The sequence below is a fragment of the Neolamprologus multifasciatus genome, chromosome 4, assembly GCF_963576455.1.
Source record: "Neolamprologus multifasciatus chromosome 4, fNeoMul1.2, whole genome shotgun sequence".
Classification (NCBI taxonomy): Eukaryota; Metazoa; Chordata; class Actinopteri; order Cichliformes; family Cichlidae; genus Neolamprologus; species Neolamprologus multifasciatus.
Window position 1 is genome coordinate 25,561,123 of NC_140442.1, and position 70,111 is coordinate 25,631,233.

Here is a 70,111-nt window from a genome sequence, read left to right on the forward strand (position 1 = left end):
CAGTCCATAGCATCAATGCCTTTGTCTTGCAGGAACTGCTGACACACTCCAGCCACATGAGGTCTAGCATTGCCTGGAACCCAGGCCCAACTACACCAGCATATGGACTCACAAGGGGTCTGAGGATCTCATCTCGGTACCTAATGGCAGTCAGGCTACCTCTGGCGAGCACATGGAGGGCTGTTCAGCCCCACAAAGAAATGCCACCCCAAACCGTTACTGACCCACTGCCAAACCGGTCATGCTGGAGGATGTTGCAGGCAGCAGAATGTTCTCCATCGCGTCTCCAGACACTGTCACGTCTGTCATAATGTGCTCAATGTGAACCTGCATTCATCTGTGAAGAGCACAGGGCACCAGTGGCAAAGTTCCCAATCTTGGTGTTCTCTGGCAAATGCCAAACGTCCTGCACGGTGTTGGGCCGTAAGTACAATCCCCACCTGTGGACATTGGGCCTTCATGCCACCCTCATGGAGTCTGTTTCTGACCATTTGAGCAGACACATGCACATTTGTGGCCGGCTGGAGGTCATTTTGCAGGAGGTATCAGTCCTGCTGCTGGGTTGTTGCTCTCCTATGGCCTCCTGTAGCTTGATTTCACAGAAGTGTGATTGACTTGGAGTTACATTGTGTCTTTAGGTTTTCCAGTTTTCTGTTTTTTTTTAGCAGTGTATAATCAAAAGTGTGTTACATGCTTAAATTTACACAGAAAAGTCAGAAATCTGCTCTTGTTCCATCTCTGTCCTGTCCTCTCTCTCCCCCTCTTTGTGCTGACAATCAAGCCAAACACCAACATCATCAAATATACAGTTGAAACCAGATATTTACATACTCTTCTGATAAAAATAGATACACTTTTTAATTGTAACATCAAATCAGACTAAATGTTTCTTTTTTTTAGGTTGATAAATATAAAGAGTAAAGAGAGAAACTATCTGTATGTCTTAATTATAAATGGCACCAAATTGTATTCAAAGTTAAGCCACACTTATGGAGTTCCACAATTCTTTTCCTGGTGTTTTTGTTGATATCTCTTGATTTTCCCATTTCAAAGAAACAGGCTGTGTTTTGCCTTATATGCATCTGCAGGTGTGCCACAAATTTACCCACATGGACTCTACTAACCTACAGTGGGGCAAAAAAGTATTTAGTCAGCCACCGATTGTGCAAGTTCCCCCACTTAAAATGATGACAGAAGTCAGTAATTTGCACCAGAGGTACACTTCAACTGTGAGAGACAGAATGTGAAAAAAAAATCCATGAATTCACATGGTAGGATTTGTAAAGAATTTATTCGTAAATCAGGGTGGAAAATAAGTATTTGGTCACCTCAAACAAGGAAAATCCCTGGCTCTCACAGACCTGTAACGTCTTCTGTAAGAAGCTTTTCTGTCCCCCACTCGTTACCTGTATGAATGGCACCTGTTTGACCTCATCATCTGTATAAAAGACACCTGTCCACAGCCTCAACCAGTCAGACTCCAAACTCCACCATGGCCAAGACCAAAGAGCTTTCGAAGGACACCAGGAAAAGAATTGTAGACCTGCACCAGACTGGGAAGAGTGAATCTACAATAGGCAAGCAGCTTGGTGTGAAAAAATTAACTGTGGGAGCAATCATCAGAAAATGGAAGACATACAAGACCACTGATAATCTCCCTCGATCTGGGGCTCCACGCAAGATCTCATCCCGTGGGGTCAAAATGATCATGAGAACGGTGAGCAAAGATCCCAGAACCACACGGGGGGACCTGGTGAATGACCTGCAGAGAGCTGGGACCAAAGTAACAAAGGTCACCATCAGTAACACACTACAACGGCAGGGAATCAAATCCAGCAGTGCCAGACGTGTTCCGCTGCTGAAGCCAGTGCATGTCCAGGCCCGTCTGAAGTTTGCCAGAGAGCACATGGACGATACAGCAGAGGATTGGGAGAATGTCATGTGGTCAGATGAACCCAAAGTAGATCTTTTTGGTATAAACTCAACTCGTCGTGTTTGGAGGAAGAAGAATACTGAGTTGCATCCCAAGAACACCATACCTACTGTGAAGCATGGGGGTGGAAACATCATGCTATGGGGCTGTTTTTCTGCCAAGGGGACAGGACGACTGATCCGTGTTAAGGACAGAATGAATGGGGCCAAGTATCGTGAGATTTTGAGCCAAAACCTCCTTCCATCGGTGAGAACTTTGAAGATGAAACGAGGCTGGGTCTTCCAACATGACAATGATCCAAAACACACCGCCCGGGCAACAAAGGAGTGGCTCCGTAAGAAGCATTTGAAAGTCCTGGAGTGGCCTAGCCAGTCTCCAGACCTCAACCCCATAGAAAATCTGTGGCGGGAGTTGAAAGTCCGTGTTGCTCGGCGACAGCCCCAAAACATCACTGCTCTTGAGAAGATCTGCATGGAGGAATGGGCCAAAATACCAGCTACTGTGTGTGCAAACCTGGTAAAGACCTATAGTAAACGTTTGACCTCTGTTATTGCCAACAAAGGTTATGTTACAAAGTATTGAGTTGTATTTTTGTTATTGACCAAATACTTATTTTCCACCCTGATTTACGAATAAATTCTTTACAAATCCTACCATGTGAATTCATGGATATTTTTTTTTTTCACATTCTCTCTCTCACAGTTGAAGTGTACCTCTGGTGCAAATTACTGACCTCTGTCATCATTTTAAGTGGGGGAACTTGCACAATCGGTGGCTGACTAAATACTTTTTTGCCCCACTGTATCAGAAGCTTCTTCAGCTCAGAATGGAATCGTCTGGAGTTTTCTAATTAACTAACAATAAACGTAGTGTATATGTACTCCTAAATTTGATGAAAGTGATAAAAAAGAGACAGCTCTGTCGCTCTTTATTCTGACATTTAACTAATTCAAAAGATATTTCAATATTTATTTATCCAAAACAAAACAAGTTCACTCTAAATTGATGTTGTACAGTAAAAAGATGTTCTTGTGTTTTCCATAAAGTGTATGTAAATATCTGGTTTAAACTGAATATACTGCTGTGTATTGAAATTCCTCTTGTTTTGCATAGAAATATACTGAACAACATACAAAGCATAATATAGAAAATAACATCTACCAGAGTTTTTTCTTTGAAAGAAGCTCCTTATGTTCATTCTTGTATATCAGTACATTACTGAAACCGATTTATTTAGCCGTGGAGGGTAACAACTGAAAATATGAAATAAACACACATGTAAGCTAAGACTCTAAAGAAACAGCATTGTTGTTGTTCGGCTTTTCATTTCGCCATTTGTTGATTCACAGAGCAAGTAACGTAATATGGGTCAAGTGATCAGTTTGACATCAATCTTTCGTGATTCACCGTCATATTTACATTATTTGTATAATACGAATGATTTGCTTTGGTACCTGGTCGAACTTCAGTTCTCCTCTGACTGCCTCGCCGCTTTTCTCTAACAGTGCACTCGCAGGCAGCAGCTCCTCCCGCCCCCTCGCTTAGTGTCTGAGCTCGGATCATACCAATATTAGGGGGGATTTACGCAGTCGTAAATTTCCACAGTGTGCACTATGTGCTTCGAATATTGTGTGTAGTTTTTGTTTTATACAGTTTTCAGCCAGGCATCTAACTACGAAAAAAATTACACCAAAAAACCCCGGGCTTCTGAAAAAACAACCCGGGCTTAAGCCCAGTAAGCCACCCCCCGCCCCGATCTGGCGGCCTGAACTATAGAACACGTAACATAATACCCACTGAACAGTATCAAGTTCTTTTTAATCAAAATTAAACTTATGAGAAAGTAGACCCCTTAAACACAAATCAGTGCGATAATAACTAATAACTGAAAGCATCTTTGGGAAAATTAACATTTCCATGTATGGTTGGACATGTCAGCAAACTGCCGTTCCCATTTCCCCAGCAAAATATAAAGAAATAAGTGGTGCAACTTTTAATGATGCCACAGATTCCCCTTATTGTTTTTCTGGTTATATAATCCAATGCATTTCATCCTACTCCAACCTAGTCAGGGAAAATAACTGCAGGGGCCCTTTTACTTAAGGTTAGGTTCCAGCTGGCTAGTGAAGGAATATGACCCACTGCAGGTGGAGCTGCAGAAAACCTGGGTGTAGTCTCAAACAGGAAATGTTTACTTCACACATGAAGGTGCTACAATTGGTACAACCCATTCCACACTTGCAAACCACTTATTTTTTTAACATGATTTGGTATGATTAATACCAATGAATAATCTGATTAGCCTTTTTTTTTTTTTTAAATTAAGCCTAGGCCACTGGATCTTTAAATCACAGCCAATATAAAAAGCAGTGAGGCACAGTAAGACAAAGAACCCAAATAATTTCCAGTCTACCTGTATTGTGATGTTATGATTCAATAAAGTCGCATTTCCCACAGCTGTATTCATTTTGTGGAAAACCCATCAACATTAGAGTCTTCTTAATTGGTTATTTAGTGCAATTTTTCATTACTTTTAATAGGGCTTTTCATTGTAAATATCGGATGAAACAGCAAATCAAAGTCAAAGTGTAAAAAACACTTTATTGTTGTCATGAGCATCACTTTTAAGACCAGTCAGAAGCAGCGCCACCCCAGTCAGAAGCCTGAGCAGTGGGTGCTGTGGACCAATCCTCTGTGGCAGGCTGAGTACTCCAGTCCTCACCTAGAATGGAACAGGAAAAAGGTGTTAAGTTCAGAGACTATAACAGCACACATGATACACAAAGGTAATGAAGATCCATATAAAAACTCACCAGTATAGACCTCACCAGGCTTGACAGGGGCAGGTGCTGTAATAAAATCCCAATCAAGTTTAAACCATTAAGTGTGAAAAAGTGAATGAAAAATCTTACACTGCATTTACAAGTTAAACACAAAGCAGCAAATCATCTCACCTGCAGGGAACTGCTGAATGGGCACAGATGGCACTGCAACGCCCTCAGACCAGTCAGCCACCTCAGGCTGGGCAAACTCGGGTGCAGGGGTGGTCCATTCGCCCTGGAACTCCTCCTTTCCAACACCAGCCTTCTCAGCAGCAGCCTGCTCCTCCTTCTCAATCTACAAGCACATAAGCATTAGTGAGTGTATCAGCAGAATGTATGCCTCATGCACTTGTTTCTAGCCACTTCAGTACTTTTCGATAAGTTGAGTGTGCCAGTCATACCTCTTCAGGGTCCCTGTAGAAGTACAAATCTGGCATGACCTCCCATGGGTGCTCCCTGGAGATGGTTCCCCTCATCCTGAGGACCTCCCGGGCCAACATCCACCACATCAGACCCACAGAGTGGTGACCCTGAAACAGACAAATAGGGTCAAATCCAAACCTGTCGGGACTGCACTGCGATTTGTTACATTCAAAAAGGCATAAAGCTGTAGAAAAGAGTTTGTGGCAAGACCTCAACTCCAATTCCCTGGTGTGGTTCAGAGAAAAGAAGTTGGCGATCAGGCACTTTTATTTAGCACACACTCTACACCACGCACTGCACAGACAAAACAGCAGGGCTCTAGCTGTGTGTGCAAAGACTCATTCGTCATTGTTTTAAACTAACTGAATTTTACCTTGTTGTTACAGGGGATGGCAATGTCCACATATCTCAGCGGGGAGTCAGTGTTGCACAGGGCAATGGTGGGGATGTTTACGTATGAAGCCTCAGTCAGTGGCTGATGGTCAGCACGAGGATCTGTCACAATCAGGAGGCGGGGCTCCCTGAAAGCAGCCTGGATCTGATTGGTGAATGTACCAGGGGTGAAACGACCGTGGAAGGTAGTGGCACCAGTGGCAGAGGCGAACTTCAGCACTGCTCTCTGAAACAGACAGTACAGGTTTTACTTGAGATCACAGCAAAAATAATAACTTAGATTTTTAAAAAAAGAACTGTGGCTCAGGTTACTATCAAACCCCATTCATGGGACAGTTGTCCTTATGGTGTTAGCGAATCCCGGCCTGATTACTCTTGCACACTTCCGACACCTGAACACCAACGCAAGTGCCAGGTTTTAACAGTGTGCACATCACAGCAATGAGTCAGTTTTACCAGAACTTTACCTGGCCAGTGTTTCTGGAAGAGATGACACACACATCAGCTGGGTTCTCAATGGCAACAATGGCCCTGGCTGCCAGCAGCAGCTTCTCCCAGGTCTTCTTCAGGTTAATGATGTACACACCTAGTGAGCAAAACACGACAAGTTTTGTCATTTGCATGTAAATCCGCAGCAGGGACAAAGTAATAAAAAAAGCTTCATCATCAGAGCGCAAATGACTGCTACACCACTCACCGTCGCTTTTTCTCTTGTAAACGTACTGCTCCATCTGAAAGTCCAAGTTGGTACCTCCCAGGTGGGTTCCTGCTGCCAGGAACTTCAGCACATCCTCCTCCTTCATTTGAAGGACATCCAGACCTCCGGACATCGTGACCGCTTTCCCTGCGTTACGAGTTAGTGGGAGAGCTGCGGGAAAAAAGTAGACTTAGAAAAACTACAAGCTGCAAAAGAGACAAAATAGTACACCCACGACCAGACAACAAGCATCCAAAAAATTAAATTTACATCAGTGCATTTCTAATCAGACACAAAACAGCAAAAACTCATTGCTGAGCACAAGAACAGTAGCTGTTAGCAAAGTGAAGATGCTCCCTTAGTGTGTGCACTTGCAGCAGGCCACAACGGAGACATGTTCATCCCACAAACGGGCATGTGTCAAGTCAATTTAGCCTCCTGATTAAACCATCAACCATTTAGGGAGCGCAAATGATATGCAGATCTCGTTAGGAAGGTCGAGAAAAACCTAACTACGAGGGGTAAAGGCGCAGAAGCTCGTATCTTACTTAAAGGAAGCTAAGCAGCGAAGCGGGGATTAAGTTGAGGTATCTTGGATGCAAAAGGCCGCTTGAAGTGTAAAAAAGTCATAACTCATGTGTATGGTTGCCATCGTCTTCAGATATCAATTACGATCATATGAAATCTCGTCACTGCCGCTGTTCATTGGATGGAGGCAAGGCGCACGAGAAACGGAGGAAGAGCGCGTGTCAGCAGCTAGCATGTTAGCTACAAAAGTTAGCATCATGAATGCGTTGAAAATTAAGAAAATTAGGGCACGGTAGTCTGCGCCTGTCTACCCCACGGTATATTTTCTTCGTCCTCGGTCATGACTTTACGAATTTTGACAATTTCTTTCGATTTAAAATGACTAAATAGGCCGGTTTAAACTCACCACGAAACAACGCCGTATGGAAATCTGACCACACGGTGAAAAGAGGACGCTTGAAGGAAATGACGTTATTTTTATACCAAATTTCCAAGCGTGTGATTGGCTGGTTAAACCGAAGGCGGGGAGGAGGTGAAAACTTCCGCATTTTCGCCACTAGGTGGAGTTTTAATTCCATGTGCTTCAAAGGTAGGAGCAGAGGTAACCAGAGGTGGGCTCACGGGTCGGATGGGTATCCCATATTAAGACAATGGAGATGGAAAGACCATATTAAGACAATGCTGAGACGCTGACTTCTCGGTGAAAGACTGACCTGTGTTCCTAACATATTTGCCAGAGATAAAGTGTTCCAGGCAAAGGGATCATAATATGTACACGATTGTGAAATTGTTTTAGTGAAACGTATCGTGTGTGTAGAGAGCTCTGCAGTTGTTCCCTCTTTGAAATGGTCCTATATTTGAAATTAAGTTTCAATAGATTACCGAGGCAATACACAGACAGAACAGACAGCTGATTAGTTTTCTGTGGGACTAATGGGCTCACCGAAAAATGGGGTTTGGGTACATTTCAAGGGCATTAGAGGTGATGGACATGGGCCAGATGCCTGAGATGTTTTGGAGCTGTTTTCTGGGAATGTGACCTAAATGACTGGGTAAAAAAGGTGGGATGTCAACACCCCTCACAATCATTGGATTTCCTTTTTTAAATAACTTCATAACCAAAGCAGTCCAACACACATGCAATAAAATATTTTCACAACCCCCTACCAAAACAAAAGCCAATTGTCATGGCTGTAGAAAAAAGGCACAAAACAAAAACAGACTCTGAAAACAGTGCCGTGTAACTTGAGAGCACCAAATAATACATAACTTTAACAAACAGCATAATTGGACATAATTGTGACATAAAGTCAACAAAACACTACAAGTCGCCGACTCTCAGCTTGTACATGACTGAAGTATGCAGCTTGTTAAAATGATTTTTAATATGATGAAGTATTTCAAACATGATTGATCACTCCTAAATATGAGTGGAAAAGTCATAAATCAGGTCTGTTAAGTGTGTTCTGTATATCATTTATAGATGCTGATCTACAAACCCAACAGTTTTCTAAATTCATTAATTCAGTTGTTTATTTCAGCCTAAATAGCCTTCTTACTTTAGACTGACAGTGCTACACTCTTTGTACCGTCCTATTTCATTCCGTGCCACCCCTCCCTGTGCACTGGTACAGCGCTTATCTCTAACAGCCCTCATGTTCCTGCAGTGCATGACAATATTCTGAGCAACAGCTTTGTAATCATTTAAAAACACTCCTATTTTTTTATAGTTTTACTCTCACAGCTGATTATTCTTTTATACACCTCAGTTAATGAAAGGAAAGAGCACACAGTCATGCATGTCAGGGGCGTGTTTTTTGTGTTAATAGTGCTCTTATTTTTGTCAAGCTGATCTGAGCACTAAATTAAGAAAAATATGTACACTCACCAGTCCTTTTATCAGGCACTGCTTGTTAACACAAAAATATCTAATCAGCCAATCAAATGGCAGCAACAGGGCACAATTTGTCTGGGCTCACCAAAATAAGCAATATAAGTGTCTGATTTGTCTGTTTCTTCTGTGCAGTCTGATGGTAGGGTCAGAATTTGGTGTGAAAAGCATGAAAGCATGGATCCATTCTGTCTTGTGATATGAAGGCTATTTTCATGGCCCCTTAGTACCAACTGTGCATCATTTTAATGCCACAGCCTGTTGTTACTGACCATGTCTATCTCTTTATAACCACAGTGTACCAGTCTTCTGCTTCCCAAAGGGATAATACATACCATGCCACACACTTCAACATTTCATGAACATGACAGCAAGTTCACTGCACTCAAATGGCTTTCAGTCACTTCATCATGGAGCAACATCTCTGAGGTAGGTTTTCTGCAACCTGTTGCAGAATTAATGCTGTTATAAAGGCAAAAGGGGTCCAGCCTGGTACTAGCTTAGGTGCACATAACAGAGTAATCAGTACTGAACGCGAGCTTAAATTTCAGGCAGTGACTTTTGGTCATTTTCTCCTAATAAAATTAACACCAAGATGAATTTTTCCAATAACTTTATTTTGTTTGACATGTTTAAAAAGTGAAACCGTCTGCATGAAAAACCACTTTTAGCAAATATCAAAAAACTGCAAAGACATTTTAAGGCAGATGATTTTTTGGCAAATGCACATGTCAAGTGAGCACACACTTAAATAAAGTATCAGAACATAAATAACACTGTTACACATGGAGACTCACAATCTTGTCTTTAAGAAGCTCTCTAGATTTTGAACATATGCTGAGGTTAAAGTGCATAAGTCTGGGCTTAATCTGGCTCACTGCCTGTAGTAGTCATGGGCTGAGTCATTGCACACAGCATGCAAACATCTGAGGCATTGGAAATCCCACTCAGACCAGGGTTTTCCCTGCCATTCAAAGAGTTTTAGAGCACTTTGGAGAGACACAGACATTGTTTCTGCATACAGTCCAAATCTTATTTGTAGCCCTACAACAGCCAGGCTAGTGTGTAGTGAACATTTCCCAGTTAATCAGCACTCAAAAGCATTTGATCTGCCAAGTTTAACCTGCAGATTGTGAAGACTCCTAAATGTGTGGAAGTGAATTTACAACAAGAAGGAAGAAACCATTTGTCACAAAAAGCCCCCCAGGAGCACACGCAAAACTCTGAAGGGATTTCTCAAACATGGTCCAAATAGTTGGAGCAAAATCACCAAAGTTTGTGTAATTAGTAGTGCAGTAGAAAAATATCAGAGCATTTTTGTATCATCTTGAAAGTCTTTTTAAAGTTATATTGCACATTCTGACCTTCAGACACACCCAGTGAGACACTAAATGTACAGGAGACCTCCCACATGTCTCTTAGACTCTGAGTGACATCGGTCACTGAAAGCTTCTTACACGCTAACGAGCACTGCAGTAGTTCCAGTTCCTTCCTGTGCGCTCATTCACTGCAACTCCATCTATATCTCTTCTTCCTTTTACAACCTTTTCTACATTGATCATTTTCAGGACTTCAGCCCGATGCGCGCCATCATTTGTTCGTAAACGGTCCACGCCATGGCCGCCATCATGGTCCTCCTCAGAGACCGAGGAACGGCCCCTCTGAAGAAGCCCTGGAGTCCATATTCCTTAGAGAGTGAGAACAAAGCGAGGCATGCAGCTGATTAAAACCAGCTTATTCAACACGATATATGGAACGCAATTTTAAAAACACAGCAGAGCAAGAAGGAAGATTGAGACAGCTACCATATAGATGTATCTGATGGCCTCTGCTGTCTTGAGTTGTGGATTCACTTGGACATGTGTTTTGACCACATCAGCAGGCTGAGTGATGAGGGAGGCCAACACGCCAGCCAGAACCCCGCAGCTGAAGTTAGCCACAGGAGCCGCAGGAGACGTGCTGATCTCTAAAAGGAAGATAGGCCAGCATGCGTATTTAAATGAACACCAAGAAGAATTCCAAACGCGAATATTTCTCGTTCTTAAGCTACTAAATGTCTCTCTGAGTCCATACTTACCTTTAGGGAGTGAGGCTTTGGTCTGGCTGTAGAACATGACGTAGATGCCGGAGAAAGGAACGTCTCTGAGGAGAGTGGCCATGAGGCCGGAGAACAGAGCCGCAGGACCTTCAGTTTGGCACACGCTGCGCAGAGCCCCTATCACACTCCTGTAACTGTACCTGCCACACTGAAACACAAAGACGTCTGGTTCAGTTCATGCATAAAACAGCACAATATGAACGCACCGCTAAAGTGAAAGCACGCTGCACAGGTCAAACAATAATATCAATGAAGTAAACATTTATCTACATATATTTTTTCTTCACATACAAGCTGCACAGATGCATTTTTGTTTTAAAGAACTTCTTTCACTTCAGAAGAATAATCAATTGAAATTATACCAAATTTTATCTATTTTTTAAACACAGTATTATAGAAACATATTCTATTTATTTTAGGCTCTTCAAAAAATCTTATATTCATGAATTACTTTATGTAAGTACACGCAGAAGCTCTGGGGTTTGGCTCATGTGAAGAGAGGGTATCTGACACACCTTTTTCACCCTTCTTCCACATACAATGAAACGACTGAGCACCGCCTACTTCAGTCAGAGTCATTATCAGAGTTACACATGATTGAGGTCTATAAAGAACAGGCTATAAAACACACACACCAAAAAGGCAACACTGGTGCTGTGAATAAAGCAACTGAGAAATATGCAGCAGAAAATCTACACTGCTGTATCTATAGTTCTATAGTTAGTACGCGCTGACTCAGCAGGAAATCCATAAATCACTTTAAGCATGGGAAACTAATCAGTGAATACACAGAGCCACGAGACAATTTTATACCTAAACTGAATATAACCTGCTCCAGACAGATTATGTGTTCAGCACCAGGTTTCCATGGCAACCTAGAGAGCCACCAGGTGACACTGAAATCTCCGACTTGAAGTTCGACATACCTCACTAACCAATTAACCTCGCTTCATAGTACACCCCCTCTGGACACTGCTTACTTCAAAACGTGTCTTGACGACAGTAACCGGCAGCATCACTACCCCCGCCACCGTCCGGGCTCCGCCCCCCAGCAGCACAGCCTCCGCGGCCCCTGGGCATCTGTCCTGTAAGAAGTGCTGCTTCAGAGAGTAGTAGGTGCTGAAGTAGATCCCAACTCCTGGGATGGTCCGGATGAAGGACTAAAGGAGCAGACGGAGGAGAGAGACTGTCAGATGCATTGTGGCTCACACAGGAGGAATAAACTAAATCTGTACACGAGGTAGACTCGAGTATACAGAAGCTCTAACCGGTGAAACTCCTTTCCAGAGTCCCAGAAGCCTCTCTGTCCGCACCACACTGAGGAGCACCGACACCATCCCCACTCTGCCCGAACTGAAGAAACAATACAGGCATCAGATAAGATGACCGAAAGCCAAAAACAGTCAACGCTGCTGCTATGTGTGCGGCCTATAAATGTCAATCAATGTCATGCTTTTTGAGTTCACCCAGTCAATAAATAAATAAAATCAGCTTTTGGATCTTATGAGACAGGAAAGCATGCAACACTGACAACTGTGCATGCACACTCACCCAGGCTGCACGCCGGTCTGCAGAGTCTGCAGACGGGTCTTGACCAGGTCGAGAGGCTGGAACAGCAGCGTGGAGCAGGTTCCACTGAGGGAGCCACACATGAAGGCTTTGATGGCCGGGTGCACCTGAGGGTTGGGGTAGATTTGTGAGGGGAGGGGGGCAAATTTCATTTGCATTTCTACTTCAGGTCCTGTCATGACTATGCCTACAGAGCATATTTCTGTCTCTTTAATGCACACTTACAACAACAAACTACTAAGATGTAATCGCCACTGACTATAATAAATAAATAATTTAATACCACTTCAATATTCTAACAGTCTTTTCTCCTATAACGCCCAGCCTCACAGTACCATTCACATGTGATAATAATAATAATGGATTGGATTTATATAGCGCTTTTGCACCCAAAGTGCTTTACAATGCCACTATTCATTCTGGTGGAGGCAGCTACAGTTGTAGCCACAGCTGCCCTGGGGCAGACTGACAGAGGCGAGGCTGCCATATCGCGCCATCGGCCCCTCTGGCCAACACCAGTAGGCGGTAGGGTAAAGTGTCTTGCCCAAGGCCCAACGACCAGGACAGAGAGCCCGGGGATCGAACCGGCGACCTTCCGGTTACAGAAGGGTTCCGCTTCCCAACCCCCTGAGCCACGGTCACCCCGTGATGTAACAACAGAGTTTGCTCCCTCAGCTTAATGACTCAGCAGCTCTTCTTCACCTTAACCACTGTCAGACTCTGAGACCGTCGATTAGTTAATCAGTATTTATCAGTCAGTTATCAGTCAGACAGGACGCCCTGACCTCAAGTTACCTATTAAGGATGTACGCACTGATAAGGATGGAGCTCCTGATGTAACAAAACGGAGATCTAGTACTCACCACTAAAAGTTCCATGTTTCTCCTCGAGGGTCGCTTCTCAAGACGTTTTTGCAATACACCAAACTTTCTGTGCTTCCTCCTCTCGTTGCCGTCCACTGAAATGTCTCCCCCTGATTAGAGGGAGAAAGAGGAGTCACTCACACTGGCCTTCCAGGAGCAGGGATGGAGAGATGGTGAGGGAGCGCAGCTCTGCTGTCTGAATGAGGGGACAGTGCGCACACAGAATAGATAAAGTTTGCCTGACCAACACCGTGTGTCCTATTTGCCCCCACCCGATACACAAGGCCACTCATTAACTGACCAAAGATCAGCTTGCTACAAATTAGGATAGACCCAGTGCATGAGACACTGCTGCATGTCCTTCACGAGACTGTGAAGAGTGTGAGCGAGTACGTCAAAAGTAAAGACTGTTTGCCCTTGTTTTGAGCACAGTGTCCAAAAACAGTTTCACAGTGTACATAAGAGACACAACTAGCGCTGGAAATCCCTGTGAGCTGGCATTCTGCACTTAAGTGTAAGCAAAGAAAAGACTGGCTGTCCTTAGAAATAAAACCCTTAAATCACTGTTTGCATTTTTTTCAACATAAGATGTTGAGATGATGAAATACAGCACAGGGTGATAAAGAGAATGAAGCACCATCAGGTAGGAGGGAGAAGCGTGCATAAAATTAATAGGAAACAAACAACTGTAGACTGTGCCGTGATCTCATTCTCAGGAATATTTCCGCACACACAATTACTTTAAATCTCCAATTTCTATGTGTTCCGCATGTGTGTTAAGATTCATTTACTGTCTATCCAGGGCTTCCAAGCAGGCTGCTTTGATGATCAGAAAATAATAAGCACTTATTTAAGATGAAAGAAAATTAAAATACATCAAAAGCAGGCTCCAAATGTGCAATGTCCAAATTAAGTCAAGAGCCAGAGACATATAAAATAAGTTATAAAGACAGAGATATAACACTGTTTGATATGCTAAATAACATTAAAAAAAAAAAAAAGAAAGAAGAAGAAGTAAAGAGGACCGAGGAGGGATCCTTGTGGAACATCTGTACTACTGAGCTTTCAGACTAAAATCTAAGGTCTGCAATGAAGATAATAAATAATGTAATTTCATCTACATGGAGCTAGCACACATCCTTTCCAGTCGAATGTACTGATTTTACTTGAATCACTTCATGCAAATCATGCAAAGTTGTGGATTTTATGCATAATAAAAACGCCAAAAACAAGATACTGTAACCCAACAATCTAATTACACCAACAGTTTTTTTAATCGTGCCAAAGACCAGATGTGCTGATTTTTGTGTTTAAAATACATTTCGTCTTCCTACTATGGCTTTTATATTGAAAAGGGGGCCTACTTCGACTTTCCGCAGGACTTCTGACAGATTAGCTGACAACACGTTTTCAAAAACATTTTTTTTAAAAGAGCGCATTGATGAAAATTGTGTATTGTGTGTAATGTTGTGTATTGAGGCTCTGCTGAGCTCTCCCTCTAACGCACCTTTAACTATCCTCCACCAATTGTTTTTCTCTCCCCGCCGAAGTCCAAATAAATAACACCAACGAAGTTACGCTCGAGCGCAAATTCTTCTAATTGACTACTCTAAGCAGGGCGAAGACAAACCTCACCACCACTCCCCACTAAAGTGCTGCAATGTACCACCAAACCTGACAGCCGCCTCTCTATCCCTCTGCGATAAGCCCAAACCGGCCGGTTCCTGTTCTCAGACGCAGCGTGTCGAAACTACGCGGAAGCACCGCCCACCTGCGATACAGACTTCTGATTGGTTAAACAGCTTCTGCTGTGACGTGCGCAAGAAAAGGGCGCCTCTGCGGGAAGCAAGGGTGAGTAAAAAGAAAAAAATACTATTATATTTTTTTTTAGTTATTTTAAGTTCAATTTTAATTTAATTACTAATTAACTTAAAAAAATACAATATATTTATTTAAACGGAACGAAACATGTTTTGAGTTTTAAAATAAGCTTTTTATTGAAATGAAACTATATCAAATAAATTTAAAAAAAAAACGAGTAAGGTAATTTTCCCTCTAAATTAGAACCAAGTCAATTGTAGGATAGATAGTATAATAATAATAATAAAAAAAAGTGAAATACACAAAAGTACAACTAGCAGTCATTTAGCCAACAGCAGTACTTTTGTAGCATTTTCACAGTCAACTGTTTAGGACTCTAATTTACACATACAGCAGGAGTGGGGACCCTTTCTCTCCGTTTAAGTTACCGTCTATTAGTGTCTAAACTAGAAATAAAATAAAGTCTTTCATCATACTCTTACTCAGTTAAACCGGTTCTGACCTGCTTTTGCTCCTCCTCATGAGCATGATGGAAAACCCTGGCTGCCCTCTGCTGGTGGGGATGCAACACTTTATAAATAACAAATGTAATCCACCACTGAGATGTCTGGTTCTGACCTTCAAACTTAACCCTTGTTCTTTCAGTGTGAACTCTGATGTAAACAAAGGAGTAAGCATTAAGAGAAAAAAAAAACCAAACACAGACAGACAACACGTGGCAGTTTAGAAAGCATCTTTAATCGTAATAATTCCAACATTTCACAACATGATTTCCATTCCAGAGGTGCAGACAGAAAAACATGACAATAATCGAGATGCAGTTTATTTTTTTTCTCCTTTTCCCCCCCTCTTTTGGATTTCCTTTAAGTGCGAAAGATGTGATTGTTTAAACTGTGAGCTGTAAGTCTTAAGTTACAACACATTCCTCTCACTTTCCAGCAGTGTGAGCCAAAAGCTACCTCGGGCACAGCTTGTTGGGGTTTCTCCATCATTTAGACACAGACTGCTCGTTTATCTGATACATCTACTCAGAACCTGGCGTATATGACATCTTAAAGGCCAGTCAGACTTTAGCATACAAGTGATAAATTACAATCCGTATCACATGAATGTGCCTTTGGTTTGTGATAAAAATCAGCAACTTCTGTCAACAAGCTGTACCCTGAGAATACAGTGTGTGCTGTGAGTAAAGAGACTACCCCACCACCCCATTTAAATTTTACCCTGAACATTAGCAAATAAACAAAACACTGATGGGGATAAACAGAAAAATAAATGACCCTGCTCAGGAGATTTCTGCTGCATTTAAGGCCTTTAGTGTGTGTTGGCTGTGTGCGCACACATACTAAATTGGGATGTGCACCGTGTATTCAAAAATCTCAAGCTTTTCGTGTCAATGAAACACTCAAATGCAGTGGTTTATGATAATATCTAGGCTAAAATGCCCCCCCCCCCAACTGCAGTGCTAAAAATCAGGAAATTTCAGCACAGTCGCAATCAAATACCTTCAATAGATTCACAAGTTGCCAATTTGTTGCTTGAAAGCCTTCAAATTTAATGTTTCCACATGAAATGTGTGTAACAAAATGATCAAGCCCAAAAAGCATAGTCACGAGTGCTAGCTGCAGCTAAATTGCTAGAATACATTTCAGCATATAAACCACCTTTATAGACCAAGGCAAGAGCATAACAAACATGAAGCACTTCCTTTCTTAACCGTTATAAAAATGTCTGCATACAAAAAGAAAAGAAAACCCAAACTATTCTATAGATTGAGATATTACTTTGGTCCCCCTTCCAGTAATCTGTCTTCATTTATCTATACTTCTTTTTCTTCAGTTAGAAAAATAGATCCTAAAGGGACTATTACACGTGGAATGTTTCCTTATAAAAATATTTTCATTTTTCCAAGAGAATGAAAAATTAAGCAACAGAGAAATTTGCCCCCCCAAAAAACAAAAGTGTGTGTTTGTCAGTATGGTGATTGTCCCAGTTTAATGGCGTCTGGTGTGTGTGTGTGCATTGAGAATGCATAGATCGTCACTGCGAGAGAGAAAGAGCGAGATCAGATGTTAATCTGCATCCCTGTGGCTAATCTGGACAACATTTGTATGTTTGCGTCTCCGTTTTGGGAGTTACAGTATTGTGTGCTCATGTGTGTTTTTGGGTCTATTTATGGTGTCATTTTTAAACGAGTTGAGAGGCGCAGTTCATTCAGGCTTGGGCTCGGGGGTCTCGCTCTTCACCTCGCTCTCCTCCTCACTATCACCGCCGCCACCACTGCTGCGAGGAATGGTGCGGCGTGTGGTGAAGGGGAGGTCACCACGCCTGAAAGAGAGAGAAAGGAATTTATAAATGAGAGGAAAAAAAAAAAAACCCAAAGAAGACATAAATAATGTGTTTTTCGAACTAAAGTGCAATGTCTACAAAGAAATGTAAGAAAAAAAATTAAGAACAAATATATTATGCCTTATTTTGCAAATGGTCTTTAATTGAGGTTCAAGTCAAAACACTGTCATGCAAAGTAAAGCGAAATGTGGAGATTATAGTTGTTTCAAGACAAACTGCCACAACTGCTAAAAGGCCCTGTGTAGAGTTAGCAGATATCTCATCGTGTCTTGTGATATATCCTCATGTTTATTGCATGAGCGTGTAACTGTCAATATCCTGTCTACTATGCCAAACCCAAATGGCTAGCACAAGCAGAAGAGGGCAGCTGGGGAGAGTGCAGGTAGGCAGTTTGCCTGCTTCCTGCACTTTCAGCTGATCTGTGCAGGACTGCTACAGCTAGCTCAAGATGAGTGTATAAAAATGAAAGCCTCTGCTGTGTTACAGGTGCTTTTCTCACCTGAGCTTGCTCTTGAGGCTGTTGACTTCACGGTTCATGGCATCAGCAGACTCTGTGGCGTCCTCCAGCTCCCTCTGAAGTTTTCTTCGGTTGGCGTTGGCTCTCTGAGCCTCCTCCTCAGCCTCCTCCAGCTGACGCTTGAGCTGCTTCATGCGAGAGTTCAACTTGTCGACCTGAAGGAGAAGAGAAAAAATAAAACAATTAAAAACTTTTGCTTGAGCCCAGATAAAGTTAGAAGCACAAAAACGTCTCCCTTTGATGAAAGCTACAAAGCTAATGTCAAAATAGATCTGATTTCGATTTGGAGCATTACGTTATTTTCAATTCATTTAAATATTTGACTTGTTGCATAATGCACAGATATTCATAGCCATCATTGTAAATACTCAGAAAAGCCACAACGGGGAGACAGATGACCCTCTGAGTTTACTGTAAAGAAACTCTCACCTGGTCCTTGTACTGCTCCGTGTTGCGCCTCTCGTCGTCCACCTGCAGGATGACTTCCTTTAGTTTCTTCTCGCTGCGTCTCACAAGTTTGGTGGCAGTCTGCCTCTCCCTGAGCCACAAACAGTCAGACAAAAGACACTTTTTTTCCTAATATGGTCATGTCAGGCCCCACTAATCTGTGGGTCTAACCTATTTACAAGAGATAAGCCAGCTTTCTTCTGATTGGCTAACTGGAAGCAAGTCTGAAATAACAATTGTGTCCGTGTGGTTCCGCTTCAGTGGCTTTTACCTGGTTTCTATATCCAGCTGTTCCTCCAGCTGAGCAATCTTAGCCTCCAGGGCGGCCATGTTGGCCTTGTACTTTGACTTGACCGTTCCCTCGAGCTCCTGCAGCTTCAGTTTCAGCTCCTTGTTCTGACGGTCGAGCTGGGAACGAGCCCCCTCGACACGCTGAGAGGTGCTGCGCTCTGCAGTCAGCTCCACGTTCATCTGGTCAGTCTGAATGTAAAAATTAATCAGTTATTTCCATTCTACATACTAAATGTTTAAGCATCTTTAGTCATCTGAACTTCAAAACAGAGTCTAAAAATGTTTGCATGTGCATACAAACCTGAAGCATTGCCTTCTTCAGCCTGTCGTTGACCAGCTCAGAGTTGCACTGCTCCTCCTCCAGCTCTTCCTCCAGCTGAGCAATACGAGCCTCCAGTCGCCTCCTCTCCTCTGCAACCTGAGCGCTAAGAAGAGGAAGGAGGGAGAGCAGAGATTAAATATGGCACAAGTAGAGATACTGAACACTTCTGGTCTGCTCATTTTACTGATGACTGAAGTCTTACTTCTTGGCGGCCTGGTTATTGATCTCATCCTGCAGCTCGTCTCTCTCCTGCTGGGCCTGCCTCTTTACTCGCTCTGCAGCCGCCAGCTCCTGCATAGCAATAAACAAGAAAATGCAGTGAGTTAAAGTAGATCACAGAGCAGGGGCACAGAACACAGAGGTGAATGAATGAGTGTGTGCCAACCTCCTGCATCTGGAGCATGTCAGCCTCCATGCCCTTTAGCTTCTTCTCAGTCTCCTTGCTCTGGGTGAGGATCTCATCTCTGGACAAGCGAGTGTCGTCCAGCTCCCGGATGACATCTTTCATCTGGGCCTGAAGACAAAAACACGAGAAGAGTCAAAAAGCTGAGACCAAACCCCATGTTTCCTATTCAAAGATCAGATATAAAAAGGTAACACTCACCTGAAGTTTCTTCAACTGTTTCAGGGCCTCGTCACGGTTCTTGTTCGCCATGTCGATGGCTGCCTCAAGCTCCTTCAGGTCCAGCTCCAGCTTCTTGCGTCCAGCCACGGCAGCAGAACGCTGCTTCCTTTCATCCTCCAGCTCCATCTCCATCTCCCTCACCTGAAAGGCACGTCGATTTGATCAAAGCCAAGAAAAACTACACATTCCTCTCCACTGATAACTTTTAGCCCAGCCTCAACTCATTTCTGACTTTATGCTACCAGGTGCTCATTCTGGTTCTTCCTGAAGTTCAACCAGCTGGCATTGAGACCTAATCAGAACATTTTTAAGGTTGTCAGTACTTTTTCCTCCCGGAACAACTAAAAAATGCATTTTGTTATGAATTAGCAACAGCCCCCTCCTATTTACCCCCTCCTATTCCCAAACTGCCAGATTGTTGGTCTAAAACGCACTCGTTTAGTCATGAGAATCAGAACACCCCTGCTTTCAACAATGCTGTACCTATGTGTAGCAGCTAAATGTTGGATGGATGAATATTTGTACCTGTTTAACCAGTGCCCTCTTCTTCTCCTCTCCCATCTCATCGCGTCCTGCCAGGTCTCTCTCATACTGGGCTTTCATGGCCTGCATGTTGACCTCCAGGCGCAGCTTGGCGTCCTCTGTGGCCTGCAGCTCGTCCTCCAGCTCCTCCAGCTGAGTCTTCATCTCCTCCAGCTGTTGCTCCATTGCACGTTTGGCCTTCTCCAACTCGTGGACCTGCATATAAGAACATTTATGATGAAAACTGAAGGATAGACAGCACTGGAGCAGAACATACCTCTACAGAGAAAAAGAAACGTTTCTTGACTTACGTTCTTGCCAACATCATCCTTGGAGGATACGAGGTCCTCCATTTCGGCCCGCAGCAGCTTGTTGTTGCGGTCCAGCTCTTCTTTCACCTCTCTCAGGCCTTCCAGCTCCCGGGTTAAAGCCAGTGTCCGGGTCTCCTTTTCTCTGGCTTCAGCTTCCGCTCTGTCACGCTCCTCTGCATAACGACCAGAGATATTCTTCTCCTCTGCCAGCATCTACAGGACAATCAGCATGCAGCAGTGTTTTTATTTTGCTTTTCCTTCCACAAGACATTTTAATGGCTCTCTTATCTTGTGTATACTTGGCCTACCTGGTCAAACTTCTTCTGCTTCTTCTCGAGGTTGGACACGATCTGTCGGAGGTGGTCCTGGTCTACCTGCAGGTCATCCAACTCTTGCTGGAGACGCGTCTTTGTTTTATCCAACTTCTCGTAAGCGGCGCATTTCTCCTCCAGGCGCTGGTTCACTCCCTCCAGGTCCCGCTGAAACTTCTTCTTTCCCTCCTCAGCACTTTCCAGAGAGCCAGCATCCTGCTCCGCCTTCTTCTTCAATTCAGCAAGCTGAGGGGGGGGGGGGGGGGGGGGGGGGGGGGTAGGGATAAAGTCATGTCAGCTGTGTGATGGATTCAAACGACTGTGAGCTCCCACAGAAAACTAAATGCAGGTATTCTTTGCAGCAGGTTTGTGTCCTGCAATGTGAAGAAGTCGATGTTTTACCTGAGCTTGCACCGTTTGGAACTGCCTCTCTACGTTCCTCTTGGCTTCTTCCTCCTCCTCCAGCTGTTCTTTCAGGTTGTTCTGTTCATCCTCGAGCTGGCGCAGCCGTGTGTTGACCGATAATTTCTGGCGCGTCTCTTCCTGAAGTAATTCCTGTTGAAATGACGGACAAGCAGAGTTACAGCAATGTTGTCACAGAGTCAGATGTTTATAACAGCCAATACTTTCATTTTTAAATATTTCTGCTAAAGGTTGCACTAAAAAGCTCTTCATACACTCTTTTGTTAAGACTTTTAAACAACATGATTTAATGTGAAGCCAGTGACTTCACAGTCAAGTCCGTCTGCTACAGTTCAACTTAAACTTCAAAGAAGACAAATACTTCATTGTTATAGTCTGGGCCTTTTTATCTCTTTAAAATAAAGACTTGTATTCATTGTACTTTCCCTACACATCTTAAGAGTGTACATATTAGGTAGAAACTAACAAACTTTAACTTTACAGAAGATGTCTTCAGGTTTAGTCCATGCCAGTTTGCTCAAGAGTGATTATTATAAAAGAAATTAACAATAAAAGTATTAAACACTGTATTTGTTATGCATGCTGAACATCTGTGTGGCAGCGTACCTGAACGTCCTGCAGCTGGGATTCTACAGTAGAGCAGTCTTTGGCTGCCTTAATGGACTTGCCCTCCACCTCACTCAGCACGCTGTTAACATTCTCCAGTTCAGCCTGTGGACAAAAGAAAAACCAAAAACATGAACCACTGACAAGGACACACAATCACTCAACACTTAATTGTTAATCCCTGGCCTTCTATAAAAATACAACTGCGATCATTCTGACAGCTCTCAGAAGGAATCACTATATCTGTTCTTAGTGCCTTCTAAGATTTGTACCTGCACTTTTGAGAGTTTCTCAGCCAGCTCCAGCCTCTGGCGCTCGCTCTCTGAGTGTTTGAGCTGCAGCTCCTGGACCTGGGTTTCGGCCTTCTTCCTGCGATGTTCTGACTCTCCTTTACCCTGCATCAGAGTCTGCAGCTCGATGGACAGCTCATTCCTCTCAGACTCCAGGGCCTGTTTGTTCTTCTCCACAGATGCTTTGTTCTGTAGACAGACAGTCAAACTGTAAAGGAAACTGACAAATGAGAAAAATTGAATCCGAATACCAGCTCTGAAAAATTACCCTCTTAGCCTGCTCCAGCTGCTCATTGAGCTCGTCAAAGGCCTGACTGTGTTTCTGTCTCAGGTCAACAAGCTGCTGTTCGTGAACTTTGCTTTCGTCGTCAAGAGTCTTTTTAAGCTGGGCCACCTCGGTCTCACGTTTGCTCCTACGGAGGAAGAGGAGAGATTAGTCGACTTGTCTAAACACCACCCAACCAGATGTGTTGAGGTTTAGCTGTTATAATTGCTCCTATACTAATGTCTGTACCTGAGCTCTTGCTGAGCGGCAGTGGAGTCCAGAGTGTCCTCTAGCTCAGTCTTGAGGGCCTCCAGCTCTTCTCCCAGATCCCTGCGGTGTTTCTCTGCCTTGGCGCGGGCCTGCTTCTCCAGCTCCAAGTCCTCTTGGAGCTCGGAGAGCTGAGCTTCCAACTCACGGATCTTTTTCTGGGCCAGGTTCTTCTGTGCAGCCTCTTCCTCAATCCTTAAAAGGGAGGAAGAAGTCAGGAAAAAAATAATTAGTGAAGAATTCCTAAATACACTGTTCAAATTAATATTTTTTAATCTGCAGGGCAAACATCTTAAGTGTTTACACAGACCTGGCCAGAGCTGCCTGGAGCTCTTCTTCCTTCTTAGCCAACTGGGCACGGAGCTCAGCAATCTGGGCCTGCAGCTCAGAAATCTGATCGCTTGTCTCAGTAAAGTCACTCTCCATCTTGCGTCGGTTCTTCTCCAGCTCCTGACGCTGCTTCTCCTCCCTGCGCAGACGGTCTGGCAAAAAAAAGAAAAAAAAAATTAATTACAGGGATGGGGGGGGGGAAAAAAAAAAGATGCCGTATTACACACAAGTTGCACGATGCTCTCTGCTACTTTTGGGTTTTCTTCTCACCCTCCAAGTCTGTGATCATAGCCTCATGTTTGGTCTTGAGTTTCTGCAAGCTCTTGGATTTCTCCTCCTCCTCTGCCAGGTTGGTAGTGGACTCAGAGATCCTCTCCTCCAGCAGCTTCTTCTCCTGTGCTCACAACAATGGTGAACAATATGAAACTATTAGTTTAGTATATTATCTTCAGAACAAATTCCCCACTGTGCTTGATTTACACAGCTATCGTTTCCAATTCATCAATCCTGACCTTCATTAGTTTGTTGTTGTGGTCATCTAACACCATAACATCCTCTTCTATCTTCTTCATCTTTGCTTCCATGGTGACCTTCTCTAGCTGGAGCTTCTGTCTGGCTGCTTCCTCCTCATCCAGCTGCTGCTCCAAGTCCTGTGTGCAGATAAATGACGAGTTGGAGGTTTAACATGGCAATACGCCCTCCATATTAAGATTTAAATGACCATGTTTTGTTTTCCTGCTTACAGAAATATTTTGCTGCATCTTTTTCTTCTCCGTTGCCAGGTGAGAGGCACGCTCCTCCTCTTCCTCCACTCGGGCCTCCAGGTCGTGGAGGATCTCTTCCAGCTCCTGCTTCTTGGCAGCAAGACGGGCTCTCATTTCCTCAGCTTCGGCACAGAGTTCTGTTTCTGCCTGAAGCTGCTCCTGCAGGGCCGTCTTCTCAGCATTCAGCTACAAGCAACAGGAAATAGGTGTTTAAGAGACAAGTTCAGAAAAAAATGTCACCTAAAAAATTCACAGCGATGTTATCCCTCATCACTGAATTCACCGCCTATATTTAAATCCTCTAATAGACCAAAACTGTCTCTTTCTGTGGGTTTATCTGATCCAGTTTATTGCGGTCCACCTAAATAAGTTGAGTTTCAAGTCGACTAGCTGAGCAGTTATTTTCTGGCATGACTTTCCCCACATGAGATGCTTTGACGACATGTGTAAATTATAGCTAAAGAAATAAACCAGGGTCACTGATTGAAGGCCTGCGAAAGTGCCAGAAAGTGGACGAATGTTCAAAGTTTACCTGCTTGTGTTGGTCCACCATTTCCCGGATCTGCTGCTCAGCATGAAAATGCTTCTCTTTCACCTTATTCAGCTCTTCATCCTTGGCCTGCATCTCCTCCTCCTGTCTGCTGACTTGAAGCAGAGGCTTCACCTGAGGACAAACAAATGGTAGAAATGTGAAGAGTAAGAAAAGCCAAAACAAAGGAGGAAAATTTATAAATATAAAAAAAAAAAAAAAAAAAAAGTGAAGTTGCAGAGAGGACACCGAGGCTCACCTTGGTGAAGAGCCTCCACCACTGCCAGTTCCTGAGTTTAAGATAAGCAGCGCAGTTCCTCTGGATCACCCTCATTGCAGTCAGCTGCTGCTGTCTCTTAGCAAAAGCCCTACAAGCAAACAGCAGAGTCACAACTCATATTCTCTAGAAGTGTAAAGTAACACACTTAAAGACAAGAATTACACATATACACATACATATATAATGACAAAAATGTTCTTACTTGCGGGCCACATAGCCTCTGCACCAGGCCTGGAAGCTGATTATGATGTCTGTGATCTTCATGTCCCTTTCCTCCTCCAGGTGAGCCAGGACTCCTGCTCTGAAGAAAACTTTGCTCTGGCCAATGCGGTAGAGGTTGGGATCCAGCTCCAGGCTTTTGATCTGTGAAGAAAGGGAATGCACTAATGATCAGTCACTCCGGCAGAGGAAGCGGGCATTATAAGGGTGTGATTAGAAGTTTAAAGCCTACTTACCATGAGCACACAGGCCTGCTTTCCATCCATGAAGCCCTTGGGAATAGCATTGGGGGTAAGGATTTCATACCTGAGGGAAACGCAGGTGAAGAGCATATTGGTTTGTTTTTAAATAAAGTATAATGTGAAAAAAAAAAATTAAACCAAAAAAAAAAAAAAAAACCCCAGTGGGAACATTTATAGTCTTACCTCTGTCTGAACTCCTGGAAGACGATGCGGTTGGGGAAGCCCTGTCTGCAGATACGGATCCCCTCAAGCACACCATTACACCTCAGCTGATCCAGAACCAGGTGGGGGTCCAGTTTACCAGCCTGAGAAGAGGAAAATTTGCTGATTAAGAGTATGCTCTATTCTGCATATTAACATCTCTTCCTTTCCCAAGAGGAAAGACATTTGAGACCCTGCTGGCGTTTCAGCTGCAAATGAAAATATGAGAATTGGGCCGAGTCGATCTGTGACAACTTTAATAAAAAAATGATGACAGGTAAACCTGGTCAGAGTGCAACAACTCCTGGGTTCCTGACTCAAAATAAAATTTGCTCAGTGGTGTATTCTAGTGCAGACGTAACTGACAAACTCTACAATCGAACAACCCCATCTGCTAAGCATTTTCAGAGTTTCAGTTGCAGTGGCAACACCCAGTCAGATGCCCACGTTTCTGTAGTACCTTCTTCTCGTGGTTAGGGATGATGCAGCGAACAAAGTTGGGGTTTGTGTTCCTCAGTGTGGCCATCAGTTTGGACAACTGCTCCTTGTACAGCTGGCCCACCGTGCGGAACATCCCTTTACGAGTCTTGAAAGCGCCATGCATCTCAGACATGCCAGTCACCTTATCTAGACCCACAATGCTGTCCACTGAACGAGGGGGGAAAACAGAAAGGAGAAGACATTATGTACAAAGTCAGCATGATTTTAATATTTAACCAGGCAAACTCAAATCAAATGCACATCAAAAAGGAGAATGAATATGAGCACTGTCTCTCCACTTCCTCTTGGTAAACACACCAGGAGAGAGAAGAGGTAGTTCACAAAACCAGCACCAGTGAAACGCCACACAATCACACACAAAAGTGCATGTGGAGAGGGGAACAAATCAGGAAGGAGGCTGACAGAGGGAGTCGCACAAGGCCAGTGAAGTGTGGAAAGAACACACCCAAAATTTAAAGAACAAAACATGTATAAAGTGCAGTGAGTGGAGGGAGTTCATAACTGAAACTGACAGCTTGTTGCTTTTGAAAATGTGTGTGATGACTGACTTAAATATGTATGTGCCTGAGAAGGTGACAAACACTGGCGGTTGCAGTGGGCATGTACTTTTGTGGTGACATTAAAAAAAAAACACCAAACCCATGCAGGATATACCCATTGCTGCAGTACCCATGACCAACACCAGGAGTCCCCAAACAACACTATCACACAGAGGGAGAAAAGGAGAGTTCAATGACAGAGCAACAAGTGGCAAGACCACCAGAAGATTTTGCTACTGCACACACGGCTGATTTTAGAGCAACACAAAATACACTTTTGGTTGATAAAGCTGGGAGAACGAGGGGACGAAAACACAGTGGATGATGGATTAATGGTGGAAAACATTTTTGAGAAAGAGCAGGACCAAAAGAAGGAAGAAATACTAAAGAAATGAAAGAAACCTTTTTTCACCTGGATCTGAGTGCAGAATAGGAAAACGCTGATAAAAATAGGCTCTCTGACAATTATGTACCTCTGAGATGCAGTAAAAGACAAAAATAAGAAAGAGTGGGGCCACACAGGAATGGAAGGAAAACCACCAACGGGATTTGAGGAAAAAAATAATTTAAAAAAGGTAAAAAACAAAAGGTCCACACACCAGACAGTAAGAGAGAAAAAAAGCACTATGAAGCAACATGATTATATTCCCATATCTTAGAGGGGCAGCGATTCCTGGGTTAAAGGCAAAAACAAGGCATCTGCCTCGACTCACCATCCTTCCAAAGCTCAGACACAAACTTGTCTGTGGACTGGTTGAGCAGTGAAGCCACATTGTCATTCAAGGGATCCATGTTCTTCAGCAGCCATTCGTCTGCCTTGTAGTCCACCTGTAGAGTGACACCAGACAGGAAGTGTCAAGTTTTTTGGGGTTTTTTTAATGATAGAAATATGTTGATGTAAACACAGCATAATCAACTTTGCGATGTTTACCTTGCCAGCATAATGGATAATGCAGAAATCTGCTTCATCCTTCAGTTTCTTGGGCTTGAAGAATTTGGGATGTGTTCCCTGCTCCTGGAGCACCTTCTCCACAAAGCTCTTGTCTGTGGCCTTAGGGAACCAGCACTCCTCATCCAGCAAAGCCAGGATACCCGGGGGGCTGGCCTGGGACAGACAAGAGCACATGAGTCAAACCAACAAAGACGCTCAGAGGACCAACATAGTTACAGCAGATCAGAAAACTCACTGGCTTCTCAATGAGTTCGATGCAGGGCTGCAGATCGAGGCCGAAGTCAATGAAGCTCCACTCGATGCCCTCCCTCTGGTACTCCTCTTGCTCCAGGATGAACATGGTGTGGTTGAAGAGCTGCTGCAGCTTCTCGTTGGTGTAGTTGATGCACAGCTGCTCAAATGAGTTCAGCTGGAGACATGGAGGGAAAGAAAATGCTTAAGAAATCTTGTGGGGCTGCATGCTGTTAAAACAGACGGTCATGAACCGGAGTGCTCAGCTATCACATAGCTGATATACAATTAATATACATTAATTATACAATTATCTGCAGCAAGTGTAGTGCTTGATGGAGAGGTAATTATATTTTTAAAAACTGCCTTGTGTGTTTACCTCGAAGATCTCAAAGCCAGCAATATCCAAGATGCCAATGAAAGAAGCTCCCTGTCTCTTGGTCTTGTCGAGTGCTTTGTTGATCCTCATGACGAGCCAGCGGAACATCCTCTCATATGTGGCCTTAGCAAGGGCTTCCACAGCAAACTCTGCTTGCTCCTGAGTCTGAGCCTTCTGGACATAGTCGCGGCCCACCTTGATTCTGGGTGACAGGATGGCCCTGGTGAAGTCTGTGACATTCATACCCATGAGGTGGCATACCTTCTGGGCAGCTGTTGAGAAAACAAGGGAAAGAGAATGAGTAGTGCAGGATGGAAGAGTGACATTTTAAGATTAATGTGCAGAGTGCTCGCTTACCTGTGTTATCAGGCATGGAGGCTTGGTCTGTATGACGCTCCTTCTTAAAGCTCATGTTTCCAAGCTGCAGAACAGATGCCACCACCTTCAACAGACCTGCACATGCAAAACAGCAAAATTAATTAACATGGCAAGAGTTACATTAAGCTGGTAATACATAGAGACGCACATGCACAGAAACAAAAGCTGTTGTCTTACCAATTTGCTCATCCTCTGGAATACCCATGATCCTGAAGGCGTCCATGGTCTCTGTGAACAGATCCTTGTCCTGCTGGCCCGGAATTGTGACGTTCCCATTGGAAAGAAAACGGTAGTTGTTGTAATTTTCCAGGAGGAGATCACCTGAAATCAAACAGCAAAGGAAAAGTTAAAAAAAAAAAAAAGAACAACAACTTTGTAGCAAAAGCCTTGATAAAGTATTTTTAAAAACCCATCAAGTCACCAAATGCTTGAGGAAACTGCACCATCTTTAAACAGAGATTTTTGTTTAATGTGCTGCTTACTGCGCAATTTGTCTCCAGCCCCTGTGAGCAAGTAGTAGAAGATGTGAAAGGTCCTCTCTTCTTTGGCCTGGCGAATGGCACGGGATTTCTCCAACAAGTCTAGAGGTCGGTGTGTCAAGGACAACTTCTGATACTACCACAGCAAAGCTCTTGAACTGGTTTAAGACTTCTTTAGTAATAATAACATAAAAGGCAACAACCTGACAGCATTAAGGATACAAGTTTCAATATTGGCACCAACGATGTAACCATTGACGTCAAAATTGATTCTGATGAATTTTCCCTGGTGGTGTGGAGGAAAAAATGTTTAAGTGAAAGTGAAAGAGGCATTTAGAAGAAATCATAAACAAAGGATGTAGCAGTTAATTCTTACGAATCTGGAGGAATTGTCATTTTTGACAGTCTTGGCATTTCCAAAGGCTTCTAGAATGGGGTTAGCCTGCAGCAGCTGCTTCTCCAGCTCCCCCTAGTGGAATGGAACAAAATTGCAATGCAAAACATAAGACGCCGGTACATCCATACAGGTAATTTCTCAGCCATGGATTCATATCTAACAAGACCATAAATCATTAAAATTAACCTCTTAAGCCCCAATGCCTAACCAATCTCCTGCCTTTTGCCCCTGTATCTGGGGGGGTTGGGGCTTAAGAGGTTAATCTGTGTATTGTGAGGGCTTCACATGCTAATCTGACATTTACTATAACTTTACTTATGATTACAAAAAAGCAGAGGCAGGCGTTTTGCATATACCCATAATATACTTACATCTGAGGCGGCAACATGGAGAACAAGACATTTAAACAAAAAGCGATAAGATTGATACCACATACACACATATACATACACCAGCAGCACACATCACACCCAAGCATTTTATCCCAACACGCAACGACATGTTAGCGTTTAAACTGACAAAGACCCCAAAACCCTGAGACTGTCAATAACCCGTCACCTGTTATTCAAAGCAGAGGAGTCCAGTGAACCGCAAGCACAAAGTTGTCGTTTCTATTTCAGCACTTTAATAACTTTCCTTCAAAAAACCCCACATATACACCATGCTTAATGCAGAATTTAACCTTTGAATTTTGAGTCAATCTTAACCAGTTCTCATATTATATCACTGTCAGTTAGCTTTTTATGAAAGCAAATGGTGTCCCCCAGCCAAATGACTACAACTTCCTCAAGTGCATGTTAGGTCATTACACAACATGTATGCAGCTTAGGATATCTGTCCAAGCAAAAAAAAAAAACAAAAGCGACTTTGGAATCATTGGCACATACAAAGTAGCAACAAAACCTATGAAAAGTTCAACCAGACAAATGTAAATACATCCATCATAGCAAAGTAGCTCAAGCAAAGACCCCACCCTCTTTATCCTGCCATTGTCTGGCTGAATTTTTCACAGGAACACATACGGCTGCCGCTGAGCTGCAAACAAACTTCCTCCATACTTCCTATTGGCTGGCAAGACAAGTAACCCCTGCCCTTGATACAAAGTGACTCCCATAATAGTGCGGTCCAGCGAGGGGTGAGAGAGAAGAGGATGGGCGGGGTAGAAGGAGGACGGTGATGACAGAAGCAGGTGGGGAGGAAGAGTGAATGAAGGGGGAGGGTTAACTCACATGTGACAGGACCAAGTTGTTCTGTTGATGGGAGAGAGAAATACAACAACCTCAAAAAGGGACGATAGATGCGGTTTTCAGTAAACCCCAGTGGGTGGGTTTCAGCAGCATCTATCGCAGCGCTGACAGGCCAGATAACAGTAGCGTGACGTAATGCTTGACTGCTTGGCAGAGTTTTATTTCTGCCAAGTAATAAAACTCCAGTAAAATAAAACTCTTGGCAGAGTTTTATTTTACTGACAAGTTGCAGTAAAAAGTGAAGTAAACCCAAACACATAGATTACGTTAGGTCTCTGTTCTATATGAAGTGTGACAGGAGGGCCTGAATGTACACTACTGTTTTCTGTGCCTGCAGGGTCGTTATTTTCATTGCCACACATTTTTCCTTGATGGTCTTTCTGTGCAGCTTTACCACACAGCAATTTTTTGCTTTGTTTCCTGTAGAAAATGAGCGGCTTGAAGGCAACAATGTAATGATTGATTCACAATCAGATAATGTGTGCATACTAATTACAGTTAAAATGAAAATAAGTAGATCCAGGGTGCACAGAGGAAAAGGATGATTACTTGAATTTACAGGAGTAAAACAGCTGGGAGTGAAGTGAGATGAATGAGATAAACAATGAGGTCTGAAGGTTCAAATGCAAGTATCAGCTGGAAGACTGACCTGATCTTTTTTGGTCTTGTGAGAGGAGGCGATGTGAGCGAGATACTGGATGACCTTCTTCGTGTTCTCCGTCTTACCAGCACCAGACTCGCCTCTACAGAGACAAACAGGAAAAAATAAAATTGTCAGTGGACTGATTCAACACTGAGAGGACATCTTCTGTAATGCGATCTCTGTTGATGTGTTCATCATCTATAACTTACGTGCACAGGATGGACTGGTCTTCACGATCTGCACAAAAAAAATAAAATAATGTGCAAAATGTTGAATATGTATCCACTGAACAACAATTCTGCATATACAAAATGAACATACGTTATCGTTACAGTGCAAGCAGTTTTTTGTCTATACGACAGGAAGTTCATGGACCACAGAGAGGAAATGAATATCCGGCTTCCTGCGACAGTGAAGACGTGCTTAGGTCTAAGTAACCTTTTTTAATTACTGCAGCGCCTCCTCAAATGAAGAGCATTGAAGGGAGAGAGTGTAGCTTGGGTGGATTGAACAGCAATATGCACAACAGTGGCCTTAATGTCCAGCTGCTGTGGTGCATGCAGGAGTAATTAAAACATACAATACAATTGCTATGCAGGAAACACAGAGAACTGTCTCGATGGTAATTCACAGAGTCGCAAAAACACTGCATAATTATGTGACACGGCAGTAGTAAAGGGGGGGGGGGGGGGGCACAGGAAATCTGCACTAGCAGAGTTTTGTCAGGAAATTTGCTCAACATAATGGCTGTAAGCTACAGGCTCAAACATGGTGTAAATTCATAAATGTTGAACATTTATTTTATATCCCATGTGTATATTTCCAATGAGTGAGCAACAAATTTTATTAGCTTGAGCTGAGAGATTCTGATGGGACAAGCTGGAAAAGTGCAATTCTCAGAGTGTCTCAAACAACATTCTGCAACCAGTGGTCCCCTGGGTCTTCCATGCAGAGCCAAAATACAGAGTACTCTTATACCCTGCATTCATTGTTTAAAAGAAGTAATGACACAAACAATCAGCCAGTGTTGATCAAAGCTGTGCCACTCAGAACACCAGTTTCACAATGTTATGTCTGGGAATGTTAGACAGGAACTGTATTTTTGGTGTGGAAATGTTCGAGAATTTCAAACATTTAACAGCAAACGAAATATATTTTCATGATAGCACGTCGCCACCACATCTTTTTCTTTAAATGCCGTCATACAACTCTCATCTCGACAGGCAGCTGGGACCGTGTCTTACCCTGCATCATGCTTCTGTAAGCCGTGTCAGTGATGGCGTAGATGTGGGGTGGCATTTCATGCCTCTTTTTGCCCTTGTACATGTCAACGATCTCCTCTGAGTAGATGGGCAGGTTCTTGTAGGGGTTTATGACGACACAGAAGAGGCCAGAGTATGTCTGCAAAGTGGATGAGAATTAAACAATTAAAGAAGCGCTCTTCGCCTGAACTGGAGAAAGAAACCTGTGAAACAGAGTGGATGTGTATATGTGATCAGAGATTTGCATCCCTCTGCATTACTGAATTAATATAAATGGCCAGTTTGCATTAAAGGAAAGGGCTTCCGCAGCTTCTCGATAACAAGGACTTCCCATCTTCAGTTTAAAAATTCTCATGAACTCTTATTTGTAATCCTCCTGTGTTATGTAATATTAACCCCACCCTGCTGCAAGATTAAACTGATGACTGACCTTGGCATTATAAAAAGTACAACTATTTGACAAGCCAGCCAAGTCACAATAAAACAATGTTTTCTCAGAGTCAGACATTAAAATTCCCTGTTTATTCATTTCTATAAAACTAATAAGTCATGTGTCTTGTATATCTGGACTCATCTCTCCTCATAGCATAACAAATAAAGTTGTTGGAGTTTTTTTTTTTTTAATATTTCGCATTCCTGAGCTGCCCTCCCAATTTCTTTGTACCAGGCATCTCTCCCTCTGTTGTACACCCGTGTTCCCCTGGGAGATGGTCAATTTCATGACTACAGAGCCTGGAGCCACTCAAACCGACCGTAGCCTGGGTCTCTGGAGGGAGGGGTACAACGGGCTGTGTTGATATGACCGGGTCACACATCGCAGAGTCAAAGAGGCCAAAATCACTCCCAGCCCAGATGGAGTAAATAACATTCATTATGGGGGCAGCAAGAGCAGTTACAACATAATTTACATTCCATGTTCATCTCTGCCAAAACTGTTTTTCATATCTCTCACACTCCTGACTGTATTGTTCCCTACAGCTTCCTGTTTACAAGACTCCAAAACACACACACACACACACACGGATCAAACAAGAGAGACAAAGTGGGACAACACTGAGGGAGAAGACTGCTGAAATACCACTAGTATGTTGAAAGACTGTGTATGCTTTGTCATTGCACTGGAGCTTAACAAGATAATTAGGAGGTTAGACAGGGTTCAAGAGTAGATTGTTTTCTATAAGCCAGTGGGGAACAGCTATGCTCTTCCTTTTTCCTGTCATTTGTTTTCTATAACAATAGCAACCTGGTTAACGTTTGACATAATGAGGCAAGTCTATGAGGAAGTAATCCCCACGAGTTAAAAGCAAAGTTTTCAGAGGTTTTTTTTTTTTTGTGGTTTTTCTCCTGCTCTTGGGTCTGTATGATGTCAGTGACAGCAGCCATCCCTAATATGGTCATCTCATGCACACAGCTCTGGCTGTGGGCGCAAAAGCCCCACCCAGCTGCTGATCAGACCTTTTGTTTATGAGGGTAAGCCAATCAAAACAAAGCTTGTTTTTTTTCTTCAAAGGAAGAAGAGCTGAAACGGCTCGCTTCAGGCAGGATGAGGTCAGGCGCTGCACCAAAGCCCAGTGTAATAAACTATTCTGAACTGTGATTCATAAGAAGTCCTAGAATTAAAACAGTTTGATGTGAGCATAATGGGTCCACAGTCAAATAGTGAACATAATGATTGCAAAATGTATTTTCTTTATTAGAAAATCAGCATATTAGTGCATCATTTAATTGAATGTCATTTTCAATTGCAGCTTAAGCCTTGAATCTTGCAAAGCTACTATAGTAGGATCCAAGATTAACAATATAAATATATATAAAAATAGAAATCACATCTAGTATATATATATAATAATATACTAGATGTGATTTCTATCTATATATCTATATATCTATATCTCTATATATCTCTATATATCTATATATCTATATATATATATATTATTGTGATGTTAGATTTCAGCAGAGAGAATGAACAGAGCAACAGAAGGCCAGTGCTCCATACTTACATATATAAGACCAGAGTAATATCTCTCTTTCAGGTTATGCAGCACGGATGCCTCATTCAGACACGTGAGCTCGGCCATGTCCTCGACCTTGCTGAACTTCGGGGGGTTCATCTTCTGGATGTCATCCTTGTTCACTCGGATCTTCTTTCCAGAGTCTGCCAGCTCCACAACGCACTCGTCGCCGTGCTCCTCCTTGATGGAGCCAGCCTCGAACCCCAGGCGCTCCGAGGGCACCCATACCAGCTTCTTGGTAGCCCAGTCAGCTTGTGCCAGTGGGTTGTTGACCACATTACGGTCCACGTACAGAAACTTGTCTGCATCCGACATGGTTGCTGTTTTACAGAGAGAAAAAGAAACATTGCTTGTTGTTAGCGGTGCAGGGAGATTAGTGTCACGCTAAAATCTAATGAGCAGTTTCACATCTTCAAAGAAAAACTATTATATGTAATTTCCTGTTCAACTCCTTCTCTATTTGCTATCCATCTGTCTACACGTGTAATCTCTGAGGAATGCACAGGTCACCACTGATATACAAGAGCAATATGGATCTGCGTTGACATAAAGGAAACAGTTCAAACAAGGCTCTGTTACTCCGAGGCTAAACGCTGTGAATACCTAATCAAATTCCGAGTGGCAGGGAAGAAACATGTGTCCGGATCACAGAGACAGCAGTACCAACAGGGGGGGGGCCTCAGTTTGGTTAACTGCTCCAGTACAGTCTTTTACTGGCTGGTCATGGTGCTCGTTTGATTTTAGAGAGATAAACTGGTTGATGAATTATAGCGCTTATCAAGAGGTTGCAGGAACTAAAGGAAAAGTCCCTTTTCACATTCCTGCTTGATTGTTTTGGTTTATTATTTAGAGGAAGTTTAAATGTTTGTGTGGTTTCACCCACATACATGTCATTCGTACTTTCCCCTTTCCAATAGACACCGAGTAGGCACCTTGAGGCCCATCCAAAAACGCCTCCTCTCTCACTAATGTGTTGCAAAACTATCAAGTAGGAGGAGAACTACCAAGTTTGATAAAACTCATGAATTATAAATGAATACAAAACAAATGAGATTTGCACTGAATGTTGCAGTTCATATTACACACAAGTGCAAACAGATAAACATCAGATCTAATCATATAGATTGAAATCACTGCTCAGCCTAGTCTATACACGCTTATAAATAACAGCTTGCTGACAGGGAGTGCTGTGGTTTAACCCATATGGAAAGTGACTAGACTAGTACAACCAGTAAGGCAAGCGCAAAAGAAGAAAAAAAAAAAAAAAAAAAAAAAAAAGCACGAGCAGGCTACAGCCAAACCGCCCAAACAGTCAATGTAGAGACGCTGTGAGCAATTAACCGAACGTAGTTTGCATTCACTGACACCAGTACCCCCAGCCTTTACTATCTAAATTATCATTCTAGCACAGCGGGAGACCCACACCAATTTTCCCAGCATCACCAGGGTTCTTGGTCTTTTCTAGTGTTCCCTCACCTCTAAGGGTAACCAAGCACACAGACAGTTTGCATCTGCTTGGTCACTCATATGCAAACATCAAGAAAAACACAGCAGAGGTCAGGCTCACCAGGTAGTCATGACTGTATCTGAATGAATATATAGAGGCAGTCAAGTGTTTGATGAGAGCAATTTCACACTGCAGGTCCAGTGGGACAAGGTTCAAATTACTCATGCTCAGCATAATAAAATGCTGCTTGTACACACCACTGATTTACAAGTCTTACATTTCCAGAGCCTTACAAAAAGCCATGTACGTTTTCCTTTAGCTGTAAGCAGTTCAACAGCAGTGTAACTTCACAGCTCACACATTTCCCCCTAAAGCCCCAAATTTAGAGATACAGTGAATTTGTTTATAGTTGCTCTTGCTTTACAACAGCGGAGACTCTCAGCCAGAGGGACACAACCTTTAAAAACTGAAGCATTCATAAATTGTTCTCAATGTGACAGACTCTGGAGGACCTAAACCAAAAAAGTACTAAGATACAAAAGTGCTGCTTGTTCCAGCACATTAACCCTGAGCTCTGAGAAAGAAAGCAGAGGCAGAGGCATTCTTCTCATGACCCCTGCGGCTCTATGTCCTCCATCAACACTCTGTCAGACTAAGCCACAGCTGACGTCCATCACTGTGCACCACACCCACTAGCTCATCTGTGGTCTACAGACCCCATCCTCTAATAGAACGTGGGGCAAATTTGTCCTGCTTTCTCTCTCAGCTGGCCACAAGCTTCCTCCTTTGCCTTCAGACTCCCTGTGCACAATCCTAACACCAGCACCCACCCTTCTCCTTTTGTTTTCCAGTCTTTTCAGGGTCACATTCCTCCCATACTCACTCTTTATCAGGGAGAGACAGCATGCAAAAGCATTCCACAAATTTCTGTCCTATATACCTCTCCCCTTACATCTTCCTCAAACCCATTTTCTATGGCTTCTTCCTGTCACATTAGCATGTTAAGTGTGCCTTTAGGGGTTTCACAAACATTGCTCCATACTTTTGAGAGCTCTTCATTCCTTGTATTGCATCTCTGACAGTGCTCCCATACTCCTTTAAAATTCTTTTGGCCATTACTTGCCCCTCTACATTAAGATCACTTGGCCCCGTGCAGAGTTTGTATACGAGCCATAACTGATTATAATCCCTGCAGCTTTGTTGTCTGGCAAAAACAAGAAGTGAAACAGAACACACCCAGCGCTCTGGTTTGTTTTAGCTTGCTATGATTCAAAAGGTACAGGGAGACATGTTTGCCAGGCCACTATAAAAAGTATCAAATAATCTTAACAAATACACACACCATCTGTTGCTGCAGTCACGTTGCTTAAGGATCAAATACTTGCTAGTTTATTCATTTTAAATTAATGTTAACCAGAAGTCTTTCATATGAAACTGCAGTTTAGACATTTAATGTGTGGAAACTGCTGCAAGCAGTTGTTTTTCTTACCAATTAATCCACAGATTCGTTTTCTATTTGTCCATTCCCACTTACATTATGTCTGACTTACTCAAAATGTTTTTGTCCTAACCACATAAAGTCAGTTTACCGTCACCTATAAAAGAAAGAATCAGCCAAGCAGAAAAAGAGGAGGACTAAAGTCCAATCTAACAATGACGTCTGCCACAGTCCGACTCACATGCCTGACACAGATAACTGTGACATACTTCAAACTAGCTCTCCAGAGAGCAATGAGGTCTAAAATTACTCCCAGTAGCTATTCTAGCTTGGCAAGGCCTGTTCTATATAGAAGGTAGAAGACGAGGGATAAAGAACAGCCAATTTTAGACCTTGGCTTTTCCCCGTAGAGCTTAACAGTTACAGTAAGTCTTGAATGTTGATTTGACATTGAGATAAAACACTGCATTAAAGCTCATGAAACCTACCCCCTGCTTGAGGATCACAGTTCCTGTTCTTGAAGCCCTGCTGCCAATGCATCCATAATCCTGTAAGAATCAAGCGTTCTCTGAATCCCTGTCTGTGGAGTGACACTTGGCTGCAAAAACACCATCTATTCTGCTTAGCCTGACTTCGACTCATCTAGATTTTCATAACACAGATTACTTATTAAGTGATTACATGGTGGCAGACACTTGGACAGTCATCCTGAAACCAGCACGGCACAGTTTTATGAGCAATGACTGAAAACCCATTCAAACAATATATTTAAATAAAAAAAATAATCAGAGTTAGTTAGCTCTACCCCATTAGACAATCTGATTGAAAGAGGAACCAAAAGACAACACGAGGACGAGAACAAAGGCCGGTGAGCAAACCTACATCACAGAGCAGTGTGGTTCCAAACAGAGGAAGTAATGCAGGAGCCAGGATATTTAGAAGTGCAGGAGGAACGAGGAAAGGAAAAGGGAAACATAACGTTTAGAAAGAAGGTGAACTCAAGACCTTTAAAACTGAGACCCCCGATTCATCAGTTAAAAACACCCGTCTTTCTTTTCCACCTCACCAAGTTACAGTTTAAAAAAAACAAAAAAACTGGAGTCGTGACAACCTCCGCCACAGCTTGACCATGTAGAGTCAAACCCTCCTGCTCCAGCTGAAAGGAACCCATAAAACCAGCTGTGCTGAGCTGACATTGGCAGGATTATTAATAGAAAGGCAGCAAAGTCAATAACACTGTACTCCCACCAACAGCATCTCATCACAGCATCCCACTAGCATAAGCTGAGCCAAGCCTGCTCGTCCTCAGTTGCCTTTCTCATGCTGTGGACATTGTTTTGCCCCGTTGACACCCTTCATCCGTTTATGTTACTCATTCCAACAAATACTACTTTGTCTATTTTTACTGCATCAATGCCTCCTCTGTCATAGCTTTACTGCATTCGACCCCCTCGCAGTTTGAACTGATCACTGCGAGTCTGCCCTCTCATGACATGAGTGTGTGCCAGACAGGAGCCGCTAAGGTACTGAGCCAGTCAGTCAAAATTCATTATGGGCTTACACGTCAACTCTCTCTACTTCCTTCACCCTCCTCCTCTGAAAGTGGCACAAGGGTGGGGCAAGGAGAAGGGAGGAGGAAAGAGGAAATGACAAGCTGAGAAAACTATTTTGCCATTTGAGGAACTTGTTGTGTGCAAGTCTTTCGAGGAGAAGAAAGGTGGCGCTTTTCTTGAGCCCATGCTGAGCAGATCTGAGGACTGAGGAGTAAATTAAGCCCTGGCTGGAAAAATAACCACACTGCATGACAGACCTACATCACTTTCCACATTCCTGCCCCAACCAGGATCCAATTTCACTGCACTGTAAGCTAGCCACTGCCATCTACCACTTGCAGCTAGGGGCCCCTACAACATCATATGACCTCAGACTTTAGTCTGACCCCCCACAACCTTTTCAGATGAGCTAGTGAACTTCTTCACCAACACCACAGTCATGTTTAAGTGTGTTCATCTGAATTAGATTTGACTGATAGCAAAATAGTGGATATAACAATTGAACTATGAGTGTTTGGTTATACCTGCTTTCATAAATGTAGTGCCAAACAGGCCCTTTTAAACCATACACTATATGCAGAGGCACACACAGCCACCATTATGTCACCTACTGGTTATGAGGTTCTGTTGTGAAGATCTTGCTTGTGCATTTTGGCCATCAATTTTTTTATATCATTATTTTTAAACTAGAAATGAAGAATGAGAGGTGAATTTTTGTGGAATCCCCATGCAATAGCTTTCTCAGACTTCTAAAGTAATGCATTTGTTTTCACAGACAGAAGTCAGGCCCTTTTGAGCATTAGCACAAGAGTACAGATTTAATGCACTTGCACAGTGACTTCACTTTTCAGCAGATAGACTGTATACCGAAGACGGACATACTTTTCTACTGGTCAGCAAAGGGGCAACTCCTTTGGTTAACGTAGAAAGTAGTATACGTTTTCTTTAGTTTCTGAATATACGACACCAACAGAAAGAAGCGTATGCTTGGCATGGCCTACATGTGTAAGGTAGACAGATAAGCTACTATTGTTTCTCAGTTTCTTAGTCAGATCCACTCAATCTTGCACATTTTAAAACACCAAGATGGTAAAGTCGCAACACTACAAGGCTTACTAACCAAAAGGTGCGATCACACTGCAAAGTTCATCGTTAATATTACAGTCTGAGCTCAACAACTACACATCATTCTAGTTGACCTTTTCAAGCACTTCTTTTACTTTAAGTTAACTCTCTTGCACTTGATCACAACACAAGCCTTTACCATGGAGACAGTGCAAAAAAGGAATTGGAGAGGGAACATGATCTTTCCATATACTGCCTCAAGTCAAGCATTTCAATGTTACTTTTAAGTCATCAGTTTCCAATATATCAATTTCACCTCCACCCAATCCAAGCAATAGTTAAGATTAAATGTTGATTCAAATGACAGACCATTTGAAATAGGTCATCTGCCTGACAACTGCAACAGTTTCAGGGTCACAGAACAAATTTCACAGTTATCTTTGAAACAACCACCCTGTTACACCACAGCCCAAACGACTGGTTACTTCGTCTGCCCTTTTAGAAAAACACTCCAACAGTATTGACTATGTGATAGCTCACAGATCGTTACGTAAGCCTTTTAATAGACAGTGAAAGAATGCAGAAGGGAGTTAAGATACACATTTCTGTTTGTCAGCAGCAATCTTTCTTAGGAGGAAAGCTGCACTGGAACAGCTACGCATTAGATTTCTGACAGACAGTGAAGGAAATCTGCTACTTTTATTGTTTAACTTTTCGTATGTTCTTATACATTTAATTCTACCAGCAGACAGCCTCCATCCGCTGCTTCTACTTTGTGGCTTGCCATGCGGTTTGTCTCAGCCTTATCACTTGTTATCGCTACTTGGGTCACTCCCTTTGAGAGATTCAGACAATACAAAGCTGTCTTCTTTTTTAAAAAAAATAATAATAACAATAATCTCATAAAAAGACACATTAACAGTCTTTGGAGAACCACATGACAGTCTGACAACCTGGACAGCTAGCATGTAGTCAAATTTTGGATTAACATGTGAATAAACTGTCCAACGGGAGTCAAATATTAGGCATATTACTCAGCACATTTCAAAGTTCATAGTGCAAAACTGTCTCTCACTTCGTCCCAAGTATCAATTGCCTTTCCGCACAGTTAAAACAGGTGTGTAGGTCACACACGCCCACCCAACCACGGACAAAGTACATTTAGGTCATATGCAGAAATGCAACTGAGCTTTACTACAATCACGGCAGATTAGCCACCTTCCCTGTTTCAGGCCTTTTAACCTCAACCCAGTTTTTGTCTTGGTTCACACTGAAAAACGTACATTTACATGAATAAGTAAAGCCTGCTAAGTAGAACTTTGAAAATGTTTCTTTACAAGACAAGATTTTGGACAGCCACTTCAATAATCCCAGAAAAAAAAAGAAGAAGAAAAAAAAACCCCAAAACTCTGTATGATCATTAACTGGCACTCTGAGAAGGCTCAACTGTATGACTGTAATCTCTAATCAAACAATACCTCATAATTAGCGTTACTGAACACAAAGAAGCACCATCTGCTGAGCCATTGCCACAAGGAGGCATAAGTCAAGGTCTGTCCTTCAAGACCTGAAATCTCAACAAGTCTTTTGTTTATGTAGACTAAGTCAGAGCACAGTCATTTCCTGCCATTGTTGGGCTCTATTGAAACCTCACAGGTGTGTGAGGGGGGTGGGGGGGGTGGGAGGGATAAGCATAGGAAAAGAGACAGGGGAGGTAAAACGAAGAACATGCACTGTGAACAGAGGTCACAGAGAAAGGTCTGATAAGAAGACTGACACAACAAGGAAATACAGAGCGGTTTAAAGAAAGAAAGAAAGAAAAGAAAAAACACACGGTCTGCATATCCTTGAGAGTAGTCAGGTCTGAGGCAGAGCTAAATTAGAAGAGACATTCAGGAGAAAGCAGCAGTTTGAATGACTTGAATTAAAGGCCAGCATTAATGATATACTGCATTCAGACTCCACAGGCTAAAATGTGTTAATGTTTGATACTGCTTTTAATACATAAAAATGAATTTAAGCCAGTGTCGCTCGCAGCTGACACTGCTACATACTGAGAGAGGATATGATTGGCTCTGCCATGCTTAATGAAAAAACAAAAAAAACTTGGCAATCTCCTCTGACAGGAATGTTTTGTTTATATTTGTGAATCTTGTGTCAAAGACACACACGATTTTAAACATTACCATTTTACTGAACATTAAAACTATTTCAAGAAAAGTTAAAAGCTTAAACCAAAGTAAAGTCACATTTTAGAAAGCTAGAACCTTTTTTTCCATCATTTTCAACAGACAGGTATCATAATTAATTCAAGTATGCCCCATTACTCTCAGCCCTAAAAAAAGCCCAGCGCATATTCCAATCTGGTTTTCTTGCCGATCTAAACGGCAGGAATTACTGCACACGCGAATGTAGCTCAAAAAGGCAGAGTAGGAATACCTGACATTTCTTCAAAGAACACTGAGACAGGGTAAACGATCGCAATGTGCCAAATAATGTCACACTGCCCTCTCCACAGAGCAACAAAAGCAAGGGGCCTGCAAGTAATCTTCCCCAGCTGGGACATCCACCCTTCAATGAAATCTAAATATCCACAGGCAACTTCCCTCAGACCGTATCACTCTGAAAAGACTGAACAGCCTCACACACCAGCACCCTGTTCATGTTTTAAAAGAGGCCTGCATTCAATTTCGTCAGGACTACGGTACATAACTGCCGCCCCCCCAGGGAGGGCCTCGAGTATGGACATTGCTGACACATGAATGATGGAATGTAACGATCTCTGCAGGGGGGCTCCATAACAGCACCGAAACTGGCAATGGGAGAGGAGAACTGGCCTCCAGAGAAGATGTTGCACAGTGTATTAATTTGCCAAAATGACTCTTGCGAATAACAGGATATGACATACAACATGTGACCCTTCAAGCATCAGACTTTATTTCTCAAGCATCGCAGCACATGACTGCTGCTCTCAGGGAGACTCATCCGGAGAAACGTCACCCTGAGATGCCATTTATAGAAGAATTCTCCACAAGCTGTGGCTATTCTTCTGCTACTACAATGACTAATACTGATCACTACTCAGCCTGCAAGCATTGTTACTGTAGTAACCTTGCACTGTGGTTTAAGACTTTCTTGGCAGAAACCAACTGATATGAAATAAGCGTTTCTGTTCAAAAGCAAAAGGGTGCCACGCTGCCTCCCTCTGAGACCACTAACACCTTCTACAATGAGAAGCAGGTTTGGGTGGAGGAGTGCCAGAGCTGCTGGGATGCCCAAGTCTGATTTGATGCAGACTTTGTGCATTCCTTCCCCCAAAATGCTGAACTTTGGTGCTTGTCATAGCCTAAATGACTAGAGAGGGTGCTATCCACAGTCCCTGAGTGCAAACAACTATGCGTCATCTAATGGATGCAAACAAATGATACTGACAAAGCACATCACTCAGGAGGATGCACACTGGTATGACATGATTGGTCCTGATTTGAATGGAACACTGAAAATCTGTGATTGGCCCAAATGTTGCCGTAACATGCATGTTCTCTTTGAGCCTGAACTAACTAGAGATGCTTTTTTGTAATCTGTGCTTGCAGATCAACATTTCCACTGCAGACGCATGCACGCTTTGCCCGAGCTTGAACTCAAAGTTTCCCGTGATGACTTTCGAGGCACTAAAATTACATGGCGTCTCATGTTTTACAGTTCGTAAAGCCTTTGGAGATAAATTTGGGTCACTGGGTTGCACAAATAAAAATGCACTCAGACTGAGCCGATACCGAGCCCTTCCAGCTCTTATGTAAAATGGAAAAAGTCATGCTGCCCAGCTAATGTTCATCAGAGTGGACCGCACTGTAATTACAAGACAAGCCTGGTCATTTTAAGCTGGCACTGCAGGAACCACTCTGACTTAACATCTGGCTCATCTACATAACAACCACATCTTTTATCATCATGCCCATCTCACTCTGCGAAATACTTCCTTCTGCTTCACCCCTTAATGACTTTAGATCCTCTATGTGGATAACATTCACTGCATTTTTTTACATGCATCTCTATTTTTGTTCTTCACTATCTTGGCCTGGAATAATGCTGACTATGAAAACTGCTTTCATATCAGGCAATCAATGAGTGTATGAAGAATGAAACCTTAGACTTACTGGAAAGCCAGTGGACTTTTATCTTATGAGATAATAAACGTTAAGTGCCTCCCAGGTGAACTAGAATATTTTATTAATAAATCTGTCTAGAAATATGTACTTCACATAGCACAGACAATCACATAATACAAGTTAAGCTTCTGAAACATCCATATTAGCCCACTTCCTATGAGTTTGTCCGACTTCTCTATGCCTCTCCCAAAATTCACAGTCAAATGTGTTCCTCATGCCACCATGTTGGCAGTAGCAGTGCACAGACATGCAGGTGATATGGTTTAGTATGGGTAAAGCTGGTCAGTGGCGGAAACGCTCAGCTCGGCGATCCACTGACGTCATCCTGCCAGCCAGACATATCTCCGGCTCAGTGTCTGTCTCCCACCGCTACACGCCGATAAGTTCAACCACCACAAACTAAGCATTCATACCGAGCCGGTGTTCGGAAAGCCTGAACTTCCACCTCTTCTCTTCAGCTCAAACTCTCCCCGGCTTTTTTTTTCCTCTCTTTTTTCCTTCCACGGTGCCATTCATTCAAGCGAATCACTTCCTGCCTCTACCGTTAAGACTTTTAGCTTCTCGCGAGCTGCCACAACGCTGAAGCTGTACTCTGAGACCTATGCTTCACATACTGCACACTCACTCGTGTATTAAAAGTTTATGGTCAGTATATTATTTGAATATTAAAGTGCTGTGAAGTTAAATAAAGCTCGGGTTAAAACTCTGACGGAGGTCCCACTCCACCCAGAGCAGCTTGCTCTATTTGCAGCCCTGAACTAGCCAAAAAAGAAAAAAAAAAGGCCCCGCTTCCTGGTTCACTGCACTTGCTGCGGCGACAGCGAATTGCACGAGTTAGAAACGAGTACATGGAGAAAGCATGGCAGACAAAAGTGTTCAAGAAAGAAATTACCTGCTTTTGGGGTGCAGGCTGCCTTTTTTAAGAAGGTGGCTAACAACAACCGTGTGGCTCAGTCAGCGTCGCAGTGAGACAAACTTATCTTCCTGTCGGCAGCAGCTTCGAAGAGTTCAGGCTAAACTACAGAGCTCGCTTCCTCCACTTCAGTCAGTCGCTCTTTCTATCTTTTTTTTCTCTCTCTCTCTCCCCCCCTCTTCCTTTTTCCCTCCCTCTTCCACTGGCTGGTCTCTGGTTTGCGTAATTTTAGTCAGCGAACGGCCCGCCGGAGCCTGGGGTGGGGTTCAGGATGAGGCGGGACCCAGCTGTCATATATCCGCCCCCTGGCCAATGGCCGCCGTTCTTTGTTAATCCTCGACACTTTTGTCCAATCGGCTTCTTCTAAAGGCGGCACAGGGCGGCGGGGTGACAGCGAATAGGCGGGACAAAGAAAAAAAAAAACTGAACTTGAAAGCGTTGAGAGGAGGGAGGAGAGACTAGAGAGGTTACCGATAAAGCTGTGTTTAATGAGAGAGGTATGTGCATGCTAAGGATTTTTATGACCATATAAGTACCAGTCACTCTCAGGATGAACTGCATCACTCAGGATCTCCCCTCGTGTGTCAGCGAGGTCTAGTCTGCCCTGAGCGCCGTGCTAAACAACTAGTACGGATGGCTCCAGATGTTTGATTTCGTTTCTGCTGTCAGATAGCAGACAAATCATGCACATGGAGGCTTGCCTGCTACTCATATTGTTAATCTGTCTGTCTCTTTCTTTTTTAAGGTGTAACAAAAACTCAGGCAGCGATTTCTTGAAACTCTACACCCACCTCTGTCTGCTTAAACACATAAGACGTATTAATATTGTGAAGCACTCCTCTCTGTAAACAGGCTGTCTCCACTCTAAAAGGAGGTCAGGAAGGCCAGTGTGCAGCTGAGTGGCTGACCCACACTTTGGCAGCATGGTTGCAGAGGGCCTTGAATTTTTCACTGTTAACCAATTTTTAAAAACTCAGTCATTCTGTCACCATTACATACAAGTAATTTCAGCCATTGGCTCCTGCTTCCACCAGAGGGATTTTTTAAAATATAAAAACTTTATCCACACTTTCCCAAGCTCTTAGATGCGAGAAACCAGGTGGTGTGGATTTATTTTTGTGATGCATTTAACTAAATTGTGTAATTTAAAACGCAATTACCCTTTTAAAAATTCCACCTGAACCTTTGGGCCAGTCCCAACAGATCTCCAGTTTTTTTTTCTCCAATGAGTTTATTGAAATGCATCCATCCACCTGTCAGATATGAGATTAGATCTGAAGAACAAACACGGTGTAAGATAAAGTTCAAAACAGTTATGTGACTTTTCACTCACCCAACAAGTGAGCCAAGCTTCATGATCAGACGTGTTAACACTGCATGGGAACCGCCGCAGGTGATGATCTAATTAGTGTGAAAGGAGAGAAATACATGTTGACATTAGTTTTCACTTGGCTGTTTTAAAAAAAAAAAGGCTCTAACTTTGCCTTGTGGAAAGAAATGACGGATAAAGAGAGAATGGGGGAATGTAGAACAGGAAAGCAGGAATGTGGTGGGAAAGGGTGAATGATGTGGAGATGAAAGTCCTGTGTTACCGATGCCAAAGTCTACGCCGGAGAATGGAAAGTACAATATGAACCTGTTTACTTCAAGCAGCCCTCCGGGTTTCAAATCGGGTGATTTGGGTCCGGTTTGCTGAACGGGCCCTGAAGGCACAGGGCCAACGCACATGCCACAAGCAGCAGGGAGACGTTAGCGGTGGAAAATAAATGTTTTTTCACTTTCTCTGTGTCCCCATAAAAATGCCATTGGATCTCTTCACTGTCTGCTTTAAGGGTTTGTGTTTTCACTTGAATTTATCACCCATCGGTTTGTGGACCCTGACTATTATGCTTAGGCTGTCAGTATATGCTGCTGCATTGGTGGATGCTCAAAATGACCAAAGCTTCCAGTAATGCAGGTTTCAGGCTACTATTGACTCTGTATGATGTCAGTGAGAGCCAGAGTTATTATATTTTCCCGTTTTCGAAAGACTTTTATTTTATTTAGTTTTGTTTCAGTTTAGTTTCTTCTTTCAGTTTAGTTTTTATTGTTTGAAAATGTTCCATATGTACATACACACACACACACACACACATATATATATATATATATACACACATATATAGATAGAGATATATAGATTAATTTAGGTTTAATGGGCAACACAGTGGTGCAGTGGTTAGCACTGTTGCCTCACAGGCCGAGGACTTTCTGTATGCCATGTTCTTCCCACCTCTGCGTCGGTACTCTGGCTTCCTCCCACAGTCCAAAGACATGCAGTTGGTGAGGTTAGGTTAATTAGTGTGAATGGTTACCCGTGTCTCTGTGTTAATCTTGCAACAGACTGGCGATCTGCCCAAGATGGACCCTGCCTCTCACCCTAATTACAGCTGGGATAGGCTCCAGCTCCTCGTGACCCTGAATAAGTAGAATATAGATGCATGGATAGTTTTAATATTTTTCAGAAGATTATTTTTTTAGTTTAGTTTCACTTAATTATAATAAGCTTGATAAGAGCGGATAACTCTGATATGGTCATTTCAGCGGTAGTGACCGGGGACTGCCCGTCTGCCTGCAGCGAGCTCCGTTGTCAGATGGAGGCAGTGTACAAAGTATGTGGTACAACCGGTCTGTGGGCCACTCTATATGCTGTTGTTGCTCTGTCAACTAACCGCGGAGAAGAGCGAAGTTATTACATACAAATAGCTGAAGTGAAACCGAGTTTCAAAAACACTGAAAAGTGTCACTGCAGCCACCGTCTGTCTTTTCAAGCTTTACTTTTGATCCTTGAAGAGTTTTTAGTTTTTTCCGTGGTTCTCCCTTGCCCAGTATAAAGTAGATAAGGATTATTTTGAACTGTGATTCATGCAAAGCCACTAAATCAGCACAACAGATCCTTATTTTTGACCAAGTGCTTGAAGTTAAAGTGTCAGAGCTGTGGATTATAACCCAAACTGCACACTTTTGATTTAAAGCGAGTTTTTCTACTAAGACAAGTCTTTCTGTTATTCCTGTTTGGAAGTAATCCCTGATAAGAGATGGCAACACAAAACAGATGATGGCATTCTGAAGAGAAATAACACATATCTATATATATATTTCAGCACAGGTATACTTGAACTACACATTCGCTGCACAAGGCAAACTATTATGCTCATTTATCCCTAGAAGTTGCCTTATATTGCAGCAGGGCCTAAGGCATGACAGGAATCCGCTGACAAACACAGGAAAATAGCATTTTCAGTACAATGTGTGATTTATGTTCACTGCGTGTCACTATGAGTGGAATGTGTCCGTTTGTTTTCCTATATGTTTTAGCAGCTGGGTATCGCATGTATGGAGAGCAAAATGCTGACGATTCAGCGTGTCTGCATGGAAAAATCAATAAGCCCCCACATCTCTACTTTACTAGGATGGACGGGAAATATCTGAATTTTCAGCTAAGAGGTCAAAGGTCACGTGTTACTTGAGAGGGACCAGATGCCAAAAGAGGAGAGGGGCAGAGGCGAAGACAACAGGGGAATGAGCAAGAGAATCAGGCTTCTGACATACAAACAGATCTGAGCTCAAAGCACATTTTGTAATATGACAACAGCTTCTCATATGATAAGAATCTTGGATCCAAAGGGGAAAAAAGAGAAGCAAACAGAAGTGGGAAGCAAAATAAACGTGGGATTAAAACATAGGTAGAATTACCAAATATGGACAACTCTGACCTCACCATCTCCCTCCCTCCCTCTTCCCTTTCTCTCGCTCATTCTCTCTCTTCCCCCCCCTTCAGTTGGTTGTAATAGCAGCAGCAGGGTGTGTCTGTAATTCAGGGTGTGTAAGGCCATTATATCATCCAGTCAGAAAGAAAGGAACTCATTCAGTGACGGCACGTTAAAAAGGGTGCCATGTTAACTCACTGACCACTCTTGGTCTGTAACCGCTTGCGTGAATTTGTGTGTGTGAGCGTCAGTGTGTGTGTCTGTGCCCTCAAGCAACACACGGGCCTACATGTCTGTACATGCAAAAGCTCAGATGTAGGTCAAATAATAGAGCAAACAAATTTACCTCTTGTACTCATTTCCTACTCCACTCTTTCACTCCTGAAGTGTACTAGAATCACATGTCTGTGAAGGTTCTCAGTCATCCAGGTCATCGTAGTCAAAGGAGCTTGCAAAGAAAAGCGTCTGGACTTAAAGAAGTCCAGACGCTTTTCTTTGCAAGCTCCTTTGACTACTAGAATCACAGTTCGAAATAATTCTTATCAACTTATCCTGGCTGTTGACACAGGCCCTCAGTTTTATTTATATAGCACCAAATCGCAATAACTCCTGCTTCTGTATTATTGTAATGTAAAGACCCTAAAATAAAACAGAGAAAACTCCAACAATCAGCGAGCAAGTATTTGGTGACAAAACTCCCTTTTACCAGGAAGAAGCCTCCGGCAACAGCCAGGCTCAGGGAATGGCAGCCATCTGCCACAACTGGTTGGGGGTGCAGCGAGGTAAAGGATGTCTTTTTTCGTATGTCTTGAAACAAGCTGTTTGCGTCTCCTTCACCATCCCTTTAAGGCCAACTTTCTCCCTATTTGCTGCAGCTTGCAAACAAAAGGTCTGAACAACAGCTGGGAGGGGCTTCAGCGCTCATGCAATCACTGGGATTACTTGCACGTACATTGAACTCATTGGCTATTTTTGTGAGGAGCATCTGCCATTTTAACAGCACATATATGACAGAAAATTGGGAAAAATCTAACAGGGTCACTTTATTGCTACTGTCTGAGCCACATCCTCTAGCTCTAACCGGTCAACAACACTTATTACAGCCCATGCGGTTTGTTCATCACCATCTCCCTGTCTGCCGAGACTATGTACCCAGCATGCTTCAGTTAACACAGCCTCTTGACATAGTTAAACAAAGTGTTTGTTTGTGTGTATTTGAATAGCACGAACCACAAAGAATAATTAAGAGCTTCCTCAGCTTTTATGATAATGCATTAATAAGCACCGGTGTGTCCAGTGGCTATTTATTCTGTCTTTAGTCTCACCCTGGGTTCCAGCTCCTCCATCCTCCTCCTTTTTCCTTAGCAATCAGTACACAGGAAGGAGTGATAAGACACATGTTGACTCACAAAACTAGGGAATGTGGAGTAAAAGGGAAAACAGGCACAGCTTGTCTTCCTTTGTCCGTCTCCCCCCTTTTTGCGTTGCTGATAAGACAGCATCCCTAATACATGCTAAGTCCATAAGGTATTACACTGATGGGAGTGAGAGAAACAGCAACAGTGGCTGCTTTGTCTGGAACAGAGCGCAGATCTAACAAGGTGGAGAGGGTGTGTGTTTAAAATATAAATACAGATATGTATTTACTATAAACACAGAATTCTCAGGCCTGTGCCAGATTGGCTCTTTCTCCCATAAGCACCTCACCCAAATGCACACACAGGGCAAAAGCGTTTGGCTCAGAGATAAGCGATGCCATTTCGAACAAACAGAGAGCGAACATTAGCAGTTTGGGGCTCTAAAATGGGACAGACTCACTGCAAGAATTCTGGCAACTCTGCTTCTTGCCGTTTACTCAGCAGCAGCCGCCGCTGGCTTCCCCTGACTTTTTTTGCCTTATATGGTCACAAGAGGTGGTTGAGTGAGTGTGAGAGAGAGTGGGAGAGAGAGCGAAAGAGAGAGAGAGAGGGTGGAGGTGTGGTCTATTGTTTTTGGCGGAAGACGTGTAGGGTTACATGTTGGTCTTTAACCTCTGGTGGCTGTCGTCATCTCTTCAGTCACCTCTTTTCCTCAGTCTGAAAGTATAGGAACTGGATAGGAAGTCATGTGGCCCAGTTGCTGATTATCAGAGGCAGAAGGGGACAAAAGCGGCTGAAATGGTAGAACATTCACAGACATCTCAAAAACTATGCAGGAATGTCTTTCATCCAGCTTACAACAATTGCGTTTGTACATCTGGGCCTTTAGCTTTACGCACACCTGCTTACATAATGCCAGTGGAATTCCTCCTCCTCCTCCTCCTCCTTTTTAAATAATACAAAAAAAAAAATCACTTGATCTCTGATCTGGCTGCTACTGAGTAACTATCGGTGAGCACATCCTTGGGCTTCATTTGCAATGACCTAATCCAAACCAGGACCCGCTGAAAGTGCAGATGACAAATGATGTGACTTTAATGAGCGGTTATGAAGGCCATCACTATGATTCTGTCAGCTGTGGGCTCTCTGTAATGACACGCCAGGATGGGAAAGCAAGCGGGCAGGGCTGGGCATGTTTTCTGCTGAGCAAATTACGAGAGATAGAGACGATGATGAGAGAAAGGTCTTTCTAGGCATGGCAGGTCATCTCCTGTCTGCTTTACCACGAAGCACTCGATTCTTTGAATGGTTCATTAGTGATACAGACTTGCCTCACTCTTGCACTCCAGTCTTTATTGGGCAGGCCCCTCACATTAAAAGTGTTTATATGAGTACAGAAAGTAACATTTTACTTTCTATCCCTCGTCACTGTGAGGTGCAATGCTACATAAATAAAGAAATAAATAAAAGCAAGCCCAATCTTACAACTCTGCTGTTAATCATTAACCACATCCAGTGATAAAACAGCTATTTATTACTTTCTTTCCTGTCACCATAGCAACTTACAAGCAAGCAAAGGCTGAACTCACACTCATTCGGACTGGAGAGAGGTAGATAGTTTATGAACAGCACAAATGTGACAGGCTCGAGGGTTAGAGTCCGTCTGCCAGGTCGCAGCACATGTGGAGAACATCTCAACCGCGACAGAGGGGGGAAAGGTGGCTGGGCACGGTATGGTACTCTGGCCCAGGTGCAAGAATGAAAACATGCAAAGGTGAAAATTAGAGACACAGACGAGGAGGCAGACACTTGATTTGAGGGGGTGACAGAAGGGGGGTAATTTAAGTAGAGGGTTGTGTCTAGGTAGGCATTTCGGTAAAGACTGGATTGTAACAACATGAGTAACACCTGCATGTTCAGACAGAAGGCACAGGGACGCTGGCATAATACGACTGGAAATCCTCCAGTTCACAACAACAGTCCTTTATATTGTAATTTAAGACCCTGTAACATTAGAGAATTCCCAACAATCCAACATCCTCCTAGCTTCCTGAGGACACAGGTTAGTTGGATCCGTATCCACAGATCAGGAACATGGAAGTCTGGGGATACAGAAAGGAAGGGAGAGAAAGAGAGGACAGAAATTAAAAGATAATGGCTTTTAATGTCGTCATTAAAATGCAAAGGGAATGAAAGAGAGGAGAGGTGCTCAGTACGTGATACCAGGTCCCCCAGCAGAATCTCCTGATCCAGCCCAAAACATATGTTTATCCAAAAAAAAACTAACTTTTAAGACTAATCCTGAAATCAGAGAGGAGAGCCATCTCTTGATCCCAACCTTTAAGCTAAGCCATCCCTCCCATTCTACTCTAGAACTATGGAACTAACAAAGCTACATCCTATTGGTACATGATGACGTGTAAAGACTGCGAGTTGAGTATAGATATGTGGTCCCTCGTGTTAATACTCATTAGCACCTCTTGCTGCATTGTTTTGGATCAACTGTAGGTTTTTCGGGAAGCCTTTGGAGCAACCTGGCAATGAGGAAATACAGTGTTCCAGTTGGGAATATATTCCAACATTGTGTAATTATTTTAAAACAAGAAACATAAATTGAAAACAGGCACTGGGTCAAAAACAACACAAATGTTAAAAATCAGCTCCCACACAGCGAGGCTCCACTTCTGTCTACAACATGGAAACTGATGTTTCCAGCACTCCGGCCCTTCGTCACTTTAGCATCACCATCTTTAGAGAAGAAGGTACATTTGACTGGTCCCTTATTTCCACAGCAGACAGACATGTCCACGTTTCTGATTTGGCACGGATTTTTATACTGACACCCCTCCTGAAGAAACCTTCCCATTTATCTGGGGTTGAGACTGGTGCTAGATTAACTGTAGCCTGCAACTCCCTGTGGCTCGGGTTGTGTCACCTCCTGGAGATGAATCCCGGATGTTTCATGTTTTTGATTCATGTCATAATTATTAATTTTTGGTCCCTTAACTGCCAAGTCTTTGAAGACTTGTGGGGGAGAAGATTCTGACACAGACACTGATGATGACTCGGACTTCAGAGTTTAAAGGCTGTGTCTTTTTGAAAAGTGACCCCAAGGTTCCCAGATAGGGAAGGTAAGGAGATCCAGAGCTACTTTAACTTCATCCATTAGGTAAGGAAAACTTAATCCCCTTTAAGTAAAAACAACACAAATATCCATCTGGAGCTTATAACGGCATCCCCCGGGTGCTGTAAAACCAGCTGAGGGAGGGAAACTATGGTATTGCATCAGTGTCATTAGGGACAGCACAGCTCCAAGCCTTTGTCTCTATCTCAACCCCACACACAACCACAAACAATCCGTATACACAACATCTTTTTACTCCTTTATTACTTGACTTGGTCATGTTTCTGGTACACAGAGTTCATTTTAGTAATAAACTAAAAATCTTCATCGCAACTCCCGCTCGACTTCAGTTTTACAGTCAGGAACAGGAGAGAAACACAAACACATGCGCCTTCCTTTCTCACAGTATTAGGCATATCGGTGTAAAATGACTGTGTGCAACTCTGTGATGTTAGAGAAACGTTGCCCTCGTGTGGACACGAGCAGGAACTACACGTAACACTGTCACCAACCTCATTCAGTATTGTCAGGTTGCAAGTTAAATTCCCTGCACCGCTAAAACTATAAATGTTCATCCAACATTGTACACAATGAGTGCCGTAGAGCACATTTATTTTCCATCCAAACTTAAGAGTTTTTACAGAAAACTGTTACACACCAGCTTAGCGAGAGTAGTCACATTATGAAAGAACATGGAACTGCTGCAAAATGGAGCACACACCCATCGCTTGACTAGTAACAAAAAACACAAGAGGGAGACAGAGAGAGAGCCCGAAGAGACAACGCACAGCTAAAGCAACATGTCAAGGGATAGGTGTGAGCATTTGAGAGTCTGCCAGCTGTAATTGTGGTTAGGTTTTGTTTACTTAATAGTGATTGCTAAACAGGCTCAAAATGGCAGCCCAGGGCTCGCCGGCCGTGCCAGAATCAGAGAGAACAGCATGAGAACGACGATGGTGGGGGTATGGCTGGGTGAGGACAGGTGGATTTCACTGTCCAATGACTTTGCTGACAAATGAGTCCAGCTCTTCATCATCTTTGATCCCCACAAAGTGATCGACGACGTCACCTCCCCGCATGGCGATGACTGTGGGAACAGCAGAGACCTGAGGGCAGACAAGGCGACGCGTTGTAAGACAGAACTAGTGACACTTTGACTTAATAAAACATCATATAAATATGATGATAGAATTCTACATCCAAGCACAGCAGAAATTAACCAAACAGGAGGACAGGAGTGCCATAAAGATATACTTAAACTAGGTCTCACCCCATATTCAATGGCCAAATCTGTGTGGTCATCTATGTCAACTTTTGCCATGGCAACGCGACCTTTCTGTTTTGCAACAGCTTTCTCCAACCTTGGTCCGAGGATCTTACAGGGGCCACACCACCTAAAAAACACAAAACAAAAGGGAGACAAACAGTAGTAACTTATTTTAAACAAAACAATAGAGCTCTCTCTCACAGCACACATTAAACTAGTCAGAGAATGAAAAGCACAGATGTCGTTAACACCAATAAACATCTTTCAGTGCAAGGGCGTAGTTAGACTTTGGATACTAGGAGATTAATTTATACCATGTAGAAGTTCTATGTACTACATAAACCAAAAAACATGTCACAGACATTTTTCTGATTGGCAGGTATTTCTCCTGTGTGGGTACGGTACAGTGTGACTGCAGCCAGGATGAAGGATCTGTCATTTCAGTGACTTTAACAGAAATCTGATGCGATACGATGCATCCTTACTGCAGCAATTTCTGTAACTCTGTTGTTCTAGTTCTGGCTGCAGACTTCACTGTTTGTGCACTTCTAAGTGTTGTGTTCCATTTTAAGGCTAAAGATGAGAGTCTGATTACAAAGATAATGTTGTATCAATGTTTACGTACATACACTTACATCTGGACCAGTCACCGCAGATTTACGTCGAGGTCCTCTTATGCTCACAGCTACTATCTGCACAGTACTTGGAGCCAATAAACAAAAACAAAGGAAGGACGACACTACTTCCAAGAGTTATTAGAACCATGAAAACCCTGATGCAATCGAAAAGTGCCAATAACACAGCAGAGCCTGAGCTAACAGCCTTTTAAAGATTATAAAATATGAGTAATAATGCATCGTGTACTTCCCTGACATCATAACTGGACAAGCCCCCCATAGAAAAGCTTTGAGATAACTGTGTTGAAGAATAAAAGGTGGCCATACCAAATACTGACTCCATTTTTGTTTCACATAGTGTATTTTCATATATATTTGCATGTTTCAATAAAGCACTGCATCCATTTTGCACTTTCCTAACAACATGCAAAGAAATGAAGGGAGACTCAAAACCTTTGTACAGCATCGTATTACAAGGGAAAGGAAAAGTAGGGCGGAAAAAAAGTCCCCAGTGTTATTTCAGTAACTGCTGTGAAAGAGAGCTAGTATTTAGTAAAAATGTCTTGTGTGAACAAGGCCTGTGGGCTGCACTGTATTAATGACAAACAACCTAACAGCTGTGAAGATGCACTCCTATCTGTGAGACATGCTCTGTCTACTGTGGACTTTTGAGCAGCTGTCGTGTAAGCTTACAGGACTTGACAGTTTAACTCACCACTGTACATGTATATATTTTTAACAGCACATGCTGTATGTAACACTTGCAGTGTTTTAAAGAGGCAGGGCAGCTGTGGAACAAGGTCTTTTCCACGGAAAGCATGTACAAACGGCAGCCACACGTCAGCACTGATACAGACATTTTGACTAAACTGAATATTATCTACATTTGCAAAGCAAATCTGTATCTGCATAACTGCAAAGAGCTTTAGCACTAAGGTGACCAGTGTGGGACTGTTTTTCATCCATTTATATTATCCCTAGTTTTATTTAATACGTCCATACAGTCACTCTCCTTGGGCTCCCTGAGGTACTCACTGTGCATGAAAGTCCACTAGCACAGGCAGTTCACTGTTGATGACCCTCTCTGTAAAGTCCTCGCTGTCCTGCACATTGAAGGAGACTTCTCGGCGGGAGGTGTGAGGCAGGGCGCGAGGCAGACTTCGTGACGGGGAGAGGAAGGAGACCCGGGTTGTACTGGACTGAAGGGATGTGGAATAACAGGAGGAAGCGACGGAGGCAGTGGATGTGGGGAGGCAGCGGATATCGTTCACAGACAGTGTCCAGAGTCTTCGTAGCACGAGCCTGTGAGCCATCTTTGCACAACAGGCAAAGATACAGAAGATAAGTGTTACTTATTATAATATTAATATTGCATTTCAGATACTTCTGATTATAAGATTAAAAAATAATAATAAATGTATCCAAAACCGCTATAGGTCCCATATGTTTAAAAGTAAACGTATAATGAATCCACTCTTAAACCCTGCATGAGCTTTACAAACTGGCACCAGTTACTTGTCAGGACTAAAGTTAGAGATATATTAATTACATGGTGACACCCACAATGTTTATTTCCAGCTCCATAATTTCATTCTTGACTTGTACAAAAGTAGTTTTGCATAATTTACTATTCTAAATAATCTTTTCTATAGGCTTAAGATCCTTTTTCCCCTTATGCTGCACTTGGTATAAACTGTCGATAAAGTGATACTCCCAGTTTATCCAGTACCTGAAACAAGGTATTTAAGCTCCTCCTCTTCCCTTAAGCCCCTCCTCCCTTTAAGCCAGTGGTTCTCATACTATGCTGTGGTGTTCCTGCTGGGGCACCTAATCAGTGCACATGGTGGGGCATGGATACAGTGTAATAAAAAACAAATCATATTTATGTGTGAATGTGAGTGTGAATGGTTGTCTGTGTCTATTTGTTAGGCCTGCGACAGACTGGCGTCATGTCCAGGATGTACCCTGATAGCTGACAAAGACTCATTCACACCGATTGCAACATGTTGGCAGTCCGTCTGTATTTATATAGTAGACAACAGTTATCCCCTAAACTTCAGTCTCTCTCAAATTGACCGCACTCAGTCCAAATCAGACTGCAACTGTTTGCAGAAAGGTTACTTCCCATCAGGTGACCTGCGCAATCAACTTCTGATCAAAAGTGGTTGTGTGGTAACCATTCAATCACCACCAAGTTGCAGAACATGAAAAAATTCAATACAATCACCAGAAAGCCACCCGTGTAGATGTAAGGAGGTTGCTGGAGGTTTTGCTCGTGTGACTGAGCCATTAGCTTGCTCTGAATTAGGAGGCATCTTTGTAAAGTTAAGTGTAACCAGCGTTTGATGGTTTATCAGTTGGGCTGATTTAATGCAAGTTTGCTCAGCTCATCATCTCATGACGTGATCCTTCTTGTTCATAGTATTTTAATTTATTAATTCATTTATCAATACTTGCTGTTCCTGAATCAGTGCAATAATGCCACACAAAATATCACAATACAATGTTGTATTAACCCCCCCCCCACCACCACCACCACACACACACACACACACCTCTACATGAGAATGGTTTTATGATCTGCTTTCTTTGACATCATATTGTCATCAGTGCTGTTTGAACTGAGGTTTTGGCTCCCAGGGGATTACCTGTATATGCACAGACCTTTTTATTTGAAACTTTGGCCATGTTAAATATAAGCATTCACCAACAAATTCAGAAAAAGCACGATAGGTTTGCTTTTAACACATAAGTAAAAAAAAAAAAAAAAAAGTAAATTGGGCTAAACCAGGTAATGGATATTTTCTTATGTCAGCAAATTGCCCATTTCAAAAACTGGAACTCCTGGAAATGGTCTGTGTGGTTTAAGCAAAGCAGCTGTCTGTATAGATGGGATAGGAGGCAACAAATACTGGACTGATTTGTATTCGTACACACCTGACACATCTGTCAGGCAAGTTGGAGAAAAAAAGTTCAAGGAATAATCATTTGGACTGCTTTTAAGGAAAATTATATTTTTAAAAAGTCAGTAGTTAGAGCTTCTGTAATGCTACTTTCTGGAGGATTTTAGATTCAGTATTATTTAATTAAATATCATTAGGATCTCAGCTGCTGGCCCAAGAACAAGCGCTGAGGTCCACTTGGGTTTAGATCAGGGGTAGGGAACTCGAGAGCCGATGTCCTGCAGGTTTTAGATCTCACCCTGGGTCAACACAAATGAATCAAATGATTAGCTCATTACCAGGCCTCTGGAGAACTTCAAGACATGTTGAGGAGGTAATTTAGCCATTTGAATCAGCTGTGATGGATCAAGGACATCTAAAACCTGCAGGACACCGGCCCTTGAAGCCTGGGGTTCCCTACCCCTGGTTTAGATGATTATGACATCTTTTCTCCTTTTTTTTGCAGAAAAAACCTGCAACGTGCTGTGTGCGGGAGAAATAATCACTTCGAGTATCCTCTATAATACACTCACAGCTGACATTGTTTTGAATCACTTAGTGAAAAACGTCTAGTCTCACACGGTTTAAGCTCTCGAGCAGGAGCTGTTTAATGAAGAATCAGCGCTAATTAACGTGATTAGGGCTCGTGAGCGTCATATAACGAGTGACGTGAACAAACGAGTTTATTGGCAGAACACACTCAGCCATGTTGCCTTGTTGAGAAACTTTCTTAATCCCACGATGGATAAAAAGCTTTAAGTATTCAGCATTTCCCCACTGAGAACGGCCCACTCCTCTCCAGCTCTGAGGGGTTTTCTCGACCTGACATCTTGTGTTTGACGCTTATCTACCGGCAGCTCGCGTGCTCCATTAATCTACGTTACGCATGAGTTTGCCCTCTTCGTCCTCCTCCTACTACTTCTCCTCCTCTTCCTCCTAAACCTTCCCCCGCCGCTGCCTCCTCGCGTTAAGCAGCACGCGAACACCGAAACCGGACACTTTGAGAATAACACGTTCTCAAATGTCACACACATTAAAACACGCACCCGCATTTTCACAGCTTACCTCGCTTCTTCTGTCGGTGCTGGTCTTGATCTTGGCCTCGCGGACCAATGAAGTGCTTCCGTTTTGGTGCCGCAGAAAAAAAGGGAACGTGCGGCTTTTCAGGCGACACAGATCAGTGAGTGGCGCCACCGGCTGGCCAGGTTGGGAAGCACAGGGTCGGATTATCAGCGTAGCATACTTTTATCTATTATATATTAACCTGACAGCTAGTTTTAGTTGTAGTTTATAGTAGGTTTATGTTAAAATATAATTAGAAGCATCATTAATATTAATATTAACATGAATAATGGTATGAAAAAATTTCATTAGTAAAGATTAGCAAGTGTAACTTGTAACTTCCAGTAACAAAGTTTGTATGATGTTTATGTAAGATGTTTAATTAACCATCCATTTACTAAACAGAGGAACAGCCTGTCTATGAAAAAATAAAATACAGTGTCGGCAATAAATTTGCTATTTATTTTTTTATGTATTGTATGTATTTACATACAGGTACAATGAAAATAAAAGGCTATTCTATTACTGAGCTTAAAAATAAATGCTGCTGCTGGAACTCAAAGACAGACATGACTACTTTAAAAACACCTTACTCAAACTTTATGTACTTGTCAGTATTAACCCTATATTTCTGGCGGAGCTCAAATTGAGCAGTCCATTTCTAATGACTTGCAGCACAATGGATTTTGCACATTGTGCAAGATTTGACTCTACACTGGTCTGACACCGCAGGTATAGTGCATAACCCCCATCTAACCCTACTGTGTGTTGTCCAGCCATCTTCTTTCACTATTGCACTATTGCAGAGCTAACACAGAGAGGCAGATAACCATTCACCCCCTACCACCATTCAAGAGTTGCCAACCAACCTCATCCATGCATGTCTTTGGACTGTGGGAAGAAGCTAGAGTACCCAGTGAGAACCCATGCAAGCCGGGGGCGAATATACAGACTCCATATAAAAAAGACCACCTTGCTGTGAGACATCAGTACAAACCATTGCACCATGGTGGTGTTGTTGGATGAAGTCTGTCAGACATGGGCAAATGGTTTCCCTTGTTTCTAATCACTCTGCTAAGCTAAGTACACAGTCAGCTTCCAGTGGCTTATTTACACAGACCTGACTCTAAGTCTCTCCAAGGCTTCCCAAAATATCCACACAATGAGACAATGAGCAGGAAAATATAGTTTTAGATTAAAACCTCTGTGGAGAAGCTTTGCTCCTGTGAGCCATGTCTGCTGAGAAGCATCATCATTCCTGTAGTTTTATATAGCAGACATGTACATGCTTCACCTTCCTTTATTTTTCACATTTTATCACATCAAAAGCCACACTTCCTCCAGGTGGGCACCTTTTTTTCTTTCAGTGGAGGGTTTTCCTGATCTGATCAAGGATGTAGACAAATCAAGGATGTAGACAGATCAAGGATGTAGACTGATCTGTCTACGGGCCTGTTTGAACAAAAGCACTGACAGGAAAGCCGGACTGTCTTCAGCTCTCGGATCTCCAGCGCTGTTTTGCAAACTCGACCGCCTGGGCTCTTAGCCAGCCTAGCCCTGCACAAACTGCTCCACTCTTTATTCTGCAGCTCTGGAGCCGTGTTGCCTGCAAACGCACACACCCCTGAAGCTTCAGGTAGCCAGTTGCAGGTGTCAAACATACGCCAGGAAACCATGTGCAAACAGCGATGTGCTCAGAGGTTCAGTCCAGCACCACACAACTGGATGCCATTGAGCCTGAAGTGCACTCAGATCTCCACAGATCAGGGGTTTAAACCTAAATGTTTTCTCTAGTTTTAGAATGCTCTGAAAGACAAACTGCACATCAGGACAGTCCATCTCCAACACCAACAACCAGTGGGAGAACCAGAGGTTGGCGGGCCAGACTGGTGACCCCACTTCAGACATCAGAGGAGCCTGCGGTCAAAGGAAAGACGCAGCAAAAGAGGAGAAGAGAGAAGCAGAAATATATCATGCAATGTCAGATGTTTCTGACACAATGTTCTCAGTGGGTCAACAGAACATCTGGAACAGGACAGATGTGATGAAAGCGAGGAAGTTTCTACAAACCACTGCACCCAGGAATCTATACCCAGCTTGGCCCTGATGGTCTCCCACACACATTTTTCCCCAGGGTGAATGTATCTGTTGATAATAAAATGTTCCTGTTACCAGCCTGCAGAGTTTTCTGAGTGTATAACTGAATGTAAATCTGTATAAACTTTCAATTGTTGAGCTCATCCTCAGTCTTATGTTAAAACCTCAAAGGGTAAAATTTAATATACTTATAGTAGCTGTAGGCCTCTGTGGAGTGTGTATGGATGACGTCATCACTGCGTAGCACTCCCCAACAAGAAGCCACTTTGATCTTAAGCAGGCCGAACATGTGAAACTGCCCTTTCTGTCACTGTAAAGATGTTGAAGTACACATTTAGAAAAACATAAAGTGCAGTTTCAAAAGTACTGTCTCAGTTTTTCTATATGATAATGAAATAGTGCTGTAGTAAACAAAAGAAATCTATCATCGTAGATAAATAAATGTATAAAACTGCAGAGGAAGTTATGGCGTGTTTTTTATTTCCTCTGTGGACTTATTGTAAAAAGTAGACATTTATAGTACGCAATGGAAAAAACAGGAACTTTTCTGTGATTTAACTCTTTATCATTTACTTCATTACTTTGGTTTCTAATAAATGGGCACGGGGAGTTCTTTATCAGTAGGAAAAGCTGTAAAAGCAAGGAATATACAGTAAAAAAGTCCAAAATTGATGCCTTCCTATTCATTTCTCAAAGCTGTCAATTGGAATCTTTGCTGGGCCGATTCTGGCCCCAGGGCCTTATGTTTGACACCCCTGGGCTAGAGGCCCTGCTCATATATGGATCTAGATTTTTCCCCCCTATATATCTTATTCAGAAAAAGACATTTTAGGTTCTTAGTTTGTTTGATCTCAAGTTTTCTTTTAACATCATGTATCCATTTCTCCAGCAGAGGGCGCTGTTCATAGTAGCCGGGGTGGGATGTTGATCAGGCTGAGGCGGTTGGGGCCTGAAACAGAGCGTTGCTCTGTGTGTCAGGACCAGAACACATGAGCCTCAGTCCCGCTTACCGCTCGTTTCACACACACCCCGCCTGCGCATGTTTACTCTCAACCAACCCAGACTGTTTGTGAGTGAGGCCCTTTTTTCACCCCCCACCCCACAAGCCCTCTCTTCCTGCCAAATAAACATTGCACCGGAAATTGCAGGGATTGCTGGGATTTTTCAGGGGGTCCTGGCAGAAAGGAGGAGGCGACCAGAACAAGGCTGCTCTCTGTGACACCTTGGAGGTGAGTGGTAGGATGCACGTGCGAGGATGGGGGATCCAGAGTGGAGGGCGTGACCCCTGCTTTAGGTGGTTGATGGGTGTTATCATTACGATACAAACAGGTAAAAGTGACCCAGTTTCCTGTGACACCCTCCTCGACTTCAGGAAGACCAGGAGGCTGTGCTAAGTTTGAACTCGGTGGGCTAAAGGTCAGGAGGGAAGTGATATTCTTGTGACCTTCAGTGGACTCTGCCATGGATCCAGTGACGGTGCACCTGACCATTCTCCTCCTCTCGTGGCTGTTTATTCCCTCTCCTATCTGCCCAAGCCAGCAGTCGAGGGAATACAACAGCCGCCGATGGAGCCGGGCTTTCATAACAGCCCCCTGACAAAGCACACATGAATGGCAGGGTGTGTGCCCTTTGCGTACACAGAACGCTCCCCTCCCGCCTTTGTGTGTGAGTTTTGTCCCAGCTCGCTTCCCATAAATCCCAATGTCTTTACTTGATAATAACAGCCTGGAAAAGCACACAGTATAAAGCCTGTTATTGAGCAGATTGCACCACAAAGATTATTCCACTTGATGACCTTCTGTTTATCTCAGTTAGTGTGAGAGAGTATCCTCTGTGAACAGTCACATATTCTACAGCTGATGAGCCATCACATTTTAAACACTCTCGCCACCGGCCTGTAATTAGGATTCTCTGCCTATCTACCACTTCTTATTATGGTCAGTTAGATCAGATGCATGGTACATGTGCTGTATACACATATGCAGCAATGATATGGCACCAAAGGAAGTTCAAACGAACGCTTTCTCATTTTTCACTGAAGGTTTGAGCGCGCGAGTATCTTTAAACTGAGCAGTGCGCCGTGTTTACAGGACGACGCGTACACATCCTGGTGTGAGTGTGGCTGTGAGACCATAAAGCATGCCAAACGGTGGCAGGCGTGTGCTTAGAGGATGCATGTGCCTGGATGTACACGCACATATGGGATGACGCACTTGATAGATGCATGAAGCGTGTGTGTATGTGTGTGTGTGTCTATGTGTTTGTGTATATAAGCTCCCTGTCTTCTTTTCCCAGCTCTGCTCCTATACCGATCTATGATTCTGTGTTTGGGGAGTCAACAGTAGAGTTCCTGTCCTTAGTTTAAAAATAACTTTGGGACTTAAATTCCTTGCCCCCTTCTCATCTTTGCTAACTGGTACTCTCCTAACCTCGCTCTATGCTTGTTTTTCTTTCCCTTTTCTCCTGTTTTGGAACAGTCTGTACCCTCGGTCTCTTTTTTTTTCTTTTCTTTTTTTTGTCAGTTATCCTAAATCCGTCTGTGGCAACAGAGAAATGCCTCAAATTACCAAGGGACACGCTAATAGAAATTTCTTTGACTTTTCCCAAAGACAGCCCTATTTCTGTTACAGTTTTTTTAAAAAAGAAACAGGATTCTCAAGATTAATAAAGCTAATATACATTATATAAGCAAGATCTAGAAACACTGCTGCCTACTCTGGACCCAGTTCAGCCAAATGGACTGGCTTAATTCTGAGAGCGGTCCATCAGCCACAGGCTAAAGAGGAGAGGGAGCGTTCGGTTGGCAAGGGTAACTTGCTGTTCTGTGAAGACAACGTGGACACTGAAGAGTATATAGAAGGTTTTGGAGCTGCTATCCAGCCTCAGGAGGTAGGTCGTCTGGTAGCTGATTGGTAGTTTGATCCCCTGGAAGTATGTCCTCACAAGTGTGTGCAAGTGCTTTGAGTGCACCTTATACATCACTCATGCTCAAAAACTGAGGAGCCAATTTTACTGGACTTGTGTTTGCTGGCGTTGCTCTGGAAGCGCAGGCAGGTCACTGAGGTTTTATGGACCACTGTGATACTTTTTTTTTTTTTTTTTTTTTTTTTTTTTTTGCCTGTCCCATTTGGTTCTTTAGCCGTCAGAATTGTTGTCTGAAGACCAACAAGGATACCCAATGGATTTATTTTGCCAAATGGATCATCATGGCATTGCTGTATTGGTCCATTTGATCAACCTTTGTTTTTATTATTTATTTTATTTTATTTTCAGTTGTTACAGACGGGACAGACATGAGTGAAGGATAGGAAAGGGAGAAAGAAAGAGGAAGGAAAACAAAAACAGAAGGGGAGAGGGACAGTGAGAAAGGGGGGAAAAAAAATATCTCCGGGATCACCTGTTGAGAGAAAAAGAGTAGAAAACAAGCAAAAAAAACAAAACAAAACAGAGCAACATACTATACACAACACCATCGCATTAATCTAGCTAAGTGTAAACAGCAGCAAATACCAAATATTGAACGTTGTTGTGCAGCATGCAGGACAGACAGCGCACAATGTGCTTTGAAGTAGCCGCCAAGAAAGGTGTGATTCAAGTCTACGAACAGCGAACACCTGTGTGCACACCTGTGTGGATTGGCGCGCTTGTATTCAAATGGTTTTACACATTGAGGAAAGTTTCTGTTAAAGTTTCAAAATTGACTCTCCCATAATTTTCCTGGCAGTAAAAATGGGTCTGGGCTCTTATGAGTTAAACTTATCAGCTCCAAGTGATCCCAAATAACATCCCGAATAAGAACTTGGGTCTCAGGAGGTTAGAGTAGGAAAGCTCTACTCAAACTTCTGAAAGGGTACCTGATGTTAAAATATGCCAAATAAAATATGTGCAGCTGTGCGCTGTGGTGACTCCTTGTGGATAAGGTGAAAGAATCAGTCCATTTGCCATTCAGCGTGTCTCTTTTCAGAGAAGGCCTTGCTTATTTCAGCAAGACTATGCCAAATCCATATTCTGCATGTTTAATAATAACATAGTTCTGCAGTAAAAGAGTCGGGGTATCAAATTAGCATGCCTGCAAGGAGCCCCACCTGCCTGCGGTTTAAACCTTCTGTTTGTAACAGACAGCCAATCAGAAGGAAGCTGGCAAAGGGAGAGTAGCGTAAAAGGTAAAGGAATTTAAAAAAGGCTTGTTTCAGACTGAGGATGAAAAGACGGCATCAAGGCCCAGTTTGAGATATATATGAAAATAAAAAAAAACATTCAGCTGGAAAAGAGCATAAAGGAGTCCCTGTAATACTCAGTTTACCGTGTTATTGAGATCAGACACCTTTGGCTACACCCTGAGCACCAGCTGTATCTCGAATTTCTCGGAGTGTGTATGTCCACAATGCTGTGAGTTGGCCGCGCCACTGAAAGAGTAAGAGGAGTGTCATGGCAGGTGTGGCAGGAGCTCTCCTAAACAAACACTCCACACCTGTCTTCCTCCCTCCTCGTCCTCCACTTCCATTCCCCTCTGTGTATAAACACACGCTTTCTCACAGACACAGAAAGTCCCCCCCTCTCCACCCGCCACTAAAACCACCACTTTTCATGGCGTTTCGTTCTCTACAGCAAAGAATCACGTGTGAAAAGCGAGCTGCTTTTGTTCCACTGACCTCACACTATTATCCTGTTCTATCTTTTATTTCTCACTGTTTAATATTTCCTTGGCCCCTTCCATGTGCCTTACACCTCTCTCTGTCTTGCACACACACCCTGTCTGTCATTTATTTCCACTGAGTTGTTTTTGAAGGTTTGATGTGTTTCTCACCTGCCATGGCTTGCCTTTTTTTTCTCTTTTCCTTATTACCCTCCTGTCCTTTTGCACCTTCCCTTTTTTAATAGCAGCGACAGGGAGCTTTTCCAGCCAACTCTTGTAGCAGTTTGGGTGGGTTTATGGGCTGACGTTCACCGTTGAGCTCAGAATACAAAGGTCACGACTTGCTTTGGTGACTATGCCTTCCATCTCCAAGAGACCCAACAAGTTTGTTTACTACATCTGCTGCAGATGAGACCAAAGTGGAAAGTACAGATTCTCTGATGAGTCAATGGAACCTAAAAATTCAGAACAACAACTGTATTTCTCAGACTGCAGCGCATATGTGTGTGTGCGTTTTTGTGAGGGTCGGTGCACACATAGAAGCTTCAGCAAAATCCCGTGTTTTTTTTCCTCTCTTCATTTTCTCTCACCACGCTGGGCTTGTTTACACGGGCCTGTTACATCACCTCCGTGCCCTGACAGAGAGAGATGGATTGTGTGGGAAGAGGATGGAGGTTTGGTGAATACATAATTTTCGTTTTCTGTGTAGGCCTTTGTGCGAGTGAGGACACACTGTGCATATGTATAATGTATGACAGTGCACGCTCCTGCTTTGTGGAACGAGCTGCTGACATACAAATGTAAGCACACTTGCACAAGGGGGTGCATGCAATATGTATAATCTACCTTAATTGATGCTTGAAGACTAAATTTTGTTTTTTAGATGAGAGTTTTCTGTGTTTATAATCATATAGAGTGTGTATAACAGTGTCTAAAAGGATAAGCTAAGAGCAAGCAGGTGATTTGAAGCTGCATTATTTCTACTGGCCAGCAGGGGGCAACCCCTCTGGCTGCAAAAAAAAGTCCAAAATTGTGGGAGTCTATAGAAAACATGAACTTACTTCTCACTTGATCTAAAAGTGCAGTAAACACTTTCCCGATGAGTAAGTGTTCTAACTCAGTACTTTCAAATATTTTTGAATACACCATGATGTTAACTTTTTGAATTATGGTCCTATTTACACTAAAATAGACAATAAAGTAGGGTATACTTTACGGCGAGCCTAGTTTCTGCAGCATAAGTAAATGGGCTGATACTTAAACAGTACGTTTCTACTCAACCTGAGGACTCAGAGTGATTTTTACTACAAGCCTCATTAATCTGACCACACACCACACAAGCATCTCCAGAGAAAAGGCATGCAGTGGTTCTACTATTGCTGCACCTATTGCTTGTGATGTTTCAAAACAGCAAAATGGCAACATCGAAACCTTGAGGCATCACAATCGGACTTTGATAACCACGGTGATGTCGTCCATCGTTTATTTACAGTTCACAATGATAACATTTGGCTTTCATCTATTTGGCTTTGACTCCTTGGAAAGGTGTTTCACATATCAATCGATAATTGATTATCATATTTATACTATTAGCACAAAGAGGTAAGGGGACAATTTCTTCTCCCGCTGGCGCAAATGACCACAGGTTTGCTTAACAATCATTGTAGAGAACAACAACCCCCTCTCACACCTTTCAACTAGCAACCTACTCCATGCATTTGTGTCTCCAGTGAACAGTTTCATGTCTGAGAATGTACTAATGTGGAAAATGTCTACAGTGCTTCTAAAGAGAACAGCAATGTGAGTCCCTAAAAGGGACCTGTTACCTACAAGTTCAGGTACTGAGAATGGCTGGTTTTCCTGTGTGTATGTCTGTCAAAATGACACAGAGATTGTCCAGGCACACATCCCTGGCCTCTACCTCTAGCACTCTTGCTGGTGCAAGTACCCATAAAAACAGGTTGTGTGTGGGAGACATGAGGTCTAAATAGGAACTGGTGAATTACACTGATTATTTCAATGATTTTCAGACATCACTCTCACTCTGTTATGCAGTTAAACCCAGCTCCTAGGAACACTCTGTTCTCCATGTGTTTGCATTTGATCTGCCCAACTCTTGTCTAATAGTATTTTTATAAAGTGGCAGAAGGAAATTCCTAGCTGTTTTCCATGGCTGCTCCCAGTATTAATGTAGCGCAGACGAGCAGCTGCGTATATTTATTTTACTCCTCACAAAGCGGCAGCCGGACAGAGGCTTGCGTGTGAAAAGGACTTTAAAGCATCGAAAATATTATTTTCGCTCGAACATAAATAAATAAACATCCCAGAGCCAGCTCCTCTTTGGAATGTAGTAATTCTGAATTTTTATGAATGAGTGCATTCATGGCTGGCCACGCCTCCTCCCTCAACCAAACCCCAATTCTGTGTTGGAGGTCCAAGCCCCGCCTCCTTCCAACGCCCTCCCGCCCTGTTTTTCTTTTTTTTTCAACTTTGGCCGCGCGCCTGTGTCCTAATTGGTTAAAGGAGGGCTGGGGTGGGCGTGGTTGCCATAAAAAGAAAGGGAACGATATAAAAACAAGGCTCAAACTTTTGGTCTGTGAGAACTTGAGAGATTGATGGAAGACGTATGAGGATATATAAATATATATATATATTTTGCGAGTCGGATTTTACTGTTGTGGACCAACGCTATTGCTCACTTGAAGGATTTGGGCTTTTCCTGTCACAGAGCGCTGTTTTTAAACGCTCTCCCGTCTTCCATGTGAGCACGCTGACAGCATGGGGACGCTGCTATTATTTGCTGCTTTACAAGTGGTCACAGTCGCTTCGGTGAGTACGTGAAGTGTTCTCCCTTCATGCAAACTCACGAGCTCTAAGGTCTCACGCGCCCGTACTGTAACGGCAGATCTGAGCTGCTCTCGTGCTGTCAGGGTCTGCCCTCCATGCTGGTGTTAGCGCTGCGTGCCAACATAATAATGGCCCAGTGGCTCCCAGCACTGTTAAGATCATCATCGCTTATTAATACGGCGGCTACTGTGCTTTCTGGTTGGCTGGTTTCCAAAGTGAGGCTTGAGGAGCAATAAGAGGTCTTGAGCGGTGTTTCAAGAGGTCCCATGTAAAGTCAGTTGAGTTATTTTACGATTTGTTTGGCGGTTTATTTCCATTACATTTTGTAATGTTTCACTACAAATGTGATCACTAGTGTCCGAAGCATATTCAAGTAAAGGGGAAATATAAGCAAACTATATAAATGTAATTGGTTACACTCTCTTCGCAGTCTAATTAAATTATCTGACAAGTAAAAGTAATAAGCCCTACTATGTGTACACCGGCTTCCATCCAACTGTAGGTCTAAAATTATACCACAGTAATTTTATCCAATGGGTATAAAAATACACTTCGATATGAAGTCGTTCTGCTCCATAAATATCTCAAGGAATATTATGTGACTTTTGGCTGGGAGATGCTTTAACTTACCATGTTATGCACAGTGATTCACGAGTTATTGTTCAGTCTTTGTGTAATGTAATTTTAAACCCTCCCAGGAACCTCAGCAGTGAGTGAAAGCAGTGCCAGTGCTGGTTCTGGCACACTAGAACTTGGCCCGGGTTAAGAGAGTGGCGGCGGAGTCAGGAAGGGATCACTGTAGGTGATCTGACTGCGGACAGTCAGACTGACAGCTCCCTGTGATCCACAGGCTGTGTGATCCCAATAAATGCTGGGAGTGGTGAGAGTGGCTTGTGTGTGTGTGTCGATACAGAAGGGGGTTAGAAACAAAAGATTTAGAAGCCGGGAGGTGGGGGTCAGTGAACGTACCTTTCATCCCCTCTTGCCAGGCGAATGCCAAGCGGAAGGCGACAGAGGGCTACAGATACCCCTGTGGGGTTCAGGACAGTGCCGAGTATTCAGGCAATATTTTAAGCCACACACACACACACGCATTCATACATACACGTTGAGGACTTTCTGTGATCTGGGTAACTTGAGCCAATCTGTTGTCCTGCCTGGTTCCAGTGTGATTTTTGTCTTTATTCCTTTTGGTGCAGAAGGTTAAATTACTCTGTCCCTTCCTGCAGGTGACTGCTGAGTGTCCAGTAGTGTGCGAGTGCCCAGCAGTGCCCCCATCTTGCCCCCCAGGGGTAAGTTCAGTCCCAGACGGATGCGGCTGCTGCAAGGTGTGTGCTGCCCAGCTAAACCAAGACTGCCACGAGGGGCGCCCTTGTGACCACCATAAAGGACTGGAGTGCAATTATGGCAATGATGTGGGCCAAACCCATGGCATCTGCAGGGGTATGTACCACAGAGGTGGCAGAGCAGGGATGGTGGGGGTGGGTAGGGTTGAGAAGTGGTGAATTTATTTATTTTTTTTACCCCTGCTTTAGATCAGGCACAGCTTTGGGGGTTGAAGTAAGGCAATGTGTAACTTCAGGGTGGGGAATCTGGCTTCTGAGCCAGGGCGGCTGGGGTTTCTCTTTGATAGGGGCTTGAGGTTTGAAGCCTGT

General features: G+C 43.1%; 5 protein-coding genes and 1 non-coding gene across 8 annotated transcripts in view; 1 reads left to right on the top strand and 5 right to left on the bottom strand.

Annotated features, from left to right (window-relative positions):
- Positions 1-4,514: 4,514 nt before the first annotated feature.
- On the bottom strand, positions 4,515-6,402 carry rpsa (ribosomal protein SA). The gene is made up of 7 exons (XM_085155735.1): positions 6,269-6,402; positions 6,039-6,157; positions 5,552-5,797; positions 5,157-5,285; positions 4,888-5,050; positions 4,747-4,782; positions 4,515-4,655 (listed from the first exon to the last, which is right to left on the bottom strand). Exons 1-7 carry the CDS (start codon positions 6,399-6,401, stop codon positions 4,558-4,560), a joined length of 924 nt encoding a protein of 307 aa, XP_085011861.1. The 5' UTR covers position 6,402; the 3' UTR covers positions 4,515-4,557.
- LOC146520617 (small nucleolar RNA SNORA62/SNORA6 family) lies at positions 5,866-6,004 on the bottom strand. Its single transcript, XR_014873955.1, has one exon. It is a non-coding gene; the product is annotated as a small nucleolar RNA SNORA62/SNORA6 family (small nucleolar RNA).
- A 2,881-nt stretch (positions 6,403-9,283) lies between the features above and the next one.
- LOC146520618 (mitochondrial glycine transporter A-like) lies at positions 9,284-14,885 on the bottom strand. 2 transcript variants are annotated; one of them, XM_085155738.1, is made up of 8 exons: positions 14,725-14,885; positions 13,218-13,327; positions 12,337-12,461; positions 12,054-12,138; positions 11,766-11,945; positions 10,765-10,933; positions 10,493-10,653; positions 9,284-10,374 (listed from the first exon to the last, which is right to left on the bottom strand). In XM_085155738.1, the coding sequence occupies exons 2-8, from the start codon at positions 13,230-13,232 to the stop codon at positions 10,252-10,254; spliced, it is 858 nt and encodes a 285-aa protein (XP_085011864.1). In that variant the 5' UTR covers positions 13,233-13,327; positions 14,725-14,885; the 3' UTR covers positions 9,284-10,251. The 2 variants fall into 2 exon arrangements, with proteins under 2 accessions (XP_085011864.1, XP_085011862.1); XM_085155736.1 differs by having other exon boundaries at positions 13,218-13,413.
- Positions 14,886-15,756: 871 nt separating this feature from the next.
- On the bottom strand, positions 15,757-44,940 carry LOC146520619 (myosin-9-like). Of its 2 annotated transcripts, XM_085155723.1 has the most exons (41): positions 44,737-44,940; positions 34,161-34,492; positions 32,140-32,296; positions 31,105-31,132; positions 30,902-30,995; positions 30,235-30,255; positions 28,985-29,077; positions 28,831-28,894; positions 28,612-28,710; positions 28,307-28,450; positions 28,109-28,204; positions 27,752-28,023; positions 27,377-27,550; positions 27,121-27,294; positions 26,903-27,017; positions 25,610-25,797; positions 25,132-25,253; positions 24,943-25,012; positions 24,690-24,850; positions 24,467-24,575; positions 24,211-24,342; positions 23,658-23,864; positions 23,427-23,564; positions 23,185-23,308; positions 22,895-23,066; positions 22,567-22,779; positions 22,321-22,465; positions 22,035-22,241; positions 21,763-21,867; positions 21,136-21,288; positions 20,731-20,979; positions 20,423-20,635; positions 20,115-20,327; positions 19,569-19,730; positions 19,350-19,478; positions 19,167-19,255; positions 18,944-19,067; positions 18,623-18,831; positions 18,334-18,442; positions 17,887-18,059; positions 15,757-17,366 (listed from the first exon to the last, which is right to left on the bottom strand). In XM_085155723.1, exons 2-41 carry the CDS (start codon positions 34,485-34,487, stop codon positions 17,249-17,251), a joined length of 5,892 nt encoding a protein of 1,963 aa, XP_085011849.1. In that variant the 5' UTR covers positions 34,488-34,492; positions 44,737-44,940; the 3' UTR covers positions 15,757-17,248. The 2 variants fall into 2 exon arrangements, with proteins under 2 accessions (XP_085011849.1, XP_085011850.1); XM_085155724.1 differs by lacking the exon at positions 30,235-30,255.
- Positions 44,941-53,569: 8,629 nt separating this feature from the next.
- txn2 (thioredoxin 2) lies at positions 53,570-58,885 on the bottom strand. Its single transcript, XM_085155739.1, has 4 exons — positions 58,861-58,885; positions 55,908-56,185; positions 54,259-54,382; positions 53,570-54,094 (listed from the first exon to the last, which is right to left on the bottom strand). Exons 1-4 carry the CDS (start codon positions 58,864-58,866, stop codon positions 53,978-53,980), a joined length of 525 nt encoding a protein of 174 aa, XP_085011865.1. The 5' UTR covers positions 58,867-58,885; the 3' UTR covers positions 53,570-53,977.
- A 9,267-nt stretch (positions 58,886-68,152) lies between these two features.
- LOC146520621 (CCN family member 1) overlaps positions 68,153-70,111 on the top strand; it is an 8,587-nt gene continuing 6,628 nt past the window's right edge. Inside the window, exons 1-2 of the mRNA XM_085155734.1 lie at positions 68,153-68,438; positions 69,686-69,899. Coding sequence (XP_085011860.1) covers positions 68,388-68,438; positions 69,686-69,899 — 265 coding nt within the window. The 5' untranslated portion in view covers positions 68,153-68,387. The remainder of the gene's footprint in view (positions 68,439-69,685; positions 69,900-70,111) is intronic.

Excerpts from the sequence above, each read along its gene's own strand:
- rpsa (XM_085155735.1), bottom strand. The coding sequence starts at position 6,401 with ATGTCCGGAGGTCTGGATGTCCTTCAAATGAAGGAGGAGGATGTGCTG. Across the intron at positions 5,798-6,038 it reads CTTCCAGAAACACTGGCCAG|AGAGCAGTGCTGAAGTTCGC; the intron begins GTAAAGTTCTGG and ends TGTCTGTTTCAG. Across the intron at positions 5,286-5,551 it reads CCATCCCCTGTAACAACAAG|GGTCACCACTCTGTGGGTCT; the intron begins GTAAAATTCAGT and ends TGTCTGTTTCAG.
- LOC146520618 (XM_085155738.1), bottom strand. Across the intron at positions 10,654-10,764 it reads CAAAGCCTCACTCCCTAAAG|AGATCAGCACGTCTCCTGCG; the intron begins GTAAGTATGGAC and ends TCTTCCTTTTAG. Across the intron at positions 10,375-10,492 it reads CCATCAGATACATCTATATG|GAATATGGACTCCAGGGCTT; the intron begins GTAGCTGTCTCA and ends TCACTCTCTAAG.
- LOC146520619 (XM_085155723.1), bottom strand. The coding sequence starts at position 34,487 with ATGTCGGATGCAGACAAGTTTCTGTACGTGGACCGTAATGTGGTCAAC. Across the intron at positions 25,013-25,131 it reads TTCCAGGAGTTCAGACAGAG|GTATGAAATCCTTACCCCCA; the intron begins GTAAGACTATAA and ends CGTTTCCCTCAG. Across the intron at positions 23,865-24,210 it reads TGGTGGACCAACACAAGCAG|CTGAATGCTGAGAAGACGGC; the intron begins GTAAACTTTGAA and ends TGTTGCTTGTAG.
- txn2 (XM_085155739.1), bottom strand. Across the intron at positions 54,383-55,907 it reads CTAGTGGACTTTCATGCACA|GTGGTGTGGCCCCTGTAAGA; the intron begins GTGAGTACCTCA and ends TGTGTTTTTTAG. Across the intron at positions 54,095-54,258 it reads ATTTGGCCATTGAATATGGG|GTCTCTGCTGTTCCCACAGT; the intron begins GTGAGACCTAGT and ends GTCTGCCCTCAG.